Source organism: Phyllobates terribilis, unplaced genomic scaffold (genome assembly GCF_046119375.1).
Source record: "Phyllobates terribilis strain yellow unplaced genomic scaffold, ASM4611937v1 Scaffold_6__1_contigs__length_29720123, whole genome shotgun sequence".
In the NCBI taxonomy this organism is placed as follows: Eukaryota; Metazoa; Chordata; class Amphibia; order Anura; family Dendrobatidae; genus Phyllobates; species Phyllobates terribilis.
Genome location: NW_027362766.1, coordinates 8,066,170 through 8,138,258, shown reverse-complemented (window position 1 = coordinate 8,138,258; position 72,089 = coordinate 8,066,170). Strand labels below are relative to the sequence as shown.

The 72,089-nt window shown below is 48.9% G+C and overlaps 1 protein-coding gene across 1 annotated transcript; it reads right to left on the bottom strand.

Annotated features, from left to right (window-relative positions):
* Nucleotides 1–16,709: 16,709 nt before the first annotated feature.
* PYGO2 (pygopus family PHD finger 2) lies at nt 16,710–60,812 on the bottom strand. Its single transcript, XM_073637311.1, has 3 exons — nt 60,546–60,812; nt 53,370–53,419; nt 16,710–18,213 (listed from the first exon to the last, which is right to left on the bottom strand). Exons 1-3 carry the CDS (start codon nt 60,604–60,606, stop codon nt 17,155–17,157), a joined length of 1,170 nt encoding a protein of 389 aa, XP_073493412.1. The 5' UTR covers nt 60,607–60,812; the 3' UTR covers nt 16,710–17,154.
* Nucleotides 60,813–72,089: the final 11,277 nt, after the last annotated feature.

Here is a 72,089-nt window from a genome sequence, read left to right as displayed (position 1 = left end):
TCAGGGATGATGGGAGTAGTGATACATTGTGTGATAGGGGATTAGATTGTGAGCTCTGGGGTCAGGGATGATGGGAGTAGTGATACATTGTGTGATAGGAGATTAGATTGTGAGCTCTGGGGTCAGGGATGATGGGAGTAGTGATACATTGTGTGATAGGAGATTAGATTGTGAGCTCCGGGGTCAGGGATGATGGGAGTAGTGATACACTGTGTGATAGGAGATTAGATTGTGAGCTCTGGGGTCAGGGATGATGGGAGTAGTGATACATTGTGTGATAGGGGATTAGATTGTGAGCTCTGGGGTCAGGGATGATGGGAGTAGTGATACATTGTGTGATAGGAGATTAGATTGTGAGCTCCGGGGTCAGGGATGATGGGAGTAGTGATACATTGTGTCATAGTAGATTAGATTGTGAGCTCTGGGGTCAGGGATGATGGGAGTAGTGATACACTGTGTGATAGGAGATTAGATTGTGAGCTCTGGGGTCAGGGATGATGGGAGTAGTGATACACTGTGTGATAGGAGATTAGATTGTGAGCTCCGGGGTCAGGGATGATGGGAGTAGTGATACATTGTGTGATAGGAGATTAGATTGTGAGCTCTGGGGTCAGGGATGATGGGAGTAGTGATACATTGTGTGACAGGAGATTAGATTGTGAGCTCCGGGGTCAGGGATGATGGGAGTAGTGATACACTGTGTGATAGGAGATTAGATTGTGAGCTCTGGGGTCAGGGATGATGGGAGTAGTGATACATTGTGTGACAGGAGATTAGATTGTGAGCTCCGGGGTCAGGGATGATGGGAGTAGTGATACATTGTGTGATAGGAGATTAGATTGTGAGCTCTGGGGTCAGGGATGATGGGAGTAGTGATACATTGTGTGACAGGAGATTAGATTGTGAGCTCCGGGGTCAGGGATGATGGGAGTAGTGATACATTGTGTGATAGGAGATTAGATTGTGAGCTCTGGGGTCAGGGATGATGGGAGTAGTGATACATTGTGTGATAGGAGATTAGATTGTGAGCTCTGGGGTCAGGGATGATGGGAGTAGTGATACATTGTGTGATAGGAGATTAGATTGTGAGCTCTGGGGTCACTCTGCTGTTTGTACAGGTTGTATAGGAGATATATCGCCGGTCTCTGGTATACACTCGCAGTATCTGGCCATGCTGGGACCTATAGTTCTGCAGATGGCCAGCAGCAGTGATTGCAGGGACACGGGGTGGACGTCAGCGTTGTACAGCTCCAGACTGTCCGTGAATAGGGGGCCCTGAGGCCGGCGCGCAGCGGTGCTGCATACTAAATACGGGCCAGCGACAGCTATTAATACCCCGCAGGACGGCGGCCACTATTTATAGCCCCGCGCAGCTGCCATTCACACACGGCTTAAAGGGCCAGTCCTCTGCAATCCCGCAGCTCTCCCAGTACCTCTGCTTGCTGACTTCACAGCTGTATGCAGGGCCATAGTCATAGTGCTGCTCCCCCTATTGGTAAAGAGCTGGAGGGAACTATAAGGAGAGACCTGAGTAATCTGGTGCCGCCCTCTGCGGCCTTCTACCTGCATGTCTCCAGATGATTGACAGGTGTCTCCTGTGTGTATCGCCCCCCCAGCTCTCCCTCCTTACAGTGCAGGCACCTGTCCCCCCAGCTCTTCCTCCTCACAGTGCAGGCACCTGTCCCCCCAGCTCTCCATCCTCACAGTGCAGGCACCTGTCCCCCCAGCTCTCCCTCCTCACAGTCCAGGCACCTGTCCCCCCCCAGCTCTCCCTCCTCACAGTCCAGGCACCTGTCCCCCCCAGCTCTCCCTCCTCACAGTCCAGGCACCTGTCCCCCCCAGCTCTCCCTCCTCACAGTGCAGGCACCTGTCCCCCCCAGCTCTACCTCCTCACAGTGCAGGCACCTGTCCCCCCCAGCTCTACCTCCTCACAGTGCAGGCACCTGTCCCCCCCAGCTCTCCCTCCTCACAGTGCAGGCACCTGTCCCCCCCAGCTCTCCCTCCTCACAGTGCAGGCACCTGTCCCCCCCAGCTCTCTCTCCTCACAGTGCAGGCACCTGTCCCCCCAGCTCTCCCTCCTCACAGTGCAGACACCTGTCCCCCCAGCTCTCCCTCCTCACAGTGCAGGCACCTGTCCCCCCCAGCTCTCTCTCCTCACAGTGCAGGCACCTGTCCCCCCAGCTCTCTCTCCTCACAGTGCAGGCACCTGTCACCCCCAGCTCTCCCTCCTCACAGTGCAGGCACCTGTCCCCCCAGCTCTCCCTCCTCACAGTGCAGGCACCTGTCGCCCCCAGCTCTCCCTCCTCACAGTGCAGGCACCTGTCCCCCCAGCTCTCCCTCCTCACAGTGCAGGCACCTGTCCCCCCCCCCCCCCCAGCTCTCCCTCCTCACAGTGCAGGCACCTGTCCCCCCAGCTCTCCCTCCTCACAGTGCAGGCACCTGTCCCCCCAGCTCTTCCTCCTCACAGTGTAGGCACCTGTCCCCCCAGCTCTCCCTCCTCACAGTGCAGGCACCTGTCCCTCCCAGCTCTCCCTCCTCACAGTGCAGGCACCTGTCCCTCCCAGCTCTCCCTCCTCACAGTGCAGGCACCTGTCCCCCCAGCTCTTCCTCCTCACAGTGCAGGAACCTGTCCCCCCCCCCACCTCTCCCTCCTCACAGTGCAGGCACCTGTCCCTCCCAGCTCTCCCTCCTCACAGTGCAAGCACCTGCCCCCCCAGCTCTCCCTCCTCACAGTGCAGGCACCTGTCCCCCCCCCAGCTCTCCATCCTCACAGTGCAGGTACCTGTCCCCCCAGCTCTCCCTCCTCAGTGCAGGCACCTGTCCCCCCAGCTCTCCCTCCTCACAGTGCAGACACCTGTCCCCCCCAGCTCTCCCTCCTCACAGTGCAGGCACCTGTCCCCCCCCCCCCCAGCTCTCCCTCCTCACAGTGCAGGCACCTGTCCCCCCCCCCCAGCTCTCCCTCCTCACAGTGCAGGCACCTGTCCCCCCAGCTCTTCTCCTCACAGTGCAGGCACCTGTCCCCCCAGCTCTTCTCCTCACAGTGCAGGCACCTGTCCCCCCAGCTCTTCTCCTCACAGTGCAGGCACCTGTCCCCCCAGCTCTCCCTCCTCACAGTGCAGACACCTGTCCCCCCCAGCTATCCATCCTCACAGTGCAGGCACCTGTCCCCCCCCCCAGCTCTCCCTCCTCACAGTTCAGACACCTGTCCCACCAGCTCTCCCTCCTCACAGTGCAGGCACCTGTCCCCCCAGCTCTCCCTCCTCAGTGCAGGCACCTGCCCCCCAGCTCTTCTCCTCACAGTGCAGGCACCTGTCCCCCCCAGCTCTCCATCCTCACAGTGCAGGCACCTGTCCCCCCCCCCAGCTCTCCCTCCTCACAGTGCAGGTACCTGTCCCCCCAGCTCTCCCTCCTCACAGTGCAGGCACCTGTCCCCCCCCCAGCTCTCCCTCCTCACAGTGCAGGTACCTGTCCCCCCAGCTCTCCCTCCTCACAGTGCAGGCACCTGTCCCCCCAGCTCTCCCTCCTCACAGTGCAAGCACCTGTCCCCCCAGCTCTCCCTCCTCACAGTGCAGGCACCTGTCCCCCCAGCTCTCCCTCCTCACAGTGCAGGCACCTGTCCCCCCAGCTCTCCCTCCTCACAGTGCAAGCACCTGTCCCCCCAGCTCTCCCTCCTCACAGTGCAGGCACCTGTCCCCCCAGCTCTCCCTCCTCACAGTGCAGGCACCTGTCCCCCCCAGCTCTCTCTCCTCACAGTGCAGACACCTGTCCACCCAGCTCTCCCTCCTCACAGTGCACGCACCTGTCCCCCCCCACCTCTCCCTCCTCCCAGTGCAGGCAGCTGTGCCCCCCAGCTCTCCCTCCTCACAGTGCAGGCACCTGTCCCCCCAGCTCTCCCTCCTCACAGTGCAGGCACCTGTCCCCCCAGCTCTTCCTCCTCACAGTGCAGGCACCTGTCCCCCCAGCTCTTCCTCCTCACAGTGCAGGCACCTGTCCCCCCAGCTCTCCCTCCTCACAGTGCAGGCACCTGTCCCCCCAGCTCTCCCTCCTCACAGTGCAGGCACCTGTCCCCCCCAGCTATCCATCCTCACAGTGCAGGCACCTGTCCCCCCAGCTCTCCCTCCTCACAGTGCAGGCACCTGTCCCCCCAGCTCTTCCTCCTCAGTGTAGGCACCTGTCCCCCCAGCTCTCCCTCCTCACAGTGCAGGCACCTGTCCCCCCAGCTCTTCCTCCTCACAGTGTAGGCACCTGTCCCCCCAGCTCTTCCTCCTCACAGTGCAGGCACCTGTCCCCCCAGCTCTCCCTCCTCACAGTCCAGGCACCTTTCAGTCGCCCCCAAGCTAAATATACAATTTTTATGTAGTTTTTTCTACATTGGAATTACTTGTTTCCTATATACTTACCCTGCGGCACTGCCAGTTTCCATGCATGGAGCTTCAACTATAATGGGTGAGCTGATTATCTTCCTTTTTTCCTCTGCTATAGTGATTTCTCTATCTGACGTTCAAAACTAAGTACCAATGCTCTTTCTTGACCTCCTTCTGCGCTTGCGCAGCCTATGGATCGCATTTGCGTTTCACTCATGTGCAATCAAGGTACACTCGCGCATGTGCAGTAGGAACTCCGGTTTGCCGGAACGATATTGTTTGCTGACGCTAGCATTTCCAGACGCCGTATCTATCTGTGACTAGTTAGCCTGCACACTGCCGAACAGCTGGTAGTATTTATCCATTTATTATTGCAATATAAAATGTGGACACTTTATCACAAATGTTGTCTACCCCAGAGGAAGCCACTTGGCGATACGCGTAGGGCTCTTCGCCATCTTTATTTTTGCTCCATCCATTGGACTGCACTACGAGCTTTACTGATTATATACCAGTTTTTTTGACCAAAGGTCAGGTTTGTGTTCAGCAATCATCATATTGATATTATTATACTGTCCACAGAGGATAGTCGTTCATTATTTTCTCCACTATTGTTTTGAATGCTGATAGTCAGGGACAACACCGCAGGATCATACAATATGCCACCGCTTCCACCAATCTGTCAGGATGACACTGGTGAGATCATACAATATCCCACCGCTGCCACCAGCAGCACACGCACTATCCCGATTACTCACTACGTAGTTATCGGCAAGCGAGCAGTGAGCGTATGGCGTACACACCTCCGAATTCCAACTCATGAAATATGTGTACACTCGCCCGTACGATCACCGCCAGCTTCACGATAACTAATCCAATTAAGATTATTCGCTGCCAACAAACCAATCAGTTCTGACCGATTGGAAGCCTTATGGGTGGCGTATGGCTTCGGGGGAGGAACGATTACCGGACAGAAGAAACATAACTATTAAATTTTATATTTAATCCACAGGGAGGCAGTGTTTATGAAAAAATATACAAAAGGTTTTACGAAGGGGGACAATACAATACAGAATATACAGTTACACAAAATAAAAAGGGATTAACAGAAGAAACTTACTAGACAGATCACAGAGACTATTCAGTTTAGCTGGAGGGAGGTGCTCAAATGGACCGTTATCGAACAGGACCCGTGCTTACAAAATATGTATTTCCCGGCATGAGTATAGACCCAGGCTCAGCTGGATCTTTTATGCTGAAGGGGGGCCCTGCCCACACACTCCCCTGTGATGACCTCACGTGGGCTGGTCTCCGCCCTTCATGGTTTTATTAAATCTCTAACTTCTGCGATAACTTCTCGCTGGTTGATTGCAGAAGTTAGCAAGTGACGCCATTTTTTTTTATTGCGAATTTACCTTTCTTTAGAGACCAGACATGACCTGGCTGCTGTCTGTTATTTTTGTACTTTTGCGTTATAGCTCACTGGCAGGGCGTACAGATATGGAAAAATATGCGTATAGTTCCTTAGCTAACCCTGCCGCTAAAAATATGTGTCCCATCACAATCGGAATTATAGAACTTCCAATAGTCCATATTTCGTGTCGGTGCCTGCGAGACTGCAGATTGAACACATATGCTAATGGAGATGTCCTGGATATTGTGTGGGGTAAGGTATATTTCCTTTGAGGCTTAATGAGCGGTTTCCTTTCTTTTTCAATCTCTGGCCCATATGTTGAGGTGTGTATTTATCACAGGTCTCTGCTCCATTTGTATGGTAATTACCCTGGAGAATTGAGTTAGCCTCTTCTTTTGTACATGGCTATTTGATTAGAAGCAACTGACTAGAGTGTGAGCTCTTGTTCCTTGCGAATAAGATAGGGGAGGGGGGATGAGGGGTTTGGAGGGAGAGAGAGATTTCACTGGGAGAGAGAGAGTGTTAATATTTTCTATGACATCTCCCCCTCTTTGAGGCAGCGTAGGGGCCGATTTACAGATCGCCCCTTAAGCCTACCTTATGGACCACCCTTCCTGGATCCCATAACACCCTCTCTTTCAGGGGTTCGTAGATGGGCTTCTCCGGGGGGGGCTACTCAGTGTCACCGGACAGGTGTTGTGCTCCTGGCTGGATGTAGCCAGAAGTGACACTGGGGCCCCAACCTCACAGGTGACAACGGCTAGATAGACTGTCTCCCTGGGGCATAACCACCTTTTCACGTTAGTCTGACAAGCTGTGGACCCAACTCGCCCACCACCTTGACCGACTGGGGATCTAGCTCTCCGTTCCGATCACCGTGACCGGTTCGGGGTACATTTTTCCCACCCCTCTGACAGGCTATGGGTACCATCCTCCCATACTCCTGACAGACAGTGGGACACACATTTCCCTTACCTTGCCCGGTTATGGGGCCTACCTTTACTGTCCTCATTGTTACCTTGGGAGCCGTGCTCACTATGGGGCAGCTACCACTGACCATGTCACCATCTGTCATGACACTAGTCAGCTGCACGGGACGACCTGGTCTCTGTTCCTGCTCCCATTGCCCATAGCACTTATACTGGCTCGCTTTAGGGGATCCTCAGCAGCATCACCTTGCAGCGTGAGGTGGCCGAGTTCCCCTTTACCACAACACACACACTTTTATTATTCATCACATTGACAGTATTGACAGTGGCATTACATGACATATCAGATCTGGGAGGGTTGTCAGGAATGTATCGGGCAACCAACTGTCCCAGATCAGTCCCCAATAGCACATTAGTGATCAGATTCTCCGACACCCCCACTTCCCTTAACCCCCTCCCCGCACCCCAGTCCAGGAAAACTCGGGCCATCGGTATGGGACGGCGAACACCCCCAAACCCGGTGACAGTCAGGGTCTTCCCAGGGATGAGTTCTTCTGGTAACACGAACTCGGGGCGGATGAGGGTACGTTCTGCGCTAGTGTCCTTAAGCCCAACAGTAATGGAGTTGCCCACATTAACCAGTTGTAAGTTCTCCCGGGCCCGGCCAACCGCCCCACCCACAAAAAGAATGGCTGCAGTAGGCCCTGGGGTCTCAGGTGTGGGGTGCATCTTCTGCCTCCCCGGGCAGACAAGGCTGATGTGACCATGTCATGGGTGTGTCGCCGCGAAGATCGTCGCGACTACACAGCCTGACTTCTCGCAGCTGAGTTCTTGGTGCTTTGTGTTTTGGTAGTGAGGGAGTTAATTCTCTCCCTCTGTGCTTGACGAGGCTCATCCTCGCCCAGCTGCAGTTAATGCTGCAGTATTGGGATTCCTTCAAATACCTGCTGGTCTGATAGGGAAGTTGTCGGTGAAAGCATTTCTTGCAGACCTTCAGAGCGGATCGGTGTTTGGTGGAGTTCGGAGCGAAGAGTATACGGTGTGGTTTCTTCCCTTCCTCCCTTTATCATTTATCTCCTAACCTGTTGTTGTTCCCTCTGTAATTGTGATGTGAGTTTTTGTATGCTAGGTGGTTTTTGGTTTTCCCCTTGTACTGTCTCGTTTGTCTAGTACTGTGTTTGGGCATTTTCTATCCTGTTCCCCATTGTTGTGATCGGGGTCCTTCTCAGGACTAGATTACTGAGGTTCAGGGATATTCAGGAGTTTAGGGTTACGCTGGCGGCCTGGACCTCTGTACCATTAACAGTACCTCCAGGTTGAGGGATTAGTCAGGGCCCCCGTTTAGGGTCAGCTCGGGCCCCTGACCCCCTGTACGCTGAGATAGCGTGACAGACCCGTTTGGTCACAAATATAACAGCTACGGGAGTCAAATGCAGGTCGGATGCTGGAAGATGGGGCAGGACCCCCTGATGACCAGCTGGTTGGAACACTGGGGGTGGTTGTAGGCTTACCCCCTTTCCAGGCTGGCGATGGCTGACTTCTGCACCTCTGGTGTGTGGTTGGCCTCATACTCATCTGTGGTCTGGGCTGCTTTGGTGGCTTCCTTTGGCTCCTGGTCCAGCACAAACTGTCACACTTCCACAGGGTAAAGATGAAGAAACTGGTCCTTCACCTTAAGATCCTTCAGGTCCTCGAAGGTGGTGATTGACAGTCCTTGGATCCACTGCTCAAAGTTGGTCCTGAGCCAATCCACCACATCACTGTAGCACAAAAGCCCCAATTAACAAACGCCTGAGAAATAGCTTATGCAAACAATGCCAGCCAAGGAGTGTTATAACTTCGTTAGGAAGCAAGCATCTTGTCTCTGAAAGACGCAGGCGGTAATTAAAATGCAGTCTTGCACTAATTTGCGTGTAACTGTTGAAGTTGCTTCCCGAACCTCAAAGGGAAATTTGCATACGCGCTGACTCCGATATGAACTATGAAATATTGTGAGTTCCATACGTCCGACAGTAACGGGACCCATATGTTTAGTGACCAAATCAGCCCAGGAATGTGTAGGAAGTTTTCCAGGGCTGTAAGCAAACTCAGGGAGCTGCAGCGCAAAAACACCAGAATAGTAGACTGCTGCTATGTGATGTGTGGTCTCTAAATAAAGATAAAATCATAAGGGAAAAAATGGCGTAGTTTGCAAGCTTCTGCGATCAACGAGCGATGAGTTTTCGCCAAAGTTAGCGGTTTTAATAAAAAATGAACTTGCTGGAAACCGGCCCACATGATGTCACCACAAGGGGCTTGTGGCCAGATCTCCCCTTAGGTATAAAAGAACTCATGGAGAATACAGGGGCACTCATTGCCAGGAGGGAATAAGAATTATAAGCAACGGGTTCTGTTCAATAACAGCATAATCCAACTGGGGAGCCCCTCCTTCACCTATATTGAATCGTCTCCGCGATCTCTATAGTGTAAGTTATCTTTTTTCATCCTGTTTATTTTATGCAACTGCGTATGTATTTTAATGTCTCTTTTGTAACATCCTTATGTATATATTTTTTCTAAACACTACCTCCCTTTTGGATTAACCATAAAATTTTATAGTTCTGTTTCTTTTGTTCTGTAATCGTTCCCTTCCCCGAAGCCATATACACTACCAAAATGCAGGTGTCCGGCCAGGCCTGTATTATATTTCAAACTCGGCCGGTGGTGGCAGAGAATATTAATAATTGGACTATCATGAAGCTGACCGTGACCGTACAGAGGGCGTTAAACACGGATTCCAGGCTTTGGAATCCCCGAGGTGTGACGCCATACGCTCACTGATCGCTTACCGATACCTACGTAGAGAGTAGTCTGGATCGCGTGCTCGCGACTACAGACGAAATACGGACAGCATGACGGCAAAGGCGAGATATTGCGTGATCTCCCCAGTGTCGTCCCTCTGTGTGTGTTGGAATTCCTCACAGGCCTGTCGCTCAGCTCTCTCAGCCTCTCGTTCGGCTTGGGCCTGTTGCTCTTCGAATTTCAGGATCAGCTGCAGTTGTTCGTCATGATTGTCTGCCACGAGCTGCTCCAAGGCCATCTGCAGGTGGGGGTGCACACTACCCTGGCTGCAAGTATGGCTGGCAATCACAGGTGGGACCCCTGCAGCAGCGCCGTCTGGGCCTTGGCTGGCCGCCCCATCATCGGTGCTTTGCTGTCGGACCGGCTCTGCGGCCCCTTGCAGCAGTTCAGCAATCATTTGGGCCTTGGTTTTGCCCGTGGGGTCAATCTGTTGCAGCTCACAGAGGGCAGTAAGAATGACCTTCGACTGTTGGTGATACCAGGACTCTTCACGCGTGGCCATCATTGCCAAACAAGAGATAGGACAGAAAAACAAGAGAAGGGAGGGGATGCAACTGCTACACGTACAGTAATGTCCCAGATGAAAAATATTAAAACACGGAGTCTGATTCCTTAAAACTTTGCACAGTATTCTCGCAAGAACCGTGCAAGTTTTCAGTGACAGGAATGATTGCTCAATCCAGCCACTGATGTTCTGTAATATCCCACCGCTGCCACCAATTTGTCAGGGACGACACCGGCGAGATCATACAATATCCCACCGCTGCCACAAATTTGTCAGGGATTCGGCACACGCACATGCTCCTTACAAGTAAGATAGGGGAGGGGGGGTGAGGGGTTTGGAGGAAGAGATTCTTAATATTTTCTATGACACTGATGCATGGATATATTTGATCATTTCTGGGGATTTTGGTATGATGTTGATTATTACTACTCTGACTCTTGGGTTCCTTTAGTATTTGGCTGCTCATAGTGACATTAATGATGACAAGCTAGAGTTATAATAAATTATTGATTACGGCAGTATATTACTTACATTCTTATTGTTTACGGCCCTGCTGGTTACATTGTGGAGCAGATGAGGAAAGCTGATTGTCATTACTTTGCATAGCTTTATTAGATTAGCTTTGAGTTTTTAAATGTTTTTAACTTTGTAAGTGTACATCTGTTGTGTAATAAAAATGTATTAGGTGATCCCAAACTGTTTTTGCATACTACTTTCTAGTTTTTGTTCATTGATTAACTTATGGTATGTTTTTGGTTGATCCCATTTGTCAGGAACATATTAATGTCAGGGACATATTAATAGAATATTAGCCCCTTCTCCCATGCCCTCTCCTGTTGTGTTTGTCCAGAGATGACAATTATACAGTGTCTTACTGCAAATTATCACCACTTGTCAGCAGCGAGCTGTCCCATTTTCCTCAGCACAAAAGCCTCAATTACCACACGCCTGAGAAATAGCTTATGCAAACAATGCCAGCCAAGTTGTTTGCAAGCTTCTGCGATCAATGAGCGGTGAGTTATCGCAGAAGTTAGCGTTTTTAATAAAAATGTACAGGCTGGAGACCAGCCCACATGATGTCACCACAAGGGGCGTGGGGCCAGATCTCCCCTTAGGTATAAGAGAACTTATGGACAGTACAGAAGCACTCATTGCCAGGGGGGAATAAGAATTATAAGCAACGGGTCCTGTTCAATAACAGCATGATCCAACTGGGGAGCCCCTCCTCCACCTATATTGAATCGTCTCCACGATTGTATAGTGTAAGTTATCTTCTTTTTATCCTGTTTATTTTATGTAACTGCGTATGTATTTTAATGTCTCCTTTGTAACATCCTTATGTATATATTTTTCCTAAACACTGCCTCCCTTTTGGATTAAACATAAAATTTAATAGTTCTGTTTCTTTTGTTCTGTAATCGTTCCCTTCCCCGAAGCCATATAAGCTACCAAAACGCAGGCGTCCGGCCATGCCTGTATTATATTTCAAACTCAGCCGGTGGTGGCAGCGAATATTAATAATTGGGCTATCGTGAAGCTGACAGTGACCATACGGAGAGCGTTAAACACAGATTCCAGGCTTTGGAATCCCCGAGGTGTGGCGCTATACGCTCACTGGTTGCTTGCCGATATCCACGTAGCGAGTAGTCTGTATCGCGTGCTTGCGACTCCGGATGGACAGCGTGACGGCAACGGCGAGATATTGCGTGATCTCCCCGGTGTCGTCCCTCAGTGTGGGTTGGAATTCCTGACACCATTGGTATCCAGTGGTGCCCTTAGTTACTTTTTCTCACTGTGAGGCTCAAGGACACCGATGTACACTGTGTGCAGAATTATTAGGCAAGTTGTATTTTAGAGGATTATTTTTTATTATTGCTCAACAACTATGTTTTCAATCAACCCAAAAGACTCATAAATATCCAAGCTTAATATTTTTGGAAGTTGGAGTGTTTTTTTTTTTAGATTTGGCTATCTTAGGAGGATATCGGTTTGTGCAGGTGTTACGCTCACGCCCGGACTAACTGGCGTGAGCGTGATTAGTGATCCCACTGGACCATGAACCGAGGAGTGCTTGGAGGGGCGTAACTAAGTATCAACTCTGTCCGACCAAGGTCACACGGCGGCTCAGTCGACTCCGTGAACCAGGGAGGAACCGAGCAGAGCGACCAGGTGCTACTCCAGGTCAGACCCCGGTCACAGCTGTTGACCCACACCGGGGAATGTAGGAACAGGCAGGTTAGGCTGGCATACAGACAGGTGGGTACTGGCAGGCACGGCTGGTATGAAGACAGGTGGGTATTGGCAGGCACGGCTGGTATGCAGACAAGAGGGCACTGGCAGGCACAGCTGGCATGCAGACAGGTGGGCACTGGCAGGCACGGCTGGCATGCAGACAGGCGGGTACTGGCAGGTAGGAACGCAGGCAGGATAGGGACCAGTACAGACTGGGACCCAGGAACGGAGCCGCAGGTGCGGTGGACTAGCAGAGCAGAACTGCAGGCGCAGAGGACAAGCGGGGCAGAGCAGAGCGAAACCGCAGGTGCGGTGGACAGCAGAGCGAAACAGCAGATGCGGTGAACAAGCAGAGCGAAACCGCCGATGCGGTGAACAAGCAGAGCAGAGCGAAACCGCCGGTGCGGTGAACAAGCAGAGCAGAACCGCCAGTGCGGTGAACAAAAAAAGCAGAGCGAAACCGCAGGTGCGGTGAACAAGCAGAGCGGAGCAAAACCGCAGGTGCGGTGAACAAGCAGAGCAGAGCAAAACTGCAGGTGCAGTGAACAAGCAGAGCGGAGCAAAACCGCAGGTGCGGTGAACAAGCGGAGCAGAACAGAGCAGAAGGTGCAGGCAGATAGGACAGGGCTCTGATCACATGGAACAGACTGGAAAATACAGGAAGATAGTTAGAACACAAGAGGTAGATACGGAGGCAGGGAAACGGGAGAAGCAGAACCAGATACACACAAGGTACTTACAATGAAGTAGCGAGTGGACACAAAACTCACAAACAGAAGTACAGAGACGAGTTGGAGTTGGTGCAGTTTCAGATACTGCAGGAAAAGGGAAGGTTCGGACATAGAGACAAACAGGTAATGGGCTAGGACACTGTTCAGACAGGAACTTGAACCAGGAACAAGATACAGGAACGAGCCTGGGAACTCAGCCCCCAGGGTGGCGGAAACAGACTAGAAGTCACAGATACAGGCAACAGGCCTGGTATACAGCCCCCAGGGTGGCGGAAGAGACGAGAAGTCACAGATACGGGTAACAGGCCTGGGTATACAGCCGCCAGGGTGGCGGAAACAGACAAGATACAGAACAGGACCTGGCAACTCAGTTGCACAGAACACACTGAATGAAAGTGTTGCTCAGGCACCCCCTACTGGGTGGAGGGGGTTTAAGTATCCAGTGACTCACAGCAATAGGCTGGGGAGGCATTAGGAATGCGCACACAGTAACTATAACAATCAGGCAGTAGCCGCGCCGCCGCCCTAAGCAATCAGACAAGAGACACAGCAGGTACTGGAGCAAAGTGTGCAGCCTGGATTGATAGGTAAGATGGCGGTCTTGCATGGTGGGAGGTGGTAAGCCATGCCAGCACGCCGCCAGGGATGTTACAGCAGGTAACTATTACTGTGCAGAATTATTAGGCAACTTAATAAAAACCAAATATAATCCCATCTCACTTGTTTATTTTCACCAGGTAAACCAATATCAGTGCACAAAATGTAGAAATAAACATTTCTGACATGCAAAAACAAAAAATTAGTGATGAATATAGCCACCTTTCTTTATGATGACACTCAGCAGCCTCCATCCATAGATTCTGTCAGTTGCTTGATGTTTTCGATCCACATTGCGTGCAGCAGCCACCACAGCCTCCCAGACACTGCTCCCAGAGGTGTACTGTTTTCCCTCCCTGTAGATCTCACCACAGCCTCCCCGACATTGCTCCCAGAGGTGTACTGTTTTCCCTCCCTGTAGATCTCACATTTTATGATGGACCACAGGTTCTCTATGGGGTTCAGATCAGGTGAACAAGGGGGCCATGTCATTATTTTTTCTTCTTTTAGACCTTTACTGGCCAGCCACGCTGTGGAGTAGTTGGATGCATGTGATGGAGCATTGTCCTGCATGAAAATCATGGTTTTCCTGAACGATACCGACTTCTTCCTGTACCACTGCTTGGAGAAGTTGTCTTCCAGAAACTGGCAGTAGGTCTGGGAGTTGAGCTTCACTCCATCCTCAGCCCGAAAAGGTCCCACAAGTTCATCTAAGTGTCATCATAAAGAAAGGTGGCTATATTGATCAGTAATTTTTTTGGTTTTTGTTGTTGCATGTCAGAAATGTTTATTTCTAAATTTTGTGCCCTGATATTGGTTTACCTGGTGAAAATAAACAAGTGAGATGGGATTATATTTGGTTTTTATTAAGTTGCCTAATAATTCTGCACAGTAATAGTTACCTGCACAGATATCCTCCTAAGATAGCCAAATCTAATAAACCCCACTCCAACTTCCAAAAATATTAAGCTTGGATATTTATGAGTCTTTTGGGCTGATTGAGAACATAAAAATAATCCTCTAAAATACAACTTGCCTATTAATTCTGCACACAGTGTATATATATATACAGTATATATATATATAGTATATATATATATATATGTTTCAGTGTCCCCAATGCGATGTATATACGTCAGTCTCTATCTCCTCTATGATGTATATAAGGCAGTCTCTGTGATGTATATACAGCAGTCTCAGTGTCTGCTCTGATGTATATACAGCAGTGTCTCCTCTGATGTATATGGCAGTCTCAGTGACTCCTATGTAATGTATATACGGCAGTCTCGGTGTCTCCTCTGTGATGTATATACAGCAGTGTCTCCTCTGATATAAATGGCACGCTCAGTGTCTCCTACGTGATGTATATACGGCAGTATCGGTGACTCCTACGTGATGTATATACGGCAGTCTCGGTGTCGCCCACGTGATGTATATACACAACAGTCTCGGTGTCTCCTCTGATGTACATACAGCAGTCTCGGTGTCTCCTCTGATGTACGTACAGCAGTCTTGGTGTCTCCTCTGTGATGTATGTACAGCAGTCTCGATGTCTCCTCTGTGATGTATGTACAGCAGTCTCGATGTCTCCTCTGTGATGTATGTACAGCAGTCTCGATGTCTCCTCTGTGATGTATGTACAGCAGTCTCGATGTCTCCTCTGTGATGTATGTACAGCAGTCTCAGTGTCTCCTATGTGATGTATATACAGCAATGTAAGTGCCTCCTCTGTGATGTATATGGCAGTCTGTGTCTCCTATGTAATGTATATACAGCAGTGTCGGTGTCCACTGTGTTGTATATACTGTAGTGTCGGTGTCTCTTATGTGATGTATATACGGCAGTCTAGATGTCTCCTATGTGATGTATATACAGCAGTCTAGATGTCTGCTATGTGATGTATATACGGCAGTCTAGGTGTCTGCTATGTGATGTATATACGGCAGTCTCCGTGTCTCCTCTGTGATGTATATATACAGCAGTCTCCGTGTCTCCTCTGTGACGTATGTATACAGCAGTGTCTCCTCTGATGTACATGGCAGTCTCAGTGTCTCCTATGTAATGTATATACGGCAGTCTCAGTGTCTCCTATGTAATGTATATACGGCAGTCTAGATGTCTCCTATGTGATGTATATACAGCAGTCTAGATGTCTGCTATGTGATGTATATACGGCAGTCTAGGTGTCTGCTATGTGATGTATATACGGCAGTCTCAGTGTCTCCTATGTAATGTATATACGGCAGTCTCAGTGTCTCCTATGTAATGTATATACGGCAGTCTAGATGTCTCCTATGTGATGTATATACAGCAGTCTAGATGTCTGCTATGTAATGTATATACAGCAGTCTCCGTGTCTCCTCTGTGATGTATATATACAGCAGTCTCCGTGTCTCCTCTGTGACGTATGTATACAGCAGTGTCTCCTCTGATGTACATGGCAGTCTCAGTGTCTTCTATGTAATGTATATACGGCAGTCTCAGTGTCTCCTATGTAATGTATATACGGCAGTCTCAGTGTCTCCTATGTAATGTATATACGGCAGTCTCAGTGTCTCCTCTGTGATGTATATGGCACTCTCAATATCAAAATGGCCGCTGCTTTATAGGGGGATGTCTGCCCCCAAATGTCCAGTACACCTGACTCCCGGTCCTAAGACCACAACTAATGACCCACAACCTCATACTCAAAGCTCTGCATAAAACAATATGAGCCGGTGAGCACTGTGCACGGCCAATGCAGCGCTCTCCAACCAACGACTCTCCAGCTTTCTGAAAACTACAACTCCCAGCATGCAAGACCTAATCCCTCCCATGTTGTCGTCTCATATAGTCTTCTCTATAGTAAATCTGCAGCCAAAGACCTCTCCATGGTTGCGGAGCAGGCAGTGCTGGAAGATGCTGCTGTCCCTATGACATCTTGCCCTGCATATTAGATATGGAAATACAGCTGCAGAAGGCCACAATGGTGCACTAAGATCTCCCTCACCTGCGTAAATCCTGACAATGAGCAGCAAAGTGAAGAATCCCTTTAAGGACCTGCTCCTGAAGTAGGAATGGCAGAGATGTGACGCCGGCTGATAAATGCGAGGAAACCGTAGGGACTGGATTTATTAAGTGCATATGATATGACGGCAGCGCGGCGGCGCCAGCCCAGTACAGAAGCGTCCGCTTGGCGCAGATCTGGCGCGTCTTCTGTAGTATCTTATTACAATGAGGTAGAATGACAGAAAACAGAGCAGCCCATGCACAGGGGAGATTCACAAAGCGCCGCCCTGGAGGCTACACAAAGCTATGACAACGGCACGTCTGTACTACGGAGCGACACAGACGCCCCCACAAGTGCTGCTCTGAGGGTGCCCTGCCATCAGTGCAGCCCCACACGGCTCATGTCGCTGCACACTTTGCCCCCTGATCAGCACTTTCGGGGTCATGGCGGCGCACACAATCGGAGCGCCTCGCATCGACCTGTACAGAGTGAAACCACATGATTGTATCTCCTCCCAGAGAATGGGGGTCCATGAGTCAGTAGCGGGGGCTGTCAGCCATCATTGGCGGCCACCAGCTGGCCCATAGGTTCTCGTATGTACACAGACTGGATGTCCTTGGTTTTCAGACAATAGTCGCAGGCCCAGACGGCGGAGGACTCACGGGTCAGCAGACTGTAGGCGCTTTCGGTCATCCCCGTGCACTCCCGGTGGAACCACTTCTGACAGGACGCCTCGCACAAGATGGCATCCTGATCATCATTCACCTCGTTCCGGCAGGCTCCGCACGGATACACCAGGCCGGGGGGTGGCTGATGGCCAGAGTTGCCGGTGGGTTTGCTTGGCAGGGGGATGTTGTTGACCTCAGGCGTGCTGCTGTTCCCCCGGGGGGCGCTGTTTGGGGTGAAGTTTTGCTGGTTGCCATTAATGGCAGACGGCGAGCCGACGTGCTGCTCCTGGCTGAAGCTGCTGCTCGGGGGGTTTAAGTTTTTGCTGTGCTCCTCCACGCCTGGCGGGAAGGTCTGATCGGCCCCAGCGAAGGGGCTGCTGTTAGGAGGAAGGCTGGGTCTCTGCATGGCGGCTTGGCCAAATGGGTGTCCAGGAGAACCAAAGCGCTGAGAGAACGGAGGGCCACCAGGGGAGTTTAGTACAGGGCCGGGGCCCATGTCCCCTCGCGGTGGCTGTCCCATTGTGGGCGACATCATAGGGCCAAACCCTCCTACCGGCCCCTGCATCATCTGCCCGGCCGGGGGGCTGAAGCTCTGTCCCATGCCCTGATTGAAAGGCTGATTGTTGAAGTTCATGTTTCCCGGTTGCACGTAATTAGGATTCTGTGGCATCCCAAATCCAGGGCCCATCTGATTGGGAGGAAAGGGTGGGGGCTGTCGTCTCATAGGCTGCGGCCCCCCAGGATAACCAGGTGGTACTTGGTGTGGCATGCCCCCCTGCATGCGGAAGTTTCCAAACGGAACCGGGTTGTTCATGAAGGGAGAGGGGGCAGCGGTGACCTTCGATGCTCCAAAGTCATCTTCGAATGGATTAGATGCCACCAGGTGATCGACCATAGGGGTGGGCGGAGGGGCAAACTCCGAGAGGTGAGAGTACGCGGGTCCCTGCGGAAGACAAGAAGACATACTGAGCAGGTGACAGCCCAAGAAAGGCACATTTACCAACCACAAGAAGGAGTAGAGCGCTACCTAGAGGACACCTCATGTACCTACAGGAAAAAGAAAGCTTCACCCCTCTCCCTCCACATCACCTGTCATGTCATAACCAACACTAAGTACAACATGTCCCCGACACAACAGCATCACACCCCATATTAGCTCCAATATCACACCCCCCGTGTATCATCACCATCTCCTCCAGTATCACACACCCCGTGTATCATCACCATCTCCTCCAGTATCACACACCCCGTGTATCATCACCATCTCCTCCAGTATCACACACCCCATGTATCATCACCATCTCCTCCAGTATCACACACCCCATGTATCATCACCATCTCCTCCAGTATCACACACCCCGTGTATCATCACCATCTCCTCCAGTATCACACCCCCCGTGTATCATCACCATCTCCTCCAGTATCACACACCCCGTGTATCATCACCATCTCCTCCAGTATCACACACCCCGTGTATCATCACCATCTCCTCCAGTATCACACACCCCATGTATCATCACCATCTCCTCCAGTATCACACACCCCATGTATCATCACCATCTCCTCCAGTATCACACACCCCGTGTATCATCACCATCTCCTCCAGTATCACACACCCCATGTATCATCACCATCTCCTCCAGTATCACACACCCCGTGTATCATCACCATCTCCTCCAGTATCACACACCCCGTGTATCATCTTCACCAGTATCACACACCCCGTGTATCATCACCATCTCCTCCAGTATCACACACCCCGTGTATCATCACCATCTCCTCCAGTATCACACACCCCGTGTATCATCACCGTCTCCTCCAGTATCACACACCCCGTGTATCATCACCATCTCCTCCAGTATCACACACCCCGTGTATCATCACCATCTCCTCCAGTATCACACACCCAGTGTATCATCACCATCTCCTCCAGTATCACACACCCCGTGTATCATCACCATCTCCTCCAGTATCACACACCCCGTGTATCATCACCATCTCCTCCAGTATCACACACCCCGTGTATCATCACCATCTCCTCCAGTATCACACACCCCGTGTATCATCACCATCTCCTCCAGTATCACACACCCCGTGTATCATCTTCACCAGTATCACACACCCCGTGTATCATCACCATCTCCTCCAGTATCACACACCCCGTGTATCATCACCGTCTCCTCCAGTATCACACACCCCGTGTATCATCTTCACCAGTATCACACACCCCGTGTATCATCACCATCTCCTCCAGTATCACACACCCCGTGTATCATCACCGTCTCCTCCAGTATCACACACCCCGTGTATCATCTTCACCAGTATCACACACCCCGTGTATCATCACCATCTCCTCCAGTATCACACACCCCGTGTATCATCACCATCTCCTCCAGTATCACACACCCCGTGTATCATCTTCACCAGTATCACACACCCCGTGTATCATCACCATCTCCTCCAGTATCACACACCCCGTGTATCATCACCGTCTCCTCCAGTATCACACACCCCGTGTATCATCACCGTCTCCTCCAGTATCACACACCCCGTGTATCATCACCGTCTCCTCCAGTATCACACACCCCGTGTATCATCTTCACCAGTATCACACACCCCGTGTATCATCACCATCTCCTCCAGTATCACACACCCCGTGTATCATCTTCACCAGTATCACACACCCCGTGTATCATCACCATCTCCTCCAGTATCACACACCCCGTGTATCATCACCGTCTCCTCCAGTATCACACACCCCGTGTATCATCACCATCTCCTCCAGTATCACACACCCCGTGTATCATCACCATCTCCTCCAGTATCACACACCCCGTGTATCATCACCATCTCCTCCAGTATCACACACCCCGTGTATCATCACCATCTCCTCCAGTATCACACACCCAGTGTATCATCACCATCTCCTCCAGTATCACACACCCAGTGTATCATCACCATCTCCTCCAGTATCACACACCCCGTGTATCATCACCGTCTCCTCCAGTATCACACACCCCGTGTATCATCTTCACCAGTATCACACACCCCGTGTATCATCACCATCTCCTCCAGTATCACACACCCCGTGTATCATCACCATCTCCTCCAGTATCACACACCCCGTGTATCATCTTCACCAGTATCACACACCCCGTGTATCATCACCATCTCCTCCAGTATCACACACCCCGTGTATCATCACCATCTCCTCCAGTATCACACACCCCGTGTATCATCTTCACCAGTATCACACACCCCGTGTATCATCACCATCTCCTCCAGTATCACACACCCCGTGTATCATCACCGTCTCCTCCAGTATCACACACCCCGTGTATCATCACCGTCTCCTCCAGTATCACACACCCCGTGTATCATCTTCACCAGTATCACACACCCCGTGTATCATCACCATCTCCTCCAGTATCACACACCCCGTGTATCATCACAATCTCCTCCAGTATCACACACCCCGTGTATCATCTTCACCAGTATCACACACCCCGTGTATCATCTTCACCAGTATCACACACCCCGTGCATCATCACCGTCTCCTCCAGTATCACACACCCCGTGTATCATCACCGTCTCCTCCAGTATCACACACCCCGTGTATCATCACCGTCTCCTCCAGTATCACACACCCGTGTATCATCACCGTCTCCTCCAGTATCACACACCCCGTGTATCATCACCGTCTCCTCCAGTATCACACACCCCGTGTATCATCACCATCTCCTCCAGTATCACACACCCCGTGTATCATCATCTTCACCAGTATCACACACCCCGTGTATCATCACCATCTCCAGTATCGCACACCCCGTGTATCATCACCATCTCCTCCAGTATCACCCCCCCGTGTATCATAAAAGTCTCCTCCAGTATCACACACCCCGTGTATCATCACCGTCTCCTCCAGTATCACACACCCAGTGTATCATCACCATCTCCTCCAGTATCACACACCCCGTGTATCATCATCTTCACCAGTATCACACACCCCGTGTACCATCACCATCTCTTCCAGTATCACACACCCCGTGTATCATCATCTTCACCAATATCACACACCCCGTGTATCATCACCATCTCCTCCAGTATCACACACCCCGTGTATCATCACCGTCTCCTCCAGTATCACACACCCCGTGTATCATCACCGTCTCCTCCAGTATCACACACCCCGTGTATCATCACCATCTCCTCCAGTATCACACACCCCGTGTATCATCATCTTCACCAGTATCACACACCCCGTGTATCATCACCATCTCCTCCAGTATCACACACCCCGTGTATCATCATCTTCACCAGTATCACACACCCCGTGTATCATCACCATCTCCAGTATCACACACCCCGTGTATCATCACCATCTCCTCCAGTATCACCCCCCCCCCGTGTATCATCAAAGTCTCCTCCAGTATCACACACCCCGTGTATCATCACCATCTCCTCCAGTATCACACACCCCGTGTATCATCACCATCTCTTCCAGTATCACACACCCCGTGTATCATCATCTTCACCAATATCACACACCCCGTGTATCATCACCATCTCCTCCAGTATCACACACCCCGTGTATCATCACCGTCTCCTCCAGTATCACACACCCCGTGTATCATCACCGTCTCCTCCAGTATCACACACCCCGTGTATCATCTTCACCAGTATCACACACCCCGTGTATCATCACCATCTCCTCCAGTATCACACACCCCGTGTATCATCTTCACCAGTATCACACACCCCGTGTATCATCACCATCTCCTCCAGTATCACACACCCCGTGTATCATCACCGTCTCCTCCAGTATCACACACCCCGTGTATCATCACCATCTCCTCCAGTATCACACACCCCGTGTATCATCACCATCTCCTCCAGTATCACACACCCCGTGTATCATCACCATCTCCTCCAGTATCACACACCCCGTGTATCATCACCATCTCCTCCAGTATCACACACCCAGTGTATCATCACCATCTCCTCCAGTATCACACACCCAGTGTATCATCACCATCTCCTCCAGTATCACACACCCCGTGTATCATCACCGTCTCCTCCAGTATCACACACCCCGTGTATCATCTTCACCAGTATCACACACCCCGTGTATCATCACCATCTCCTCCAGTATCACACACCCCGTGTATCATCACCATCTCCTCCAGTATCACACACCCCGTGTATCATCTTCACCAGTATCACACACCCCGTGTATCATCACCATCTCCTCCAGTATCACACACCCCGTGTATCATCTTCACCAGTATCACACACCCCGTGTATCATCACCATCTCCTCCAGTATCACACACCCCGTGTATCATCACCGTCTCCTCCAGTATCACACACCCCGTGTATCATCACCGTCTCCTCCAGTATCACACACCCCGTGTATCATCTTCACCAGTATCACACACCCCGTGTATCATCACCATCTCCTCCAGTATCACACACCCCGTGTATCATCACCATCTCCTCCAGTATCACACACCCCGTGTATCATCACCATCTCCTCCAGTATCACACACCCCGTGTATCATCACCATCTCCTCCAGTATCACGCACCCCGTGTATCATCATCTTCACCAGTATCACACACCCCGTGTATCATCTTCACCAGTATCACACACCCCGTGCATCATCACCGTCTCCTCCAGTATCACACACCCCGTGTATCATCACCGTCTCCTCCAGTATCACACACCCCGTGTATCATCACCGTCTCCTCCAGTATCACACACCCGTGTATCATCACCGTCTCCTCCAGTATCACACACCCCGTGTATCATCACCGTCTCCTCCAGTATCACACACCCCGTGTATCATCACCATCTACTCCAGTATCACACACCCCGTGTATCATCACCATCTCCAGTATCGCACACCCCGTGTATCATCACCATCTCCTCCAGTATCACCCCCCCGTGTATCATAAAAGTCTCCTCCAGTATCACACACCCCGTGTATCATCACCGTCTCCTCCAGTATCACACACCCAGTGTATCATCACCATCTCCTCCAGTATCACACACCCCGTGTATCATCATCTTCACCAGTATCACACACCCCGTGTACCATCACCATCTCTTCCAGTATCACACACCCCATGTATCATCATCTTCACCAATATCACACACCCCGTGTATCATCACCATCTCCTCCAGTATCACACACCCCGTGTATCATCACCGTCTCCTCCAGTATCACACACCCCGTGTATCATCACCGTCTCCTCCAGTATCACACACCCCGTGTATCATCACCATCTCCTCCAGTATCACACACCCCGTGTATCATCATCTTCACCAGTATCACACACCCCGTGTATCATCACCATCTCCTCCAGTATCACACACCCCGTGTATCATCATCTTCACCAGTATCACACACCCCGTGTATCATCACCATCTCCAGTATCACACACCCCGTGTATCATCACCATCTCCTCCAGTATCACCCCCCCCCCGTGTATCATCAAAGTCTCCTCCAGTATCACACACCCCGTGTATCATCACCATCTCTTCCAGTATCACACACCCCGTGTATCATCATCTTCACCAATATCACACACCCCGTGTATCATCACCATCTCCTCCAGTATCACACACCCCGTGTATCATCACCGTCTCCTCCAGTATCACACACCCCGTGTATCATCACCGTCTCCTCCAGTATCACACACCCCGTGTATCATCACCATCTCCTCCAGTATCAAACACCCCGTGTATCATCATCTTCACCAGTATCACACACCCCGTGTATCATCACCATCTCCTCCAGTATCACACACCCCGTGTATCATCATCTCCTCCTCCAGTATCACACACCCCGAGTATCACCATCTCCTCCAGTATCACACACCCCGTGTATCATCATCTTCACCAGTATCACACACCCCATGTATCATCACCATCTCTCCAGTATCACACACCCCGTGTATCATCTCCTCCAGTATCCCACACCCCGTGTATCATCACCATCTCTCCAGTATCACACACCCTGTGTATCATCATCTCCTCCAGTATCACACACCCCGTGTATCATCATCTCCTCCAGTATCACACACCCCGTGTATCATCACCATCTCTCCAGTATCACACACCCCGTGTATCATCACCATCTCCTCCAGTATCACACACCCCGTGTATCATCATCTTCACCAGTATCACACACCCAGTGTATCCTCATCTCTCCAGTATCACACACCCAGTGTATCATCATCTTCACCAGTATCACACACCCCGTGTATCATCATCTCTCCAGTATCACACACCCCGTGTATCATCACCATCTCCTCCAGTATCACACACCCAGTGTATCATCACCATCTCCTCCAGTATCACACACCCCGTGTATCATCACCATCTCCTCCAGTATCACACACCCCGTGTATCATCTTCACCAGTATCACACACCCCGTATCATCACCATCTCCTCCAGTATCACACACCCCATGTATCATCTTCACCAGTATCACACACCCCGTGTATCATCACCATCTCCTCCAGTATCACACACCCCGTGTATCATCACCGTCTCCTCCAGTATCACACACCCCGTGTATCATCACCCTCTCCTCCAGTATCACACACCCCGTGTATCATCTTCACCAGTATCACACACCCCGTGTATCATCACCGTCTCCTCCAGTATCACACACCCCGTGTATCATCACCCTCTCCTCCAGTATCACACACCCCGTGTATCACCGTCTCCTCCAGTATCACACACCCCGTGTATCATCTTCACCAGTATCACACACCCCTCTCCCTCCACATCACCTGTCATGTCATAACCAACACTAACTACAACATGTCCCCGACACAACAGCATCACACCCCATATTAGCTCCAGTATCACACACCCCGTGTATCATCACCATCTCCTCCAGTATCACACACCCCGTGTATCATCACCGTCTCCTCCAGTATCACACACCCAGTGTATCATCACCGTCTCCTCCAGAATCACACACCCCGTGTATCACCATCTCCTCCAGTATCACACACCCCGTGTATCATCACCGTCTCCTCCAGTATCACACACCCCGTGTATCATCACCATCTCTCCAGTATCACACACCCCGTGTATCATCACCATCTCTCCAGTATCACACACCCCGTGTATCATCAGTCTCCTCCAGTATCACACACCCCGTGTATCATCACCGTCTCCTCCAGTATCACACACCCCGTGTATCATCACCGTCTCCTCCAGTATCACACACCCCGTGTATCATCACCGTCTCCTCCAGTATCACACACCCCGTGTATCATCCCCATCTCCTCCAGTATCACACACCCCGTGTATCATCACCATCTCCTCCAGTATCACACACCCAGTGTATCATCACCGTCTCCTCCAGTATCACACACCCCGTGTATCATCACCATCTCTCCAGTATCACACACCCCGTGTATCATCACCATCTCTCCAGTATCACACACCCCGTGTATCATCCCCATCTCCTCCAGTATCACACACCCCGTGTATCATCCCCATCTCCTCCAGTATCACACACCCCGTGTATCATCACCATCTCCTCCAGTATCACACACCCAGTGTATCATCACCGTCTCCTCCAGTATCACACACCCCGTGTATCATCACCATCTCTCCAGTATCACACACCCCGTGTATCATCACCATCTCTCCAGTATCACACACCCCGTGTATCATCACCATCTCCTCCAGTATCACACACCCCGTGTATCATCACCATCTCTCCAGTATCACACACCCCGTGTATCATCACCATCTCCTCCAGTATCACACACCCCGTGTATCATCACCATCTCTCCAGTATCACACACCCCGTGTATCATCACCATCTCTCCAGTATCACACACCCCGTGTATCATCACCATCTCCTCCAGTATCACACACCCCGTGTATCATCACCGTCTCCTCCAGTATCACACACCCCGTGTATCATCACCATCTCCTCCAGTATCACACACCCCGTGTATCACCATCTCCTCCAGTATCACACACCCCGTGTATCATCACCGTCTCCTCCAGTATCACACACCCCGTGTATCATCACCATCTCCTCCAGTATCACACACCCCGTGTATCATCACCATCTCCTCCAGTTCACACACCCCGTGTATCATCACCATCTCTCCAGTATCACACACCCCGTGTATCATCACCATCTCCTCCAGTATCACACACCCCGTGTATCATCACCATCTCTCCAGTATCACACACCCCGTGTATCATCACCATCTCCTCCAGTATCACACACCCCGTGTATCATCACCATCTCTCCAGTATCACACACCCCGTGTATCATCACCATCTCCTCCAGTATCACACAACCAGTGTATCATCACCGTCTCCTCCAGTATCACACACCCCGTGTATCATCACCATCTCTCCAGTATCACACACCCCGTGTATCATCACCATCTCCTCCAGTATCACACACCCAGTGTATCATCACCGTCTCCTCCAGTATCACACACCCAGTGTATCATCACCGTCTCCTCCAGTATCACACACCCGCGTGTATCATCACCGTCTCCTCCAGTATCACACACCCGCGTGTATCATCACCGTCTCCTCCAGTATCACACACCCGCGTGTATCATCACCATCTCCTCCAGTATCACACACCCCGTGTATCATCACCGTCTCCTCCAGTATCACACACCCCGTGTATCATCATCTCCTCCAGTATCACACACCCCGTGTATCATCATCTCCTCCAGTATCACACACCCCGTGTATCATCACCGTCTCCTCCAGTATCACACACCCAGTGTATCATCACCATCTCCTCCAGTATCACACACCCAGTGTATCATCACCGTCTCCTCCAGTATCACACACCCCGTGTATCATCACCGTCTCCTCCAGTATCACACACCCCGTGTATCATCACCGTCTCCTCCAGTATCACACACCCCGTGTATCATCACCGTCTCCTCCAGTATCACACACCCCGTGTATCATCATCTCCTCCAGTATCACACACCCCGTGTATCATCACCGTCTCCTCCAGTATCACACACCCCGTGTATCATCATCTACTCCAGTATCACACACCCCGTGTATCATCACCATCTCTCCAGTATCCCACACCCAGTGTATCATCACCATCTCCTCCAGTATCACACACCCCGTGTATCATCACCATCTCCTCCAGTATCACACACCCTGTGTATCATCATCTCCTCCAGTATCACACACCCCGTGTATCATCATCTCCTCCAGTATCACACACCCCGTGTATCATCACCATCTCTCCAGTATCACACACCCCGTGTATCATCATCTTCACCAGTATCACACACCCCGTGTATCATCATCTCCTCCAGTATCACACACCCCGTGTATCATCACCATCTCTCCAGTATCACACACCCCGTGTATCATCACCATCTCTCCAGTATCACACACCCCGTGTATCATCATCTTCACCAGTATCACACACCCCGTGTATCATCACCATCTCCTCCAGTATCACACACCCCGTGTATCATCACCGTCTCCTCCAGTATCACACACCCCGTGTATCATCACCGTCTCCTCCAGTATCACACACCCCGTGTATCATCATCTCCTCCAGTATCACACACCCCTTGTATCATCACCGTCTCCTCCAGTATCACACACCCCGTGTATCATCACCATCTCCTCCAGTATCACACACCCCGTGTATCATCACCATCTCCTCCAGTATCACACACCCCGTGTATCATCATCTCCTCCTCCAGTATCACACACCCCGTGTATCATCATCTCCTCCAGTATCACACACCCCGTGTATCATCATCTCCTCCAGTATCACACACCCCGTGTATCATCACCATCTCCTCCAGTATCACACACCCCGTGTATCATCATCTCCTCCTCCAGTATCACACACCCCGTGTATCATCATCTCCTCCAGTATCACACACCCCGTGTATCATCATCTCCTCCAGTATCACACACCCCGTGTATCATCACCATCTCCTCCAGTATCACACACCCCGTGTATCATCATCTTCACCAGTATCACACACCCCGTGTATCATCACCATCTCCTCCAGTATCACACACCCCGTGTATCATCACCATCTCCTCCAGTATCACACACCCCGTGTATCATCACCATCTCCTCCAGTATCACACACCCCGTGTATCATCACCATCTCTCCAGTATCACACACCCCGTGTATCATCACCATCTCTCCAGTATCACACACCCCGTGTATCATCATCTTCACCAGTATCACACACCCCGTGTATCATCACCATCTCCTCCAGTATCACACACCCCGTGTATCATCACCATCTCTCCAGTATCCCACACCCAGTGTATCATCACCATCTCCTCCAGTATCACACACCCCGTGTATCATCACCATCTCCTCCAGTATCACACACCCCGTGTATCATCACCATCTCCTCCAGTATCACACACCCTGTGTATCATCATCTCCTCCAGTATCACACACCCCGTGTATCATCACCATCTCTCCAGTATCACACACCCCGTGTATCATCATCTTCACCAGTATCACACACCCCGTGTATCATCATCTCCTCCAGTATCACACACCCCGTGTATCATCACCATCTCTCCAGTATCACACACCCCGTGTATCATCATCTTCACCAGTATCACACACCCCGTGTATCATCACCATCTCTCCAGTATCACACACCCCGTGTATCATCATCTTCACCAGTATCACACACCCCGTGTATCATCACCATCTCCTCCAGTATCACACACCCCGTGTATCATCACCATCTCTCCAGTATCACACACCCCGTGTATCATCATCTTCACCAGTATCACACACCCCGTGTATCATCACCATCTCTCCAGTATCACACACCCCGTGTATCATCATCTTCACCAGTATCACACACCCCGTGTATCATCACCATCTCCTCCAGTATCACACACCCCGTGTATCATCACCGTCTCCTCCAGTATCACACACCCCGTGTATCATCATCTCCTCCAGTATCACACACCACTTGTATCATCACCGTCTCCTCCAGTATCACACACCCCGTGTATCATCACCATCTCCTCCAGTATCACACACCCCGTGTATCATCACCATCTCCTCCAGTATCACACACCCCGTGTATCATCATCTCCTCCTCCAGTATCACACACCCCGTGTATCATCATCTCCTCCAGTATCACACACCCCGTGTATCATCATCTCCTCCAGTATCACACACCCCGTGTATCATCACCATCTCCTCCAGTATCACACACCCCGTGTATCATCACCATCTCCTCCAGTATCACACACCCCGTGTATCATCACCATCTCCTCCAGTATCACACACCCCGTGTATCATCATCTTCACCAGTATCACACACCCCGTGTATCATCACCATCTCCTCCAGTATCACACACCCCGTGTATCATCACCATCTCCTCCAGTATCACACACCCCGTGTATCATCACCATCTCCTCCAGTATCACACACCCCGTGTATCATCACCGTCTCCTCCAGTATCACACACCCCGTGTATCATCACCGTCTCCTCCAGTATCACACACCCCGTGTATCATCATCTTTACCAGTATCACACACCCCGTGTATCATCACCATCTCCTCCAGTATCACACACCCCGTGTATCATCACCATCTCCTCCAGTATCACACACCCCGTGTATCATCACCATCTCCTCCAGTATCACACACCCCGTGTATCATCCCCATCTCCTCCAGTATCCCACACCCCGTGTATCATCACCGTCTCCTCCAGTATCACACACCCAGTGTATCATCACCATCTCCTCCAGTATCACACACCCCGTGTATCATCATCTTCACCAGTATCACACACCCCGTGTACCATCACCATCTCCTCCAGTATCACACACCCCGTGTATCATCATCTTCACCAGTATCACACACCCCGTGTATCATCACCATCTCCTCCAGTATCACACACCCCGTGTATCATCACCGTCTCCTCCAGTATCACACACCCCGTGTATCATCACCGTCTCCTCCAGTATCACACACCCCGTGTATCATCACCATCTCCTCCAGTATCACACACCCCGTGTATCATCATCTTCACCAGTATCACACACCCCGTGTATCATCACCATCTCCTCCAGTATCACACACCCCGTGTATCATCATCTTCACCAGTATCACACACCCCGTGTATCATCACCATCTCCAGTATCACACACCCCGTGTATCATCACCATCTCCTCCAGTATCACCCCCCCCGTGTATCATCAAAGTCTCCTCCAGTATCACACACCCCGTGTATCATCACCATCTCCTCCAGTATCACACACCCCGTGTATCATCAAAGTCTCCTCCAGTATCACACACCCCGTGTATCATCACCGTCTCCTCCAGTATCACACACCCCGTGTATCATCATCTTCACCAGTATCACACACCCCGTGTATCATCACCATCTCCTCCAGTATCACACACCCCGTGTATCATCATCTCCTCCTCCAGTATCACACACCCCGTGTATCACCATCTCCTCCAGTATCACACACCCCGTGTATCATCACCATCTCTCCAGTATCACAGACCCCGTGTATCATCATCTCCTCCAGTATCCCACACCCCGTGTATCATCACCATCTCTCCAGTATCACACACCCTGTGTATCATCATCTCTTCCAGTATCACACACCCCGTGTATCATCACCATCTCTCCAGTATCACACACCCCGTGTATCATCACCATCTCCTCCAGTATCACACACCCCGTGTATCATCATCTTCACCAGTATCACACACCCAGTGTATCATCATCTCTCCAGTATCACACACCCAGTGTATCATCATCTTCACCAGTATCACACACCCCGTGTATCATCATCTCTCCAGTATCACACACCCAGTGTATCATCATCTCTCCAGTATCACACACCCAGTGTATCATCATCTTCACCAGTATCACACACCCCGTGTATCATCATCTCTCCAGTATCACACACCCCGTGTATCATCACCATCTCCTCCAGTATCACACACCCAGTGTATCATCATCTCTCCAGTATCACACACCCCGTGTATCATCACCATCTCCTCCAGTATCACACACCCCGTGTATCATCACCATCTCTCCAGTATCACACACCCCGTTTATCATCACCATCTCCTCCAGTATCACACACCCCGTGTATCATCTTCACCAGTATCACACACCCCGTATCATCACCATCTCCTCCAGTATCACACACCCCGTGTATCATCTTCACCAGTATCACACACCCCGTGTATCATCACCATCTCCTCCAGTATCACACACCCCGTGTATCATCACCGTCTCCTCCAGTATCACACACCCCGTGTATCATCACCGTCTCCTCCAGTATCACACACCCCTTTTATCATCATCTTCACCAGTATCACACACCCAGTGTATCATAATCTCTCCAGTATCACACACCCGCGTGTATCATCACCATCTCCTCCAGTATCACACACCCAGTGTATCATCACCATCTCTCCAGTATCACACACCCCGTGTATCATCACCATCTCTCCAGTATCACACACCCAGTGTATCACCATCTCTCCAGTATCACACACCCCGTGTATCATCACCATCTCTCCAGTATCACACACCCCGTGTATCATCACCATCTCCTCCAGTATCACACACCCCGTGTATCATCACCATCTCCTCCAGTATCACACACCCAGTGTATCATCACCATCTCCTCCAGTATCACACACCCAGTGTATCATCACCATCTCCTCCAGTATCACACACCCGCGTGTATCATCACCGTCTCCTCCAGTATCACACACCCAGTGTATCATCACCGTCTCCTCCAGTATCACACACCCCGTGTATCATCACCGTCTCCTCCAGTATCACACACCCAGTGTATCATCACCGTCTCCTCCAGTATCACACACCCCGTGTATCATCACCGTCTCCTCCAGTATCACACACCCAGTGTATCATCACCGTCTCCTCCAGTATCACACACCCCGTGTATCATCATCTTCACCAGTATCACACACCCCGTGTATCATCACCATCTCCTCCAGTATCACACACCCCGTGTATCATCACCGTCTCCTCCAGTATCACACACCCCGTGTATCATCACCGTCTCCTCCAGTATCACACACCCCGTGTATCATCATCTCCTCCAGTATCACACACCCCTTGTATCATCACCGTCTCCTCCAGTATCACACACCCCGTGTATCATCACCATCTCCTCCAGTATCACACACCCCGTGTATCATCACCATCTCCTCCAGTATCACACACCCCGTGTATCATCATCTCCTCCTCCAGTATCACACACCCCGTGTATCATCATCTCCTCCAGTATCACACACCCCGTGTATCATCATCTCCTCCAGTATCACACACCCCGTGTATCATCACCATCTCCTCCAGTATCACACACCCCGTGTATCATCATCTCCTCCTCCAGTATCACACACCCCGTGTATCATCATCTCCTCCAGTATCACACACCCCGTGTATCATCATCTCCTCCAGTATCACACACCCCGTGTATCATCACCATCTCCTCCAGTATCACACACCCCGTGTATCATCATCTTCACCAGTATCACACACCCCGTGTATCATCACCATCTCCTCCAGTATCACACACCCCGTGTATCATCACCATCTCCTCCAGTATCACACACCCCGTGTATCATCACCATCTCCTCCAGTATCACACACCCCGTGTATCATCACCATCTCTCCAGTATCACACACCCCGTGTATCATCACCATCTCTCCAGTATCACACACCCCGTGTATCATCATCTTCACCAGTATCACACACCCCGTGTATCATCACCATCTCCTCCAGTATCACACACCCCGTGTATCATCACCATCTCTCCAGTATCCCACACCCAGTGTATCATCACCATCTCCTCCAGTATCACACACCCCGTGTATCATCACCATCTCCTCCAGTATCACACACCCCGTGTATCATCACCATCTCCTCCAGTATCACACACCCTGTGTATCATCATCTCCTCCAGTATCACACACCCCGTGTATCATCACCATCTCTCCAGTATCACACACCCCGTGTATCATCATCTTCACCAGTATCACACACCCCGTGTATCATCATCTCCTCCAGTATCACACACCCCGTGTATCATCACCATCTCTCCAGTATCACACACCCCGTGTATCATCATCTTCACCAGTATCACACACCCCGTGTATCATCACCATCTCTCCAGTATCACACACCCCGTGTATCATCACCATCTCTCCAGTATCACACACCCCGTGTATCATCATCTTCACCAGTATCACACACCCCGTGTATCATCACCATCTCCTCCAGTATCACACACCCCGTGTATCATCACCGTCTCCTCCAGTATCACACACCCCGTGTATCATCATCTCCTCCAGTATCACACACCCCTTGTATCATCACCGTCTCCTCCAGTATCACACACCCCGTGTATCATCACCATCTCCTCCAGTATCACACACCCCGTGTATCATCACCATCTCCTCCAGTATCACACACCCCGTGTATCATCATCTCCTCCTCCAGTATCACACACCCCGTGTATCATCATCTCCTCCAGTATCACACACCCCGTGTATCATCATCTCCTCCAGTATCACACACCCCGTGTATCATCACCATCTCCTCCAGTATCACACACCCCGTGTATCATCACCATCTCCTCCAGTATCACACACCCCGTGTATCATCATCTTCACCAGTATCACACACCCCGTGTATAATCACCATCTCCTCCAGTATCACACACCCCGTGTATCATCACCATCTCCTCCAGTATCACACACCCCGTGTATCATCACCATCTCCTCCAGTATCACACACCCCGTGTATCATCACCATCTCCTCCAGTATCACACACCCCGTGTATCATCACCGTCTCCTCCAGTATCACACACCCCGTGTATCATCACCGTCTCCTCCAGTATCACACACCCCGTGTATCATCATCTTTACCAGTATCACACACCCCGTGTATCATCACCATCTCCTCCAGTATCACACACCCCGTGTATCATCACCATCTCCTCCAGTATCACACACCCCGTGTATCATCACCATCTCCTCCAGTATCACACACCCCGTGTATCATCCCCATCTCCTCCAGTATCCCACACCCCGTGTATCATCATCTCCTCCTCCAGTATCACACACCCCGTGTATCATCATCTCCTCCTCCAGTATCACACACCCCGTGTATCATCATCTCCTCCAGTATCACACACCCCGTGTATCATCATCTCCTCCAGTATCACACACCCCGTGTATCATCACCATCTCCTCCAGTATCACACACCCCGTGTATCATCACCGTCTCCTCCAGTATCACACACCCCGTGTATCATCATCTTTACCAGTATCACACACCCCGTGTATCATCACCATCTCCTCCAGTATCACACACCCCGTGTATCATCACCATCTCCTCCAGTATCACACACCCCGTGTATCATCACCATCTCCTCCAGTATCACACACCCCGTGTATCATCACCATCTCCTCCAGTATCACACACCCCGTGTATCATCACCATCTCTCCAGTATCACACACCCCGTGTATCATCACCATCTCTCCAGTATCACACACCCCGTGTATCATCATCTTCACCAGTATCACACACCCCGTGTATCATCACCATCTCCTCCAGTATCACACACCCCGTGTATCATCACCATCTCTCCAGTATCCCACACCCAGTGTATCATCACCATCTCCTCCAGTATCACACACCCCGTGTATCATCACCATCTCCTCCAGTATCACACACCCCGTGTATCATCACCATCTCCTCCAGTATCACACACCCTGTGTATCATCATCTCCTCCAGTATCACACACCCCGTGTATCATCACCATCTCTCCAGTATCACACACCCCGTGTATCATCATCTTCACCAGTATCACACACCCCGTGTATCATCATCTCCTCCAGTATCACACACCCCGTGTATCATCACCATCTCTCCAGTATCACACACCCCGTGTATCATCATCTTCACCAGTATCACACACCCCGTGTATCATCACCATCTCTCCAGTATCACACACCCCGTGTATCATCACCATCTCCTCCAGTATCACACACCCCGTGTATCATCATCTCCTCCTCCATTATCACACACCCCGTGTATCATCATCTCCTCCAGTATCACACACCCCGTGTATCATCATCTCCTCCAGTATCACACACCCCGTGTATCATCACCATCTCCTCCAGTATCACACACCCCGTGTATCATCACCATCTCCTCCAGTATCACACACCCCGTGTATCATCACCATCTCTCCAGTATCACACACCCCGTTTATCATCACCATCTCCTCCAGTATCACACACCCCGTGTATCATCTTCACCAGTATCACACACCCCGTATCATCACCATCTCCTCCAGTATCACACACCCCGTGTATCATCTTCACCAGTATCACACACCCCGTGTATCATCACCATCTCCTCCAGTATCACACACCCCGTGTATCATCACCATCTCCTCCAGTATCACACACCCCGTGTATCATCATCTTCACCAGTATCACACACCCCGTGTATCATCACCATCTCCTCCAGTATCACACACCCCGTGTATCATCATCTTCACCAGTATCACACACCCCGTGTATCATCACCATCTCCAGTATCACACACCCCGTGTATCATCACCATCTCCTCCAGTATCACCCCCCCCGTGTATCATCAAAGTCTCCTCCAGTATCACACACCCCGTGTATCATCACCATCTCCTCCAGTATCACACACCCCGTGTATCATCAAAGTCTCCTCCAGTATCACACACCCCGTGTATCATCACCGTCTCCTCCAGTATCACACACCCCGTGTATCATCATCTTCACCAGTATCACACACCCCGTGTATCATCACCATCTCCTCCAGTATCACACACCCCGTGTATCATCATCTCCTCCTCCAGTATCACACACCCCGTGTATCACCATCTCCTCCAGTATCACAGACCCCGTGTATCATCATCTCCTCCAGTATCCCACACCCCGTGTATCATCACCATCTCTCCAGTATCACACACCCTGTGTATCATCATCTCTTCCAGTATCACACACCCCGTGTATCATCACCATCTCTCCAGTATCACACACCCCGTGTATCATCACCATCTCCTCCAGTATCACACACCCCGTGTATCATCATCTTCACCAGTATCACACACCCAGTGTATCATCATCTCTCCAGTATCACACACCCCGTGTATCATCATCTTCACCAGTATCACACACCCAGTGTATCATCATCTCTCCAGTATCACACACCCAGTGTATCATCATCTTCACCAGTATCACACACCCCGTGTATCATCATCTCTCCAGTATCACACACCCCGTGTATCATCACCATCTCCTCCAGTATCACACACCCAGTGTATCATCATCTCTCCAGTATCACACACCCCGTGTATCATCACCATCTCCTCCAGTATCACACACCCCGTGTATCATCACCATCTCTCCAGTATCACACACCCCGTTTATCATCACCATCTCCTCCAGTATCACACACCCCGTGTATCATCTTCACCAGTATCACACACCCCGTATCATCACCATCTCCTCCAGTATCACACACCCCGTGTATCATCTTCACCAGTATCACACACCCCGTGTATCATCACCATCTCCTCCAGTATCACACACCCCGTGTATCATCACCGTCTCCTCCAGTATCACACACCCCGTGTATCATCACCGTCTCCTCCAGTATCACACACCCCTTTTATCATCATCTTCACCAGTATCACACACCCAGTGTATCATAATCTCTCCAGTATCACACACCCGCGTGTATCATCACCATCTCCTCCAGTATCACACACCCAGTGTATCATCACCATCTCTCCAGTATCACACACCCCGTGTATCATCACCATCTCTCCAGTATCACACACCCAGTGTATCACCATCTCTCCAGTATCACACACCCCGTGTATCATCACCATCTCTCCAGTATCACACACCCCGTGTATCATCACCATCTCCTCCAGTATCACACACCCCGTGTATCATCACCATCTCCTCCAGTATCACACACCCCGTGTATCATCACCATCTCCTCCAGTATCACACACCCAGTGTATCATCACCATCTCCTCCAGTATCACACACCCGCGTGTATCATCACCATCTCCTCCAGTATCACACACCCCGTGTATCATCACCATCTCCTCCAGTATCACACACCCAGTGTATCATCACCATCTCCTCCAGTATCACACACCCGCGTGTATCATCACCATCTCCTCCAGTATCACACACCCCGTGTATCATCACCGTCTCCTCCAGTATCACACACCCCGTGTATCATCACCGTCTCCTCCAGTATCACACACCCAGTGTATCATCACCGTCTCCTCCAGTATCACACACCCCGTGTATCATCACCATCTCTCCAGTATCACACACCCCGTGTATCATCACCATCTCTCCAGTATCACACACCCCGTGTATCATCACCATCTCTCCAGTATCACACACCCCGTGTATCATCAGTCTCCTCCAGTATCACACACCCCGTGTATCATCACAGTCTCCTCCAGTATCACACACCCCGTGTATCATCCCCATCTCCTCCAGTATCACACACCCCGTGTATCATCACCATCTCCTCCAGTATCACACACCCAGTGTATCATCACCGTCTCCTCCAGTATCACACACCCAGTGTATCATCACCGTCTCCTCCAGTATCACACACCCCGTGTATCATCACCATCTCTCCAGTATCACACACCCCGTGTATCATCACCATCTCCTCCAGTATCACACACCCCGTGTATCATCACCGTCTCCTCCAGTATCACACACCCCGTGTATCATCACCATCTCCTCCAGTATCACACACCCCGTGTATCACCATCTCCTCCAGTATCACACACCCCGTGTATCATCACCATCTCCTCCAGTATCACACACCCCGTGTATCACCATCTCCTCCAGTATCACACACCCCGTGTATCATCACCGTCTCCTCCAGTATCACACACCCCGTGTATCATCACCATCTCCTCCAGTATCACACACCCCGTGTATCATCACCATCTCCTCCAGTTCACACACCCCGTGTATCATCACCATCTCTCCAGTATCACACACCCCGTGTATCATCACCATCTCCTCCAGTATCACACACCCCGTGTATCATCACCATCTCCTCCAGTATCACACACCCCGTGTATCATCACCATCTCCTCCAGTATCACACACCCAGTGTATCATCATCGTCTCCTCCAGTATCACACACCCAGTGTATCATCACCGTCTCCTCCAGTATCACACACCCCGTGTATCATCACCATCTCCTCCAGTATCACACACCCAGTGTATCATCACCGTCTCCTCCAGTATCACACACCCGCGTGTATCATCACCGTCTCCTCCAGTATCACACACCCGCGTGTATCATCACCATCTCCTCCAGTATCACACACCCCGTGTATCATCACCGTCTCCTCCAGTATCACACACCCCGTGTATCATCATCTCCTCCAGTATCACACACCCCGTGTATCATCACCGTCTCCTCCAGTATCACACACCCAGTGTATCATCACCATCTCCTCCAGTATCACACACCCAGTGTATCATCACCATCTCCTCCAGTATCACACACCCCGTGTATCATCACCGTCTCCTCCAGTATCAAACACCCCGTGTATCATCACCGTCTCCTCCAGTATCACACACCCCGTGTATCATCACCATCTCCTCCAGTATCACACCCTGTGTATCACCATCTCCTCCAGTATCACACACCCCGTGTATCATCATCTCCTCCAGTATCACACACCCGTGTATCATCACCATCTCTCCAGTATCACACACCCCGTGTATCATCACCATCTTTTCCAGTATCACACACCCCGTGTATCATCACCATCTTCTCCAGTATCACACACCCCGTGTATCATCATCTCCTCCAGTATCACACACCCTGTGTATCATCATCTCCTCCAGTATCACACACCCCGTGTATCTTCACCATCTCTCCAGTATCCCACACCCAGTGTATCATCACCATCTCCTCCAGTATCACACACCCTGTGTATCATCATCTCCTCCAGTATCACACACCCCGTGTATCATCACCATCTTTTCCAGTATCACACACCCCGTCTATCATCACCATCTTCTCCAGTATCACACACCCCGTGTATCATCATCTCCTCCAGTATCACACACCCCGTGTATCATCATCTCCTCCAGTATCACACACCCCGTGTATCATCACCATCTCTCCAGTATCACACACCCCGTGTATCATCATGCGGGGGCATTTATGCATATAGCATTTATGCATACTTTATCGTAGTGCCATAATTTAGCAAAGTGCCCTGGCAGTTAGAAAATGGCATTGCTAATATTCATCTTTCTTCTCTTCTTACAGGTATATATTTTTCACTGCTTGTGTGATCTGTCCTGAAAACTGCCTTGTATCTCCATGCAATGCTCTGCAGCCTATCAATTTCCGGTATATATTTTTCACTGCTTGTGTGATCTGTCCTGAAAACTGCCTTGTATCTCCATGCAATGCTCTGCAGCCTATCAATTTCTGGTATATATTTTTTCACTCCTCTACCTTTTTTATTCCATGATACTTAAAGGTCATCACACTTACTTTAAGAGTTTATGATCCATGCCGAGTTTGCTAGTCTGTTTTTTTTTTTTTTCCCTGCACTTTATGGTCTCCTGTTGTCTTTTAAGCTAGTGATTGATTGTTAATGAGTTAAATCTGTGCAGATCTAAGCAGATACGTCCCTATATATTGAGCCTTAATTAAGGGGCAGCATTTATGCGGGGGCATTTATGCATATAGCATTTATGCATACTTTATCGAAGTGCCATAATTTAGCAAAGTGCCCTGGCAGTTAGAAAATGGCATTGCTAATATTCATCTTTCTTCTCTTCTTACAGGTATATATTTTTCACTGCTTGTGTGATCTGTCCTGAAAACTGCCTTGTATCTCCATGCAATGCTCTGCAGCCTATCAATTTCCGGTATATATTTTTCACTGCTTGTGTGATCTGTCCTGAAAACTGCCTTGTATCTCCATGCAATGCTCTGCAGCCTATCAATTTCTGGTATATATTTTTCACTGCTTGTGTGATCTGTCCTGAAAACTGCCTTGTATCTCCATGCAATGCTCTGCAGCCTATCAATTTCTGGTATATATTTTTTCACTCCTCTACCTTTTTTATTCCATGATACTTAAAGGTCATCACACTTACTTTAAGAGTTTATGATCCATGCCGAGTTTGCTAGTCTGTTTTTTTTTTTTTTCCCTGCACTTTATGGTCTCCTGTTGTCTTTTAAGCTAGTGATTGATTGTTAATGAGTTAAATCTGTGCAGATCTAAGCAGATACGTCCCTATATATTGAGCCTTAATTAAGGGGCAGCATTTATGCGGGGGCATTTATGCATATAGCATTTATGCATACTTTATCGAAGTGCCATAATTTAGCAAAGTGCCCTGGCAGTTAGAAAATGGCATTGCTAATATTCATCTTTCTTCTCTTCTTACAGGTATATATTTTTCACTGCTTGTGTGATCTGTCCTGAAAACTGCCTTGTATCTCCATGCAATGCTCTGCAGCCTATCAATTTCCGGTATATATTTTTCACTGCTTGTGTGATCTGTCCTGAAAACTGCCTTGTATCTCCATGCAATGCTCTGCAGCCTATCAATTTCTGGTATATATTTTTCACTGCTTGTGTGATCTGTCCTGAAAACTGCCTTGTATCTCCATGCAATGCTCTGCAGCCTATCAATTTCTGGTATATATTTTTTCACTCCTCTACCTTTTTTATTCCATGATACTTAAAGGTCATCACACTTACTTTAAGAGTTTATGATCCATGCCGAGTTTGCTAGTCTGTTTTTTTTTTTTTTCCCTGCACTTTATGGTCTCCTGTTGTCTTTTAAGCTAGTGATTGATTGTTAATGAGTTAAATCTGTGCAGATCTAAGCAGATACGTCCCTATATATTGAGCCTTAATTAAGGGGCAGCATTTATGCGGGGGCATTTATGCATATAGCATTTATGCATACTTTATCGAAGTGCCATAATTTAGCAAAGTGCCCTGGCAGTTAGAAAATGGCATTGCTAATATTCATCTTTCTTCTCTTCTTACAGGTATATATTTTTCACTGCTTGTGTGATCTGTCCTGAAAACTGCCTTGTATCTCCATGCAATGCTCTGCAGCCTATCAATTTCCGGTATATATTTTTCACTGCTTGTGTGATCTGTCCTGAAAACTGCCTTGTATCTCCATGCAATGCTCTGCAGCCTATCAATTTCTGGTATATATTTTTCACTGCTTGTGTGATCTGTCCTGAAAACTGCCTTGTATCTCCATGCAATGCTCTGCAGCCTATCAATTTCTGGTATATATTTTTCACTGCTTGTGTGATCTGTCCTGAAAACTGCCTTGTATCTCCATGCAATGCTCTGCAGCCTATCAATTTCTGGTATATATTTTTTCACTCCTCTACCTTTTTTATTCCATGATACTTAAAGGTCATCACACTTACTTTAAGAGTTTATGATCCATGCCGAGTTTGCTAGTCTGTGTTTTTTTTTTTTTCCCTGCACTTTATGGTCTCCTGTTGTCTTTTAAGCTAGTGATTGATTGTTAATGAGTTAAATCTGTGCAGATCTAAGCAGATACGTCCCTATATATTGAGCCTTAATTAAGGGGCAGCATTTATGCGGGGGCATTTATGCATATAGCATTTATGCATACTTTATCGAAGTGCCATAATTTAGCAAAGTGCCCTGGCAGTTAGAAAATGGCATTGCTAATATTCATCTTTCTTCTCTTCTTACAGGTATATATTTTTCACTGCTTGTGTGATCTGTCCTGAAAACTGCCTTGTATCTCCATGCAATGCTCTGCAGCCTATCAATTTCCGGTATATATTTTTCACTGCTTGTGTGATCTGTCCTGAAAACTGCCTTGTATCTCCATGCAATGCTCTGCAGCCTATCAATTTCTGGTATATATTTTTTCACTCCTCTACCTTTTTTATTCCATGATACTTAAAGGTCATCACACTTACTTTAAGAGTTTATGATCCATGCCGAGTTTGCTAGTCTGTTTTTTTTTTTTTTTTCCCTGCACTTTATGGTCTCCTGTTGTCTTTTAAGCTAGTGATTGATTGTTAATGAGTTAAATCTGTGCAGATCTAAGCAGATACGTCCCTATATATTGAGCCTTAATTAAGGGGCAGCATTTATGCGGGGGCATTTATGCATATAGCATTTATGCATACTTTATCGAAGTGCCATAATTTAGCAAAGTGCCCTGGCAGTTAGAAAATGGCATTGCTAATATTCATCTTTCTTCTCTTCTTACAGGTATATATTTTTCACTGCTTGTGTGATCTGTCCTGAAAACTGCCTTGTATCTCCATGCAATGCTCTGCAGCCTATCAATTTCTGGTATATATTTTTCACTGCTTGTGTGATCTGTCCTGAAAACTGCCTTGTATCTCCATGCAATGCTCTGCAGCCTATCAATTTCTGGTATATATTTTTCACTGCTTGTGTGATCTGTCCTGAAAACTGCCTTGTATCTCCATGCAATGCTCTGCAGCCTATCAATTTCTGGTATATATTTTTCACTGCTTGTGTGATCTGTCCTGAAAACTGCCTTGTATCTCCATGCAATGCTCTGCAGCCTATCAATTTCTGGTATATATTTTTCACTGCTTGTGTGATCTGTCCTGAAAACTGCCTTGTATCTCCATGCAATGCTCTGCAGCCTATCAATTTCTGGTATATATTTTTCACTGCTTGTGTGATCTGTCCTGAAAACTGCCTTGTATCTCCATGCAATGCTCTGCAGCCTATCAATTTCTGGTATATATTTTTCACTGCTTGTGTGATCTGTCCTGAAAACTGCCTTGTATCTCCATGCAATGCTCTGCAGCCTATCAATTTCTGGTATATATTTTTTCACTCCTCTACCTTTTTTATTCCATGATACTTAAAGGTCATCACACTTACTTTAAGAGTTTATGATCCATGCCGAGTTTGCTAGTCTGTTTTTTTTTTTTTCCCTGCACTTTATGGTCTCCTGTTGTCTTTTAAGCTAGTGATTGATTGTTAATGAGTTAAATCTGTGCAGATCTAAGCAGATACGTCCCTATATATTGAGCCTTAATTAAGGGGCAGCATTTATGCGGGGGCATTTATGCATATAGCATTTATGCATACTTTATCGAAGTGCCATAATTTAGCAAAGTGCCCTGGCAGTTAGAAAATGGCATTGCTAATATTCATCTTTCTTCTCTTCTTACAGGTATATATTTTTCACTGCTTGTGTGATCTGTCCTGAAAACTGCCTTGTATCTCCATGCAATGCTCTGCAGCCTATCAATTTCCGGTATATATTTTTCACTGCTTGTGTGATCTGTCCTGAAAACTGCCTTGTATCTCCATGCAATGCTCTGCAGCCTATCAATTTCTGGTATATATTTTTCACTGCTTGTGTGATCTGTCCTGAAAACTGCCTTGTATCTCCATGCAATGCTCTGCAGCCTATCAATTTCTGGTATATATTTTTCACTGCTTGTGTGATCTGTCCTGAAAACTGCCTTGTATCTCCATGCAATGCTCTGCAGCCTATCAATTTCTGGTATATATTTTTTCACTCCTCTACCTTTTTTATTCCATGATACTTAAAGGTCATCACACTTACTTTAAGAGTTTATGATCCATGCCGAGTTTGCTAGTCTGTTTTTTTTTTTTTCCCTGCACTTTATGGTCTCCTGTTGTCTTTTAAGCTAGTGATTGATTGTTAATGAGTTAAATCTGTGCAGATCTAAGCAGATACGTCCCTATATATTGAGCCTTAATTAAGGGGCAGCATTTATGCGGGGGCATTTATGCATATAGCATTTATGCATACTTTATCGAAGTGCCATAATTTAGCAAAGTGCCCTGGCAGTTAGAAAATGGCATTGCTAATATTCATCTTTCTTCTCTTCTTACAGGTATATATTTTTCACTGCTTGTGTGATCTGTCCTGAAAACTGCCTTGTATCTCCATGCAATGCTCTGCAGCCTATCAATTTCTGGTATATATTTTTTCACTCCTCTACCTTTTTTATTCCATGATACTTAAAGGTCATCACACTTACTTTAAGAGTTTATGATCCATGCCGAGTTTGCTAGTCTGTTTTTTTTTTTTTCCCTGCACTTTATGGTCTCCTGTTGTCTTTTAAGCTAGTGATTGATTGTTAATGAGTTAAATCTGTGCAGATCTAAGCAGATACGTCCCTATATATTGAGCCTTAATTAAGGGGCAGCATTTATGCGGGGGCATTTATGCATATAGCATTTATGCATACTTTATCGAAGTGCCATAATTTAGCAAAGTGCCCTGGCAGTTAGAAAATGGCATTGCTAATATTCATCTTTCTTCTCTTCTTACAGGTATATATTTTTCACTGCTTGTGTGATCTGTCCTGAAAACTGCCTTGTATCTCCATGCAATGCTCTGCAGCCTATCAATTTCCGGTATATATTTTTCACTGCTTGTGTGATCTGTCCTGAAAACTGCCTTGTATCTCCATGCAATGCTCTGCAGCCTATCAATTTCTGGTATATATTTTTCACTGCTTGTGTGATCTGTCCTGAAAACTGCCTTGTATCTCCATGCAATGCTCTGCAGCCTATCAATTTCTGGTATATATTTTTCACTGCTTGTGTGATCTGTCCTGAAAACTGCCTTGTATCTCCATGCAATGCTCTGCAGCCTATCAATTTCTGGTATATATTTTTTCACTCCTCTACCTTTTTTATTCCATGATACTTAAAGGTCATCACACTTACTTTAAGAGTTTATGATCCATGCCGAGTTTGCTAGTCTGTTTTTTTTTTTTTCCCTGCACTTTATGGTCTCCTGTTGTCTTTTAAGCTAGTGATTGATTGTTAATGAGTTAAATCTGTGCAGATCTAAGCAGATACGTCCCTATATATTGAGCCTTAATTAAGGGGCAGCATTTATGCGGGGGCATTTATGCATATAGCATTTATGCATACTTTATCGAAGTGCCATAATTTAGCAAAGTGCCCTGGCAGTTAGAAAATGGCATTGCTAATATTCATCTTTCTTCTCTTCTTACAGGTATATATTTTTCACTGCTTGTGTGATCTGTCCTGAAAACTGCCTTGTATCTCCATGCAATGCTCTGCAGCCTATCAATTTCCGGTATATATTTTTCACTGCTTGTGTGATCTGTCCTGAAAACTGCCTTGTATCTCCATGCAATGCTCTGCAGCCTATCAATTTCTGGTATATATTTTTCACTGCTTGTGTGATCTGTCCTGAAAACTGCCTTGTATCTCCATGCAATGCTCTGCAGCCTATCAATTTCTGGTATATATTTTTCACTGCTTGTGTGATCTGTCCTGAAAACTGCCTTGTATCTCCATGCAATGCTCTGCAGCCTATCAATTTCTGGTATATATTTTTTCACTCCTCTACCTTTTTTATTCCATGATACTTAAAGGTCATCACACTTACTTTAAGAGTTTATGATCCATGCCGAGTTTGCTAGTCTGTTTTTTTTTTTTTCCCTGCACTTTATGGTCTCCTGTTGTCTTTTAAGCTAGTGATTGATTGTTAATGAGTTAAATCTGTGCAGATCTAAGCAGATACGTCCCTATATATTGAGCCTTAATTAAGGGGCAGCATTTATGCGGGGGCATTTATGCATATAGCATTTATGCATACTTTATCGAAGTGCCATAATTTAGCAAAGTGCCCTGGCAGTTAGAAAATGGCATTGCTAATATTCATCTTTCTTCTCTTCTTACAGGTATATATTTTTCACTGCTTGTGTGATCTGTCCTGAAAACTGCCTTGTATCTCCATGCAATGCTCTGCAGCCTATCAATTTCTGGTATATATTTTTCACTGCTTGTGTGATCTGTCCTGAAAACTGCCTTGTATCTCCATGCAATGCTCTGCAGCCTATCAATTTCTGGTATATATTTTTCACTGCTTGTGTGATCTGTCCTGAAAACTGCCTTGTATCTCCATGCAATGCTCTGCAGCCTATCAATTTCTGGTATATATTTTTTCACTCCTCTACCTTTTTTATTCCATGATACTTAAAGGTCATCACACTTACTTTAAGAGTTTATGATCCATGCCGAGTTTGCTAGTCTGTTTTTTTTTTTTTCCCTGCACTTTATGGTCTCCTGTTGTCTTTTAAGCTAGTGATTGATTGTTAATGAGTTAAATCTGTGCAGATCTAAGCAGATACGTCCCTATATATTGAGCCTTAATTAAGGGGCAGCATTTATGCGGGGGCATTTATGCATATAGCATTTATGCATACTTTATCGAAGTGCCATAATTTAGCAAAGTGCCCTGGCAGTTAGAAAATGGCATTGCTAATATTCATCTTTCTTCTCTTCTTACAGGTATATATTTTTCACTGCTTGTGTGATCTGTCCTGAAAACTGCCTTGTATCTCCATGCAATGCTCTGCAGCCTATCAATTTCCGGTATATATTTTTCACTGCTTGTGTGATCTGTCCTGAAAACTGCCTTGTATCTCCATGCAATGCTCTGCAGCCTATCAATTTCTGGTATATATTTTTCACTGCTTGTGTGATCTGTCCTGAAAACTGCCTTGTATCTCCATGCAATGCTCTGCAGCCTATCAATTTCTGGTATATATTTTTCACTGCTTGTGTGATCTGTCCTGAAAACTGCCTTGTATCTCCATGCAATGCTCTGCAGCCTATCAATTTCTGGTATATATTTTTTCACTCCTCTACCTTTTTTATTCCATGATACTTAAAGGTCATCACACTTACTTTAAGAGTTTATGATCCATGCCGAGTTTGCTAGTCTGTTTTTTTTTTTTTCCCTGCACTTTATGGTCTCCTGTTGTCTTTTAAGCTAGTGATTGATTGTTAATGAGTTAAATCTGTGCAGATCTAAGCAGATACGTCCCTATATATTGAGCCTTAATTAAGGGGCAGCATTTATGCGGGGGCATTTATGCATATAGCATTTATGCATACTTTATCGAAGTGCCATAATTTAGCAAAGTGCCCTGGCAGTTAGAAAATGGCATTGCTAATATTCATCTTTCTTCTCTTCTTACAGGTATATATTTTTCACTGCTTGTGTGATCTGTCCTGAAAACTGCCTTGTATCTCCATGCAATGCTCTGCAGCCTATCAATTTCCGGTATATATTTTTCACTGCTTGTGTGATCTGTCCTGAAAACTGCCTTGTATCTCCATGCAATGCTCTGCAGCCTATCAATTTCTGGTATATATTTTTCACTGCTTGTGTGATCTGTCCTGAAAACTGCCTTGTATCTCCATGCAATGCTCTGCAGCCTATCAATTTCTGGTATATATTTTTCACTGCTTGTGTGATCTGTCCTGAAAACTGCCTTGTATCTCCATGCAATGCTCTGCAGCCTATCAATTTCTGGTATATATTTTTTCACTCCTCTACCTTTTTTATTCCATGATACTTAAAGGTCATCACACTTACTTTAAGAGTTTATGATCCATGCCGAGTTTGCTAGTCTGTTTTTTTTTTTTTCCCTGCACTTTATGGTCTCCTGTTGTCTTTTAAGCTAGTGATTGATTGTTAATGAGTTAAATCTGTGCAGATCTAAGCAGATACGTCCCTATATATTGAGCCTTAATTAAGGGGCAGCATTTATGCGGGGGCATTTATGCATATAGCATTTATGCATACTTTATCGAAGTGCCATAATTTAGCAAAGTGCCCTGGCAGTTAGAAAATGGCATTGCTAATATTCATCTTTCTTCTCTTCTTACAGGTATATATTTTTCACTGCTTGTGTGATCTGTCCTGAAAACTGCCTTGTATCTCCATGCAATGCTCTGCAGCCTATCAATTTCTGGTATATATTTTTTCACTCCTCTACCTTTTTTATTCCATGATACTTAAAGGTCATCACACTTACTTTAAGAGTTTATGATCCATGCCGAGTTTGCTAGTCTGTTTTTTTTTTTTCCCTGCACTTTATGGTCTCCTGTTGTCTTTTAAGCTAGTGATTGATTGTTAATGAGTTAAATCTGTGCAGATCTAAGCAGATACGTCCCTATATATTGAGCCTTAATTAAGGGGCAGCATTTATGCGGGGGCATTTATGCATATAGCATTTATGCATACTTTATCGAAGTGCCATAATTTAGCAAAGTGCCCTGGCAGTTAGAAAATGGCATTGCTAATATTCATCTTTCTTCTCTTCTTACAGGTATATATTTTTCACTGCTTGTGTGATCTGTCCTGAAAACTGCCTTGTATCTCCATGCAATGCTCTGCAGCCTATCAATTTCCGGTATATATTTTTCACTGCTTGTGTGATCTGTCCTGAAAACTGCCTTGTATCTCCATGCAATGCTCTGCAGCCTATCAATTTCTGGTATATATTTTTCACTGCTTGTGTGATCTGTCCTGAAAACTGCCTTGTATCTCCATGCAATGCTCTGCAGCCTATCAATTTCTGGTATATATTTTTCACTGCTTGTGTGATCTGTCCTGAAAACTGCCTTGTATCTCCATGCAATGCTCTGCAGCCTATCAATTTCTGGTATATATTTTTTCACTCCTCTACCTTTTTTATTCCATGATACTTAAAGGTCATCACACTTACTTTAAGAGTTTATGATCCATGCCGAGTTTGCTAGTCTGTTTTTTTTTTTTTCCCTGCACTTTATGGTCTCCTGTTGTCTTTTAAGCTAGTGATTGATTGTTAATGAGTTAAATCTGTGCAGATCTAAGCAGATACGTCCCTATATATTGAGCCTTAATTAAGGGGCAGCATTTATGCGGGGGCATTTATGCATATAGCATTTATGCATACTTTATCGAAGTGCCATAATTTAGCAAAGTGCCCTGGCAGTTAGAAAATGGCAGTTGGACAGGGCAGGAGACAGGTAAGACATGCAAGACAAACCAACAAACTTGCTTCCAGGTCATCTTTTTGGCAAACAGTATTCACCATTTGTATCTGTGCCATTTATTTTCTGGTTGCTACAATCATCCACATTCACCGTTCTCCCACAAATGCGGCACACTTCATCCATATTAATCCCTCACTCCTCTCTTCTCCTATGTACAGTTGTCATGCTCTCTTCACAATGTTATACCACGCAGATCCATTCATTCCCACCATACAACGCAGGAAACGCTCTCACAAATCACTCAATCATCTGCTCACTCTCTGTATCTTCCTTCTATTAGTCGCAGGTGATATTTCTCCTAATCCAGGACCTTCCAGTAATAACACTAACTCTTTCCCTGTTACATTCAGAAACCCTGCTAATCTCATTAATATTCCCTGCATATCTTCTGTCTCATTCAACTGTGCCCTTTGGAATGCACACTCAGCATGTAATAAACTCTCTTACATCCATGACTTTTTCCTCTCTAATTCCCTCAACCTTCTGGCTCTCACTGAAACCTGGATCCAGCAGTCGGACACCACCGCCGCTGCAGCTCTCTCCTATGGTGGCCTACACTTTTCTCATACTCCGAGACCTGACAACAGATCAGGTGGAGGTGTTGGTCTGCTTCTTTCAACAAAATGTACTTTTCAGGTTATCCCCCCTGTACCCTCCCTTATCTTCCCGTCCTTTGAGGCCCACACCGTCAGACTCTACCGGCCCTTCTCCCTGCGAGTGGCGGTTGTCTATCGCCCCCCAGGTCCCCCCCGTCAATTCCTGGATCACTTTGCTGCCTGGCTTACAAATTTTCTATCCTGCGACATCCCCACGATAATCATGGGAGACTTTAACATCCCAATTGGCGATCCTCTTTCCCCATCTGCCACGCATCTTTTATCATTAACCTCCTCCTTCGGCCTTTCACAGCTTGCTACTTCTCCTACACATGAGGACGGGAACACATTGGACCTGATCTTCTCCCGGCTTTGCTCAGTACATGACTTTACGAACTCTCCCCTTCCACTCTCTGACCATAATCTTCTTTCATTCTCTGTCAAGAACTGTGACTCTACTCAAGACACTCCCACCGTCCACACTTATAGAAATTTACGCGCCATTAACACCCAGAAATTTATAAAAAGGTTGCAATCATCATTGGCCCCAATCTCCTCCCTCTCATGTCCCGACTCTGCATTGAAGCATTATAACAAAATAATGCTATGCGCCCTGGATGAAGCCGCACCTCCTACACAAAGAACAATTCGGCATAGACGGCGACAACCCTGGCACACGCCTCAAACACGTCTTCTCCAGAGGTACTCCAGGTGCGCTGAACGGCTGTGGAGAAAATCAAATCTGCCCGAAGATTTCCTCCACTATAAATTTATGCTGAAAACCTATAACTCTGCGCTTCACCTCTCCAAACAAACCTACTTTAACAACCTCATCATCTCACTTTCCAATAATCCTAAACTACTCTTTGACACGTTTCATTCTCTCCTCAATCAAACAGCACAGGCCCCGACCACCGACCTCAGCGCTGACGATCTGGCTAACTATTTCAAAGAAAAAATTGACCATATCCGACAGGAAATTTTCTCCCAATCCCCAAATGTTATGCATGCTCCCCCCCGCCACATTGTATCTTGCTCATTTTCTGACTTCGAACCAGTCACGGAAGATGAAGTGATCAGGCTCCTTGCATCTTCTCGCCCTACCACCTGCACCAGCGACCCTATTCCCTCACATCTCCTTCAGTCCCTTGCTCCAGCTGTCACCTCTCACCTAACTAAAATTTTCAACCTTTCCCTCTCATCTGGTATCTTTCCCTCTTCTTTTAAACACGCCAGCATACAACCATTACTTAAAAAACCATCCCTCGACCAGAACTGCACGGCCAACTACAGACCTGTTTCCAATCTTCCCTTTATCTCTAAACTCCTGGAACGCCTGGTCCACTCCCGTCTAATCCGCTATCTCTCAGACAACTCTCTTCTTGACCCTTTACAATCTGGTTTCCGCTCTTTACATTCTACTGAAACTGCCCTCACTAAAGTCTCTAATGATCTACTAACAGCTAAATCTAATGGTCACTACTCCCTGCTGATTCTCCTGGATCTCTCTGCAGCATTCGACACTGTGGATCATCAGCTCCTCCTCACTATGCTCCGCACTATTGGCCTCAAGGACACGGTTCTCTCCTGGTTCTCCTCTTATCTCTCTGACCGCTCCTTCTCTGTGTCTTTTGCCGGCTCCTCCTCCTCCCTACTTCCTCTTACTGTCGGGGTTCCTCAAGGATCAGTCCTAGGCCCCCTTCTTTTCTCCTTATACACAGCTCCTATTGGACAAACAATCAGTAGATTCGGTTTTCAGTACCATCTCTATGCTGATGACACCCAATTATACACCTCTGCTCCGGACATCACCCCTGCATTACTACAAAAGACCAGTGATTGTCTTTCTGCTGTGTCTAACATTATGTCCTCTCTCTACCTAAAACTGAATCTGTCAAAAACTGAACTACTCGTCTTTCCTCCCTCCATTAATCTACCTGTGCCCGATATTGCCATCTCCGTTTGTGGCTCAACCATTGCTCCCCAGCTACAAGCCCGCTGTCTTGGGGTCATTTTTGATTCAGATCTTTCTTTCACTCCTCACATCAAATCACTCGCTCGTTCATGTCATCTACATCTCAAAAACATCTCAAGAATCAGGACTTTTCTCACCTTTGACTCGGCAAAAACTCTTACTGTCGCTCTTATTCATTCTCGTCTTGACTATTGCAACGCTCTACTAATCGGTCTCCCTCTTACTAAACTCTCCCCTCTCCAATCCGTCCTGAACGCAGCAGCCAGGATCATATTCCTCGCCAACCGCTACACCGATGCCTCTTCCCTGTGCCAGTCATTGCATTGGTTGCCCATCCAATATAGAGTTCGTTTTAAACTTATCACGCTTACCCACAAAGCGCTCCATGCTTCAGTACCCCCCTACATCTCCTCCCTTGTCTCAGTCTACCACCCTACACGTGCCCTCCGTTCTGCAAATGACTTGAAACTAAAATCCTCCATAATCCGAACTTCCCACTCCCGTCTCCAAGATTTCTCGCGTGCTGCGCCAATTCTCTGGAATGCACTACCCAGGACAGTTCGATTAATTCCCAATACCCACAGTTTCAAGCGAACCCTAAAAACACATTTCTTTAGACTGGCGTATCACCTAAACACACTCTGTCCATCCCAGCTTTCCCCCATATTAAAATCTTCTTCAACTTCGGGTTCAAACCAACCATGCACATAAAAGCCTCTGTCAGGACTGCACACATACTGGCTGGCGACCAGTCCATGTATTATTATTTATCCTATTCAGTATATCAAGGCTGCATTATACAATATATGTACTTTTTACCTTTTGTGTCTCCCCCACTTCCTCATAGACTGTAAGCTCGCGAGCAGGGCCCTCACTCCTTTCGATATGAGATATGCTTATTCTGTATTGTCTGTATAAGTCCCCCCTAAAATTTGTAAAGTGCTGCGGAATATGTTGGCGCTATAAAAATAAACTATTATTATTATCTTCACCAGTATCACACACCCCGTGTATCATCATCTCCTCCAGTATCACACACCCCGTGTATCATCACCATCTCTCCAGTATCACACACCCCGTGTATCATCTCCTCCAGTATCACACACCCCGTGTATCATCACCATCTCCTCCAGTATCACACACCCCGTGTATCATCATCTTCACCAGTATCACACACCCCGTGTATCATCATCTTCACCAGTATCACACACCCCGTGTATCATCACTATCTCCTCCAGTATCACACACCCCGTGTATCATCACCATCTCTCCAGTATCACACAAAGATGATTAAGGTCCCTGAAAATTACAGAAGATGCAGTAATGAAGTGATGGATGTAGAGCATCAGACAATGGAGACCCCCAGCACCTAGGACCCCTGGAGCGGGGTGGTTAATGCAGAGAGTCAGCCTAGCCTAGAGACAGAGGAGGGTCCCAACCTTCGGAGAGTGGCCATTCCCCGGCCCCTGTCCTCTCCGCTGTGCCTCTTCCCCACCCCGTTCTCCATACCTGAGTGTTTGACTTGCGGCGTTTCTTCTCGGGGCTCTTCATCTGCATGCCTGAAAAACACAGAGGAGCAACCAGGTCATAAGAATGTGCAAGGACGTTATTATATGAGCACCCCCACTGAGCCCCATCCCAAAAATATAGGGGTATTCATGTGCCACTCACCCCCCATCGGGTGAGCAGCGCGGATGACGCTTTGTCTGCCAGAATTATAGCAGGAATCTGAAGACGTGATGTCAGCCCTCAATGAGGAAGCAGCAGCGGGGCTGGAAAACCTCTACAGTGATCCCACCATACAGGAAGCGCCACAGCAATGGCTGACAGACCACCCGATCCATAGACATGGACCCGGGGACGCCTGCTCCTTCCAATCCATCACAGCAACTATCAATGGAGTGCTGGTAAAATGCTGCGAGAAGCTGAGGCCTTCACCTGCCGCACCCCGGCTGGCACTCAAGCGCTATCCATGGGGGGCTTACAGGGGGCACTAGATGGCTAATGTGTTCCCTATACATATATCACTTGTGTGCACAGCAACAGCGCCTGCCATTACATTCCCTCCTACCGACTACAGGTCCCCTGTTCTCTCTGCTCCTCCACACATCATCACTTGTCATCTAAAGCCCTCCCCCGTCCTCTGCCCCACATCCTCCCCCCACAACCCTCCATATCCTCTGCCCCACATCCTCTGCCGCTCCCTCCTCCCCACATCCCTCCATATCCTCTGCCGCTCCCTCCTCCCCACATCCCTCCATATCCTCTGCCGCTCCCTCCTCCCCACATCCCTCCATATCCTCTGCCGCTCCCTCCTCCCCACATCCCTCCATATCCTCTGCCGCTCCCTCCTCCCCACATCCCTCCATATCCTCTGCCACTCCTCCCCACATCCCTCCATATCCTCTGCCACTCCTCCCCACATCCCTCCATATCCTCTGCCACTCCTCCCCACATCCCTCCATATCCTCTGCCACTCCTCCCCACATCCCTCCATATCCTCTGCCACTCCTCCCCACATCCCTCCATATCCTCTGCCGCTCCTCCCCACATTCCTCCATATCCTCTGCAACTCCCTCCTCCCCACATCCCTCCATATCCTCTGCCACTCCTCCCCACATCCCTCCATATCCTCTGCCGCTCCTCCCCACATTCCTCCATATCCTCTGCAACTCCCTCCTCCCCACATCCCTCCATATCCTCTGCCACTCCTCCCCACATCCCTCCATATCCTCTGCCACTCCTCCCCACATCCCTCCATATCCTCTGCAACTCCTTCCTCCCCACATCCCTCCATATCCTCTGCAACTCCTTCCTCCCCACATCCCTCCATATCCTCTGCAACTCCCTCCTCCCCACATCCCTCCATATCCTCTGCCGCTCCTCCCCACATTCCTCCATATCCACTGCAACTCCCTCCTCCCCACATCCCTCCATATCCTCTGCCGCTCCTCCCCACATTCCTCCATATCCTCTGCAACTCCCTCCTCCCCACATCCCTCCATATCCTCTGCCGCTCCTCCCCACATCCCTCCATATCCTCTGCCGCTCCTCCCCACATTCCTCCATATCCTCTGCAACTCCCTCCTCCCCACATCCCTCCATATCCTCTGCCACTCCTCCCCACATCCCTCCATATCCTCTGCCACTCCTCCCCACATCCCTCCATATCCTCTGCCACTCCTCCCCACATCCCTCCATATCCTCTGCAACTCCTTCCTCCCCACATCCCTCCATATCCTCTGCAACTCCTTCCTCCCCACATCCCTCCATATCCTCTGCAACTCCCTCCTCCCCACATCCCTCCATATCCTCTGCCACTCCTCCCCACATCCCTCCATATCCTCTGCAACTCCCTCCTCCCCACATCCCTCCATATCCTCTGCCGCTCCTCCCACATTCCTCCATATCCTTTGCCACTCCTCCCCACATCCCTCCATATCCTCTGCCGCTCCTCCCCACATCCCTCCATATCCTCTGCCGCTCCTCCCCACATCCCTCCATATCCTCTGCCACTCCTCCCCACATCCCTCCATATCCTCTGCCACTCCTCCCCACATCCCTCCATATCCTCTGCAACTCCCTCCTCCCCACATCCCTCCATATCCTCTGCCGCTCCCTCCTCCCCACATCCCTCCATATCCTCTGCCACTCCTCCCCACATTCCTCCATATCCTCTGGCGCTCCTCCCCACATCCCTCCATATCCTCTGCCCCACATCCTCTGCCGCTCCCTCCTCCCCACATCCCTCCATATCCTCTGCCGCTCCCTCCTCCCCACATCCCTCCATATCCTCTGCCGCTCCTCCCCACATTCCTCCATATCCTCTGGCGCTCCTCCCCACATCTTCTGGCGCTCCTCCCCACATCCCTCCATCTCTCTTATCCACATACTCTGCCACTCCCTCCACATCCTCTGACGCTCCTCCCTCCATCTCTCTTATCCACATACTCTGCCACTCCCTCCTCCCTCCACATCCTCTGACGCTCCTCCCTCCATCTCTCTTATCCACATACTCTGCCACTCCCTCCATCTCTCTCATCCACATACTCTGCCACTCCCTCCTCCCTCCATATCCTCTGACGCTCCTCCCTCCATCTCTCTTATCCACATACTCTGCCACTCCCTCCTCTCTCCATATCCTCTGACGCTCCTCCCTCCATCTCTCTTATCCACATACTCTGCCACTCCCTCCTTTCTCCATATCCTCTGACGCTCCTCCCTCCATCTCTTATCCACATACTCTGCCACTCCCTCCTCCCTCCATATCCTCTGACGCTCCTCCCTCCATCTCTCTTATCCACATACTCTGCCACTCCCTCCTCCATCCATATCCTCTGACGCTCCTCCCTCCATCTCTTATCCACATACTCTGCCACTCGTTCCTCCCTCCATATTCTCTGACACTCCTCCCTCCATATCCTCCACCTCTCTTATCCACATACTCTGCCACTCCCTCCTCCCTCCATATCCTCCACCTCTCTTATCCACATACTCTGCCACTCCTCCCTCCATATCCTCCACCTCTTATCCACATACTCTGCCACTCCCTCCTCCCTCCATATCCTCTGACGCTCCTCCCTCCATATCCTCCACCTCTCTTATCCACATACTCTGCCACTCCCTCCATATCCTCTGAAACTCCTCCCTCCATATCCTCCACTTCTCTTATCCACATACTCTGCCACTCCCTCCTCCCTCCATATCCTCCACCTCTCTTATCCACATACTCTGCCACTCCTCCCTCCATATCCTCCACCTCTTATCCACATACTCTGCCACTCCCTCCTCCCTCCATATCCTCTGACGCTCCTCCCTCCATATCCTCCACCTCTCTTATCCACATACTCTGCCACTCCCTCCATATCCTCTGAAACTCCTCCCTCCATATCCTCCACTTCTCTTATCCACATACTCTGCCACTCCCTCCTCCCTCCATATCCTCTGACGCTCCTCCCTCCCTCTTATCCACATACTCTGCCACTCCCTCCATATCCTGACGCTCCTCCCTCCATCTCTCTTATCCACATACTCTGCCACTCGCTCCTCCCTCCATATCCTGACGCTCCTCCCTCCATATCCTCTACCTCTCTTATCCACATACTCTGCCACTCCCTCCTCCCTCCATATCCTCTGACACTCCTCCCTCCATATCCTCCACCTCTCTTATCCACATACTCTGCCACTCCCTCATCCCTCCATATCCTCTGACACTCCTCCCTCCATATCCTCCACCTCTCTTATCCACATACTCTGCCACTCCCTCCTCCCTCCATATCCTCTGACACTCCTCCCTCCATATCCTCCACCTCTCTTATCCACATACTCTGCCACTCCCTCATCCCTCCATATCCTCTGACACTCCTCCCTCCATATCCTCCACCTCTCTTATCCACATACTCTGCCACTCCCTCCTCCCTCCATATCCTCTGACACTCCTCCCTCCATATCCTCCACCTCTCTTATCCACATACTCTGCCACTCCCTCCTCCCTCCATATCCTCCACCTCTCTTATCCACATACTCTGCCACTCCCTCATCCTCTGACACTCCTCCCTCCATATCCTCCACCTCTCTAATCCACATACTCTGCCACTCCCTCCTCCCTCCATATCCTCTGACGCTCCTCCCTCCATATCCTCCACCTCTCTTATCCACACTCTGCCACTCCCTCCTCCCTCCATATCCTCTGACACTCCTCCCTCCATATCCTCCACTTCTCTTATCCACATACTCTGCCACTCCCTCCTCCCTCCATATCCTCTGACACTCCTCCCTCCATATCCTCCACCTCTCTAATCCACATACTCTGCCACTCCCTCCTCCCTCCATATCCTCTGACACTCCTCCCTCCATATCCTCCACCTCTCTCATCCACATACTCTGCCACTCCCTCCTACCTCCATATCCTCTGACACTCCTCCCTCCATATCCTCCACCTCTCTTATCCACATACTCTGCCACTCCCTCCTCCCTCCATATCCTCTGACACTCCTCCCTCCATATCCTCCACCTCTCTCATCCACATACTCTGCCACTCCCTCCTACCTCCATATCCTCTGACACTCCTCCCTCCATATCCTCCACCTCTCTTATCGACATACTCAGCTACTCCCTCCATATCCTCTGGCGCTCTTCCAACCACCGCTTATATCTACATCCTCCACCCCTCTTCCCCACATCCCTCCACTTATATCCACATCCCTCCACTGCTCCTACAATGCTGTTCACCATTATTGGCACCCCTTCATTTTTTTCATAGACTATAGAATATTTTCAGAATTAAATAGAAATGTACCAAAGTTATATCCTCAGGATTTTTTCATTAGTGATCCAAAGTAATATAACAATAAAACATTGTTTTTCAACTTTCATGTTGCAATTCAAAGAAGAAACAGAATAAACAGCATGTGCTGCAATAAAGGCCTCCCTAATTAATACTTGGTTGCCCCCCTAATTAATTCTCGGTTGCACCCCTAATTAATACTTGGTTGCACACCCTTTGGCATTGCTGGCAGCCTCCACACGTTTCTTGTTGCCATCTATAAGCTTCTTGCTCTTCTCAGCTGCAGTTTTCTCCCATCATCCTTTGCAGTTTGTTCAAGCTCTTGAATGTTTGCAGGTTCTTTTTCCCAATGGCAGATTTCAGCTCACCCCAGAGATATTCAATGTGATTGAGGTCAGGACTCATTGTGGCCATTTCAAAACAGTCCATTTTTTTCTTTTTCCACCATTCCTGTGTACTTTTGGATGTGTGCTTTGGGTCATTGTCTTGCTGGAGGACCCATGATTTTTGACTCAAACCAAGTTTTCTTACACTGGGTAGGACATTTCGCTCTAAAATCTCTTGATAATTCTCTGATTTCATGATTCCTGTGATACGGTCAAGGCCTCCAGTACCAGACACTGCAAAGCAACCAGACAGCATTATGGATCCTCCACCATTCTTAACTGTTGGTAAGGTGTTCTTTTTCCTTATAAGCTTCATTGCGCCGTCTGTAAACAAACTGTTGCTTTTCATTGCCAAAAAGCTCTATTTTTGTTTCATCTGTCCACAGAACATTTTCCCAGAAGGATTGTGGTCCGTCAAGGTACTCTTTGGCAAAGATCAGTTATTCCTTTTTATGTCTTTTCTTCAGGAATGGTTTCTTCTTTGACCTTCGCCCATAAAGCTCTGCTTGGTTTAGTGTGCGGCGTATGGTACTTGTTGAAACCATGACCCCAGACTGTTCCAGGTTGCCCTTCAGGTCTTTGGATGTTTGACATGGTGTTTTTTCCACCATTCACACCAACCTTCGAAGACATCTCTTGCCGATTTTCCTCTTCCCTCCACGTCCAAGGAGGTTCTTGACGGTTCCATGCAAATTTCTTACTAACACTGCGTACTGTTGGAAATAACATACCAAGATCTTTGGAGATGGCCTTATACCCTTTGGAAGTCTTGTGTTTCCTAACAATAGAAGTTCTGACGTCCTCAAACAGCTCCTTTGTCTTCACCATTGTGACAAAGGAACAGGGCCTTCCATGGGCTTTTTAAAACAGTGAAGTCATCATTCATTCATCCCCCCCCACATCACTCCACATGCTGCGCCGCTCCCCCCCCCACATTCCTCCACATCCTGCGCCGCTTCACACCCCACATCCCTTCACTGCTCATCCCCACAAATCCTCCGCGGCTGCTCACCCCACGTCTACTCACATCCTCCGCCGCTCCTCCCCACATCCTCCGTGGCTGCTCATCGCACGTCCACTCACATCCTCCGCCGCTCCTCCCCACATCCTCCGCTTCCCCTCCTACTCCCCCAATCCGGCGTCCCTACTCCAATCCTCCCTCCCATCCTCCGCCCCCTCCCCCCCAACCTACGCCCCCCCAATCTCTCTCCAATCCTCCACCCCCCCTCTCCAATCCTTCGCCCCTCCCCAATCCCTCTGCAATCCTCCGCCCCTCCCCAATCCTCAGCCCCCCCAATCCCTCTCCAATCCTCTGCCCCTCCCCAATCCCCCACCCCTCACCAATCCTCCGCCCCCTCTCCTCTGCCCCTCCCCAATCCCCCACCCCTCCCCAATCCTCCGCCCCCTCTCCTTCCCAATCCCCCACCCCCTCTCCTCCCCAATCCTCTGCCCCTCCCCAATCCTCCGCCCCCTCTCCTCCCCAATCCTCTGCCCCCGCCCCTCTCCAATCCTCTGCCCCCCCAATCCCTCCCCTCTACAATACTCTGCCCCCTCCCCAATCCTCCACCCCTCTCCTCCCCAATCCCCCCCCTAATCCTCCGCCCCTCCCCAATCCCCCACCCCCTCTCCTTCACAATCCTCCGCCCCTCCCCAATCCTCTGCCCCTCCCCAATCCTCTGCCCCTCTCCTTCACAATCCTCCACCCCTCCCCAATCCTCCGCCCCCTCTCCTCCCCAATCCTCCGCCCCTCCCCTCCCCAATCCTCCGCCCCTCCCCAATCCTCTGCCCCTCTCCTTCACAATCCTCCACCCCTCCCCAATCCTCCGCCCCCTCTCCTCCCCAATCCTCCCCTCCCAAATCCTCTGCCCCTCCCCCCAATCCTCCCCTCTCTAATCCTCCGCCCCTTTCCAATCCTCTGTCCCCCACCCAATCCCTCTCTAGTCCTCCGCACCCCCCGTCCACCGCACTCCCCCTGGGCTCAACCCCCCCACACATTGTCGCTCCCGGTCTCACCGGCTTTGGCTCTGCGGCCCGGGAGTGTAAGACCTTCCAGCTTGTCCTGGTCCGCGGCCATTAGAGGAGGAGGCGAGCCGCAGTCTACACACCGGGCATGTCGCCGGTGTCCCGTCAGTGTGCAGGCCTCAGTACCCGGTATGTCGCAATTCCCTCACTTTCCGGGCGCAGGGTACGAGCCTCAGTATCTCTCACTCGCACAAAAACCGGAAACGCCAAGAGCGCACCGGAAGCTGCTAGGGCAATACCATCGATTGTCAAGAGAGGGGGGCGACTGCGAGGGCAGAGAACACGGGACTACATTTACTGTCATTCTTCTGTCACAATGAAATCATTAACTAAACAGAACAGTTCATCACTCGGAGACTCCTCTAGATTGTTAATCAATATGGCTTTTGCTCTCACCCCCCACTATGTGAATGGTACCGGCCATGTTTCCCTCGCTGTTTGGAGGTCGGACTGGTGCACAATTACCCGAGGGGAGGAGGCTGCGGGGTCTCATCACTGAGCTGAACGGCGGGCGCAGCATCCTCACCGGTACAGCGGCCGTAGGAAGAGCCAGAGACACCGACCTGCTGCCGGACCTACTGCTTGCCTGCCAGACCCACTGCCTGCCCGACCCACTGCCTGCCCGACCCACTGCCTGCCAGACCCACTGCCTGACCGACCCACTGCCAGGCCCACTGCCTGACCGACCCACTGCCAGGCCCACTGCCTGACCGACCCACTGCCAGACCTACTGCCTGACCGACCCACTGCCAGACCTACTGCCTGACCGACCCACTGCCAGGCCCACTGCCTGACCGACCCACTGCCAGGCCCACTGCCTGACCGACCCACTGCCAGACCCACTTGCCTGCCCGACCCACTGCCTGACCGACCCACTGCCTCACCTACTGCCTGCCTGCCCGACTGCCCGACCCACTGCCTGACTGACCCGCTGCCAGACCTACCGCCTGCCTGACTGACCCGCTGCCAGACCTACCGCCTGCCTGACTGACCCGCTGCCAGACCTACCGCCTGCCTAGCTGACCCGCTGCCAGACCTACCGCCTGCCTGGCTGACCCGCTGCCAGACCTACCGCCTGCCTGGCTGACCCGCTGCCAGACCTACCGCCTGCCTGGCTGACCCGCTGCCAGACCTACCGCCTGCCTGGCTGACCCGCTGCCAGACCTACCGCCTGCCTGGCTGACCCGCTGCCAGACCTACCGCCTGCCTGGCTGACCCGCTGCCAGACCTACCGCCTGCCTGGCTGACCCGCTGCCAGACCTACCGCCTGCCTGGCTGACCCGCTGCCAGACCTACCGCCTGCCTGGCTGACCCTCTGCCAGACCTACCGCCTGCCTGGCTGACCCTCTGCCAGACCTACCGCCTGCCTGGCTGACCCGCTGCCAGACCTACCGCCTGCCTGGCTGACCCGCTGCCAGACCTACCGCCTGCCTGGCTGACCCGCTGCCAGACCTACCGCCTGCCTGGCTGGCCCGCTGCCAGACCTACCGCCTGCCTGGCTGGCCCGCTGCCAGACCTACCGCCTGCCTGGCTGGCCCGCTGCCAGACCTACCGCCTGCCTGGCTGGCCCGCTGCCAGACCTACCGCCTGCCTGGCTGGCCCGCTGCCAGACCTACCGCCTGCCTGGCTGGCCCGCTGCCAGACCTACTGCCTGACACTCCAACTAACTACCGTCCAAAATGCGGACTGAGGCCACAGCCCCACTGTCAGTATTTGGTCAGTATTCGGTCAGTATTTTTTCTCAGGAGTGGGAGCCCAAACCAGGTGAGGAACAATCAGAAAAAAGGTATAATAGAAACACATCATAAATTCTGCATTTATCACCCACTCCTGAGAGAAATACTGACCAGATACTGAAATAAATACTGACTAAATACCGCCAGAAATAGTGACTGAATAGCTCCAGAAATTCTGACTAAATCAATCCCCAAATACTGACTTAAATACAGCCCAAATGCTAACAGAAATACCACCTGAAGTAGTGATGAATGCTGACTAAATACCGCCTGAAATACTGAATAAATACCACCCAAAATACTGACACCTCCAATATAGTGACTAAATACCGCCGGAAATGGTGATTAAACACCCCTTGGTATACTGACTAAATACTGCCCGAAATACCGCCTGAAATTCTGGCTAAATGCCGCCCGAAATACTGACTAAATACTGAACAAATACCACCTGAAGTACCAGGGCCGTGGAGTTGGTATAAAATGGACCGACTCCAACTCCTAAAATATATAATAAATTGGGTGCAGTAGTTCAATGCAGTTTATTGGGGAATATTTTTTCATAAGAATTTGGGAAAGTTATGAAATGTCCTAGCAGTACCAGCAAAGTGTATGAGAAACCGGAATTCTCTGTTCACACACGTTGCTTTTTGTTTGCTGCGTATTTTCTGCCTTTCTTGCGTATTTGGAAAATAGAGCGTGTCCCTTCTTTCAGCGTTTTTGCAGCAGAAAACGCACCTGCGTTTTTACTGCGTATTTGCAGTGTTTTGTCACCCATAGGAAGTAATGGGTGGTCAAAAAAAGCAGCAAACCTGCATTTTTAATGCTGCTGTTTTCCTGACTGTCTGCACATACCCTTAAAGTCAGGGGCGTTTTTTGAAACACCGCTGCATTCAGTGTCAAACATACCTGGCTATGACCTTACAGCCGGTGCCTGACACATGCTGGCCACAGATTGGACAGCATGTACCAGTTGTCAGGTTAATTTTAACTCCTTAACGCCGCATGACGGGTATAGTACGTCATAAGAGGGTGTCGGTACCCGCTCATGACGTGCTATACCCGCCATGTCTAAGGTTTCAGTGTGTATGTGTGTGAAGAATATTGGAGATATACACTACCGTTCAAAAGTTTGGGGTCATTTAGAAATTTCATTATTTTTGAAAGAAAAGCACATTTTTTTTCAATGAAGCTAACATTAAATGAATCAGAAATACCCTCTATACATTGTTAATGTGGTAAATGACTATTCTAGCTGCAAACATCTTGTTTTTATTGCAATATCTACATAGGTGTATAGAGGCCCATTTCCAACAACCACCACTCCAGTGTTTTAATGGGACATTGTGTTTGCTAACTGTGTAAGAAGCTAATAGATGTTTGGAAAACCCTTGCACAAGTATGTTAGCCCGGCTGAAAACTGTTTGACTGATTTGAGAAGCTATATAATTGACCTTCCTTTGAGCTAGTTGAGAATCTGGAGCATTACATTTGTTTGTTCTATGAAACTCTCAAAATGGCCAGAAAAAGAGAACTTTCATGTGAAACGCGACAGTCTATTCTTCTTCTTAGAAATGAAGGCTATTCCATGCGAAAAATTGCCAAGAAACTGAAGATTTCCTACAACAGTGTGTACTACTCCCTTCAGAGGAGAGAGAGCACAAACAGGCTCTAACCAGAGTAGAAGGAGAGCACAAACAGGCTCTAACCGGAGTAGAAAGAGAAGTGGGAGGCCCCGCTGCACAACTGAGCATCAAGACAAGGACATTAGAGTCTCTAATGTGAGAAATCGCCGCCTCACAGCTCCTCAACTGGCAGCTTCATTAAATAGTACACGCAAAACGCCAGTGTCAACGTCTACAGTGAAGAGGCGACTCCGAGATGCTGGCCTTCAGGGCAAAGAAAAAGCCATATCTGAGACTGGCTAATAAAAGGAAAAGATTAATATGGGCAAAAGAACACAGACATTTGACAGAGGAAGATTGGAAAAAAGTTTTATGGACAGACGAATCAAAGTTTGAGGAGTTTGGATCACACAGAAGAACGTTTGTGGGACGCAGAATAAATGAAAAGATGCTGGAAGAGTGCCTGACGCCTTCTGTCAAGCATGGTGGAGGTAATGTGATTGTCTAGGGTTGCTTTGGTGCTGGTAAAGTGGGAGATTTGTACAAGGTAAATGGGATTTTGAATAAGGAAGGCTATGTCTCCATTTTGCAACACCATGCCATACCCTGTGGACAGCGCTTGATTGGAGCCAATTTCATCCTACAACCGGACAATGACCCAAAGCACACCTCCAAATTATGCATGAACTATTTAGGGAAGAAGCAGGCGGCTGGTATTCTATCTGTAATGGAGCGGCCAGCGCAGTCACCAGATCTCAACCCCATTGAGCTGTTGTGGGGGCAGCTTGACCGTATGGGACGCAAAAAGTGCCAATCCAACTTGTGGAGGAGCTTCAGGAAGCATGGGGTGAGATTTCTCAAGATTACGTCAGCAAATTGACAGCTATTATGCCAAAGGTCTGCAATGCTGTAATTGCTGCAAAGGAGCATTCTGTGACCAAAGCAAAGTTTGAAGGAGAAGAATTATTCTTTCTAATAAAAATCATTATTTCTAACCTTGTCAATGTCTGGACTATATTTTCTAATCATTTTGCAGCTCATTTGATAAATAAAAGTATGAGTTTTCATGGAAAACACAAAACTGTCTGGGTGACCCCAAACTTTTGAACAGTGGTGTAATTCCATGTCAATCATTTGTATCCTATTTGGCATGGGATTATAAACACCCCTTCAGTGTGCAGTTGTAACAGCTAACAGAAGTTGGTGTTGAGTCAAAAGGCTGTGAGTGACAGATCTCACACATTGACAAGCTCAAAGCAGGACAAAGGCTTGCTTGCAAAATAGAGTCCTGCTGTAGCTGCAGAACAAAGGGCTCCCTTGCTCTGTGGATACTTTGCGGTGTGAGGCAGCTATGATGTCATAAGGAGAATATGGACTTATCGTACGCCCTAACCATACATGGTATATATTTCCGAGATCCTCAGACCGGACCGCACTCCGTCCAGTGTTCTGATCCGTTCTGGCCTCACAGGGTGGGAAGATATGTAGAATAGCTAGTAGAAAACAGATCTATATATTTTGTGCTCCTCTATTGTATTTGCATATCTGACCATTATGTATGTATAACCCTTGTGTATATAGTGTATTGTCTAGTGTGACCTTAAGGCGATTAAATATAAAATTTAACCTTGGGCTGCTCTTGTATCTCGATCCATGAATCCACACGTCCTGGCTTCTGGCCCGATATAATTCTGTTAATGAACCTTTCTTATATCGAATAGGAACTGGTGGCAGCTTTACCGGACTGATAAGGTTCTGTTTTACTGGAGCTAGTGAAAGGGGCCTCTCAGCCTGTCATGGGTGTGAACGAGTGTGGTGCCACTTCAGTGACTGAGTGGGCCACCTCTTCTCACTCCCTGTGCCTTCCGTGAGGACAAGGGGTGTCTGTGTAGAAGTGTACTGACCTGAACTTAAGTGTCCCCGAGGGGTGCGGATCGTCACGTTGGTGCAAAGTGCGGATTCGTATCCTGTGACATCAGGTGAGGTGCAGATTCTTCACCTGGGGTGGCAGCGAGATGACAAAGTTACTGTCTTAATGGAAATTTTCTTCCGAGTGGGTTCTCCCCAGGGAATGATCTATTACCGGGGACCCTGTTCATGTCGCAGCAGATGGAGTCCCTCTGTAAGCAAATACAGGTGCAACATCTGGTGACCAGCCCGTACCACCTACACCAGCGACCTGTGCATACGGTTCAATGGCACCCTGGACCAGATGCTTAAGATGTTGGTTGTTTCCCATGAGCATGACTAGGAGCAGTATCTCACACACCTTCTATTTGTCTTCCTGGAGGTTCCATAGGCCTCGATGGGGTTCTCCCCCTTTGAGCTCCTGTACTGCTGACGTGCCCAGAGGCCCCTGGCTTTGGTGAAAGAGGTCTGGGAATGGGACTTAGCCACCCCTGGAGTGTCAGCCGTCGAGTATGTTGTGCGCTTCCGTGACTAGATGCAGGCCTTGGTGCAACTGGTGCACAATAGTATGACCAGAGTGCTTGTGAGAGGACCTACCAGGTGCTTCAAAAGGTGTGGGTACTGGTCCCTGTACTCCTGGACAAGCTTCAGGCTGCCTGGGAAGACCCGTACCTGGTCACCCTGGACCACGCTCAGGGAAGGTGTAAGGCCTTCCACGTGAACATGATGAAAACACATGAGCGGAAGGCCTGCGCCCTCCCCGTATGCAACCTGCCAGAGGAGGGAGAGGCAGAGACCCCTCCCGGACATGCTTTCCCAGGCTAGGGCGGGTGGGAACATACAGGATGTGGAGGATTGCAACCAGCTCTTGCCGGACCAATGGTCCCAGATGTGGGCAATCCTACACTCCTGGGATTTGTTCGGTAACAAGCCCAGAGTGACAGAGTTGGCTGTCCATCACGTGGACATCGGGGATCACCCCCCAATCCGACGTTCAACATATCGGGTCTTCCTGGAGGTACAGCAGCACATGCGCCAGGAGATTGACGAGATGCTGAAATTGGGGGTCATCCAACCATCCAGCAGCGCTTGGGCCTTGCCTGTAGTCCTCGTCCCAAAGAAGGACCGGACAACCCGGTTCTGCGTGGAGTATAGTGGGCTCAACGCTGTCACGGTTACTGATGCATACCGAATGCCGCGCATCAATGACCTGCTCGATCAGTTGGTCAGGGCCAAGTACCTGACAATCATGGATCTGAGCCAGGGATATTGGCAGATTCCCCTGACCATCGAAGCATGGGTACCATCTGCCTTTGTCACCCCATTCGGACTGTATGAGTCCACAGTGATGCCATTCGGCATGAAGAATGACCCTGCCACTTTTCAGCGGATGGTCAACATGCTGCTCAAGGGACTTGAAGGATACGCGGCCATGTACCTGGATGACATTGCCATCTTTGGTCCCATCTGGGAGGATCACCTGGAGCAGGTGCTTGGACTGATCCACCGGGCAGGCTTGACTATTAAGCTGGAAAAGTGTCAGCTGGGTATGAGTGAGGGAAGGTGGATGCCATTGCATCCTGGCCAACCCCAGGACAAAGAAACAGGTGATGTCCTTCCTGGGCACCACCAGGTACTATAGGAGGTTTGACCTGCACTATAGTAGCCTGGCGAAATCCCTAACGGACCTCACCAGGAAGAAGCTGCCCTTTGCAGTTGATTGGACAAGCGACTGTGAGACCTCCTTCCGGACGCAGAAGACCACCCTTTCTAGCTTCCTGGTACTACAGGTAGCTGATTTTACATGGCCATTTGTAGTACAGACCAATGCCAGAGACATTGGCCTCAGTGCTGTGCTCAGCCAGGTCAACACTATGGGCCAAGAATACCCCATTTTGTACCTGAGCCAGAAGGTCCTACCGAGGGAGATTGCCTTCTCCATGATGGAGGGGGAATGTCTGGCAATTGTGTGGGCCCTGCAGCGTCTGCAGCCATACTTGTACAGACACCAGTTCATCGTGGAAACTGACCAAACCCCCCTCAGCTGGTTACATACCTTATCTGGAATGAATGGAAGGTTGCTATGCTGGAGCCTTGTACTCCAGCTGTACCACTTCGCGATTAGCCACAAGAAAGGCTGCGACCACGATAATGCCGAGGGTTTATTCTGACGAGGAGAGGTTGCGGACGGGCGCACGGGTGAACACCGGAAAGTGCTGGGGCCGTCTAAAGGGGAAGGTGTGAAGAATATTGGAGATACAGTACAGACCAAAAGTTTGGACACACCTTCTCATTTAAAGATTTTTCTGTATTTTCATGACTTTGAAAATTGTACATTCACTGAAGGAATCAAAACTATGAATTAACACATGTGGAATTATATACTTAACAAAAAAGTGTGAAACAACTGAAAATATGTCTTATATTCTAGGTTCTTCAAAGTAGCCACCTTTTGCTTTGATGACCGCTTTGCACACTCTTGGCATTCTCTTGATGAGCTTCAAGAGGTAGTCACCGGAAATGGTCTTCACTTCACCGGTGTGCCCTGTCAGGTTTAATAAGTGGGATTTCTTGCCTTATAAATGGGGTTGGGACCACCAGTTGTGTTGTGCAGAAATCAGGTGGATACACAGCTGATAGTCCTTCTGAATAGACTGTTAGCTGCTTTTTTCTTGCCATAATACAAATTCTAAGTAAAGAAAAACGAGTGGCCATCATTACTTTAAGAAATGAAGGTCAGTCAGTCCGAAAAATTGGGCAAACTTTGAAAGTGTCCCCAAGTGCAGTTGCAAAAACCATCAAGCGCTACAAAGAAACGCTCACATGAGGACCGCCCCAGGAAAGGAAGACCAAGAGTCACCTCTGCTTCTGAGGATAAGTTTATCCGAGTCACCAGCCTCAGAAATCGCAGGTTAACAGCAGCTCAGATTAGAGACCAGGTCAATGCCACACAGAGTTCTAGCAGCAGACACATCTCTACAACAACTGTTAAGAGGAGACTTTGTGCAGCAGGCCTTCATGGTAAAATAGCTGCTAGGAAACCACTGCTAAGGACAGGCAACAAGCAGAAGAGACTTGTTTGGGCTAAAGAACACAAGGAATGGACATTAGACCAGTGGAAATCTGTGCTTTGGTCTGATGAGTCCAAATTTGAGATCTTCGGTTCCAACCACCGTGTCTTTGTGCGACGCAGAAAAGGTGAACGGATGGACTCTACATGCCTGGTTCCCACCGTGAAGCATGGAGGAGGAGGTGTGATGGTGTGGGGGGGCTTTGCTGGTGACACTGTTGGGGATTTATTCAAAATTGAAGGCATACTGAACCAGCATGGCTACCACAGCATAGTGCAGCGGCATGCTATTCCATCCGGTTTGCGTTTAGTTGGACCATCATTTATTTTTCAACAGGACAATGACCCCAAACACACCTCCAGGCTGTGTAAGGGCTATTTGACCAAGAAGGAGAGTGATGGGGGGCTACGCCAGATGACCTGGCCTCCACAGTCACCAGACCTGAACCCAATCGAGATGGTTTGGGGTGAGCTGGACCGCAGAGTGAAGGCAAAAGGGCCAACAAGTGCTAAGCATCTCTGGGAACTCCTTCAAGATTGTTGGAAGACCATTTCCGGTGACTACCTCTTGAAGCTCATCAAGAGAATGCCAAGAGTGTGCAAAGCAGTCATCAAAGCAAAAGGTGGCTACTGTGAAGAACCTAGAATATAAAACATATTTTCAGTTGTTTCACACTTTTTTGTTAAGTATATAATTCCACATGTGGTAATTCATAGTTTTGATGCCTTCAGTGTGAATGTACAATTTTGAAAGTCATGAAAATACAGAAAAATCTTTAAATGAGAAGGTGTGTCCAAACTTTTGGTCTGTACAGTTTAATCCCGTGTCAATTAGTTGTAATCAATGGCAGTGTACACATGAAGCGACAAACTTTACCCAGGTAAATTACCATGTAAAATAGAGCCCCTGGTAGAACAAAAACGAGAAAGATGTCCATTGTGCCTAGTAATAAAGACGTGTGACGACTAGACATCCTTTAACATATGGGCCAGCGACTGAATGAGTTGTGTATTTGTTTAGAGATAAAGAGTACGACGCCTCAAAGAGATAGGAAATGTCTTGTTAAGCTTCAAAGAGATAGATGCTGGGAAAATAAGTTGTTTCTGCACGCTCTGGAGTCACGACAAACCATTAGTATGGATAAAAATGTAGGTTTATTCACAATAAACCTACATGTTTATCCATACTAATGGTTTGTCGTGACTCCAGAAAGTGCAGAAACAACTTTCTTTCCCAGCATCTATCTCTGACATATCCGTAGGAAGCTGCAGCATCTGGAGTCCAGGCTTTATAGGTGTTGTGTCCTACACAACCCTACTAGGTAAGCAGTTTTTAATACTTCTGTACCAATTATTATTGGATAAGACCCTATTGCGCTCTTGCATTTTTCATAGTTAAGCTTCAAAGGGAATATATCACACTCCTCCTTAGAATAGCCGGGTGATTCAGATTTGCACATTCCTTTAATCTCCAGACACTGAGGCACTGAAAGGAAATATAGAATAGCGGAATTTCTATAATTGATTGTGATGGGATATATATTTTTAGCGGCAGGGCTAATTGGGGAGCAGTATTCATATTTTTTCATATCTGTGAGCCAGTAAACTGTAATGCAACAGTGGAGAGATAACTGACAGCAGCCATGTCATGTTTGATCTCTAAGGTAAAATCACAATAAAAATTAATGGCATCACTCGCTAACTTCTGTAATCATCCAGCGAGGAGTTATCTCAGAAATTATGGATTTGATAAAACCATGAAGGGCTGAGACCAGCCCACAACCCGGCCCACGTGAGGTCGTCACAGGGGGAGTGTGTGGGCAGGGCCTAATTTGGCATAAAAGATCAAGCCGAATGATGATCTGTGTTCGTGCTGAGAGATACATATTTTCGTGTAAGCAGGGGCCGCGTTCATGGAACGGCAAAATCAATCGAAGTGTCTTCGGCTAAGCTGAATCGTTTCTGCAATCAGTATAGTAAGTTCTTCTGTTAATCTCTTTTATTTTCTGTAACTGTATATGCTGTATTGTTTTATCCCCTTTGTAAAATCTTTTGTATATTTTTCTTTTCATACACACTGTTTCTTTTGCTCTATAATCGTGCCCCCCCCTCCCCCCCGAAGCCACACGCTACCAGAAAGCAGGCGTCCAGTCGGCCTATATTGTATTTTTCTATTTTAATAGTTAAAAAGAAACTGGTGGTGGCTGCTAATAATCTTTCTGGGTTATTGTGGTGTTAGCATTGATCGTACGAGGGTGTATACACATATTCCATGCTTTGGAATTTGGAGTTGTGTATGCCGTACGCTCACTGTTAGCCTTCCGATAACTAATGAGTGAGAACAGCCTGCAGCCCCCTCGGTTGATCGTCGGCCAATCGTGCAATTGTCCAAAAGATAGGGGACAGCAGAGAGCTGTTTACTCCAGAGATCACAGTAGGTGATCTCTGTGATTAATCGGGATCGTGTGAATCCCTGACACTATCTACAACAACCAGGACCACAGTCTTGCCTGCAGATACCGGTAGGTCAGTAATAAAATCCATGGACACATGTGTCCAAGGCCTGCTAGGAATAGGTAATGGAAGAAGAGGACCAGACGGACGGGTATGCAATACTTTAGAATGTGCGCAAATACTACAAGCAGACACATGATCAACCACATCCTGATGCAACCACGGCCACCAAAAACTGCGAGAAAGGAGATCCGCAATGTATTTACCACCTGGATGTCCTGCAAGCACCGAGTTATGATCCCTAATTACTTTTACGGTGCAGATTAGATGGTACAAATAACCTACCTCAGGGCAGGAGGCAAGGGCATCTCCCTGAGCGTACAACACCTCACCCTCCAGGTCAATGTACAATGCCGAAATGACTACCCCCTTTTGCAAAATCGGGGCAGGGTTCCCATGGTCACCACCACCAGGGAAGCTCTGGGACAAAGCACCAGCCTTGATGTTTTTGATCCCTGGACGGAAAGTGACAACAAAATTGAGCCTAGTAAAAAACAGGGACCATCTAGTTTGCCTAGAGTTGAGACGTTTAGCTGACTGAAGATATGACAGGTTCTTATGGTCAGTAATAGGATGGACAGCCCCCTCCAACCAATGTCGCCATTCTTCGAACTCCAATTTAATTGCCAAAAGTTCCCTATTACCCACGTCATAATTTCTCTCAGCCGAAGATAATTTCTTGGAA

What these genes read in the sequence shown, in the direction of transcription:
- PYGO2 (XM_073637311.1), bottom strand. Translation starts at nt 60,606, where the DNA reads ATGGCCGCGGACCAGGACAAGCTGGAAGGTCTTACACTCCCGGGCCGC. An exon ending in GGGCCGCAGAGCCAAAGCCG is followed by an intron (nt 53,420 to 60,545) that starts GTGAGACCGGGA and finishes TGTGTTTTTCAG; the next exon opens with GCATGCAGATGAAGAGCCCC. An exon ending in GCCGCAAGTCAAACACTCAG is followed by an intron (nt 18,214 to 53,369) that starts GTATGGAGAACG and finishes TGTCTTCCGCAG; the next exon opens with GGACCCGCGTACTCTCACCT.